The sequence below is a fragment of the Brassica rapa genome, chromosome A03 (assembly GCF_000309985.2).
Source record: "Brassica rapa cultivar Chiifu-401-42 chromosome A03, CAAS_Brap_v3.01, whole genome shotgun sequence".
NCBI lineage: Eukaryota > Viridiplantae > Streptophyta > Magnoliopsida > Brassicales > Brassicaceae > Brassica > Brassica rapa.
In genome coordinates, this window is record NC_024797.2 from 12462174 (window position 1) to 12517767 (window position 55594).

The 55594-nt window shown below is 34.0% G+C and overlaps 10 protein-coding genes and 1 long non-coding RNA gene across 23 annotated transcripts; 8 read left to right on the forward strand and 3 right to left on the reverse strand.

The window, feature by feature from the left end:
* Nucleotides 1–2028: 2028 nt before the first annotated feature.
* Nucleotides 2029–3536, forward strand: LOC103858336 (lamin-like protein). The gene is made up of 2 exons (XM_009135665.3): nucleotides 2029–2438; nucleotides 3037–3536. The coding sequence occupies exons 1-2, from the start codon at nucleotides 2279–2281 to the stop codon at nucleotides 3378–3380; spliced, it is 504 nt and encodes a 167-aa protein (XP_009133913.1). The 5' UTR covers nucleotides 2029–2278; the 3' UTR covers nucleotides 3381–3536.
* Nucleotides 3537–6206: 2670 nt separating this feature from the next.
* On the forward strand, nucleotides 6207–8851 carry LOC103858337 (ETHYLENE INSENSITIVE 3-like 1 protein). 4 transcript variants are annotated; one of them, XM_009135668.3, is made up of 2 exons: nucleotides 6207–6502; nucleotides 6834–8851. In XM_009135668.3, exon 2 carries the CDS (start codon nucleotides 6872–6874, stop codon nucleotides 8585–8587), a length of 1716 nt encoding a protein of 571 aa, XP_009133916.1. In that variant the 5' UTR covers nucleotides 6207–6502; nucleotides 6834–6871; the 3' UTR covers nucleotides 8588–8851. The 4 variants fall into 4 exon arrangements, with proteins under 4 accessions (XP_009133916.1, XP_009133918.1, XP_009133915.1 ...); XM_009135670.3 differs by having other exon boundaries at nucleotides 6841–8851; XM_009135667.3 differs by having other exon boundaries at nucleotides 6208–6490; nucleotides 6841–8851.
* On the reverse strand, nucleotides 8613–10798 carry LOC117132426. The gene is made up of 2 exons (XR_004455992.1): nucleotides 10344–10798; nucleotides 8613–9593 (listed from the first exon to the last, which is right to left on the reverse strand). It is a non-coding gene; the product is annotated as an uncharacterized LOC117132426 (long non-coding RNA).
* A 4440-nt stretch (nucleotides 10799–15238) lies between these two features.
* LOC103858338 (COP9 signalosome complex subunit 2) lies at nucleotides 15239–17477 on the forward strand. Its single transcript, XM_009135671.3, has 9 exons — nucleotides 15239–15283; nucleotides 15416–15587; nucleotides 15656–15896; nucleotides 15964–16038; nucleotides 16114–16248; nucleotides 16327–16514; nucleotides 16653–16721; nucleotides 16782–16872; nucleotides 16949–17477. Exons 1-9 carry the CDS (start codon nucleotides 15274–15276, stop codon nucleotides 17285–17287), a joined length of 1320 nt encoding a protein of 439 aa, XP_009133919.1. The 5' UTR covers nucleotides 15239–15273; the 3' UTR covers nucleotides 17288–17477.
* Nucleotides 17478–18879: 1402 nt separating this feature from the next.
* Nucleotides 18880–23072, forward strand: LOC103858339 (transcription factor MYB104). 3 transcript variants are annotated; one of them, XM_033288998.1, is made up of 4 exons: nucleotides 18880–20805; nucleotides 21287–21633; nucleotides 21728–22595; nucleotides 22682–23072. In XM_033288998.1, the coding sequence occupies exons 2-4, from the start codon at nucleotides 21325–21327 to the stop codon at nucleotides 22810–22812; spliced, it is 1308 nt and encodes a 435-aa protein (XP_033144889.1). In that variant the 5' UTR covers nucleotides 18880–20805; nucleotides 21287–21324; the 3' UTR covers nucleotides 22813–23072. The 3 variants fall into 3 exon arrangements, with proteins under 3 accessions (XP_033144889.1, XP_018512711.1, XP_009133920.1); XM_009135672.3 differs by having other exon boundaries at nucleotides 18882–21052; XM_018657195.2 differs by having other exon boundaries at nucleotides 18881–21633.
* A 353-nt stretch (nucleotides 23073–23425) lies between these two features.
* On the forward strand, nucleotides 23426–24856 carry LOC103858340 (Holliday junction resolvase MOC1, chloroplastic). The gene is made up of 5 exons (XM_009135673.3): nucleotides 23426–23925; nucleotides 24004–24109; nucleotides 24200–24252; nucleotides 24333–24464; nucleotides 24545–24856. Exons 1-5 carry the CDS (start codon nucleotides 23596–23598, stop codon nucleotides 24716–24718), a joined length of 795 nt encoding a protein of 264 aa, XP_009133921.1. The 5' UTR covers nucleotides 23426–23595; the 3' UTR covers nucleotides 24719–24856.
* Nucleotides 24857–25634: 778 nt separating this feature from the next.
* On the forward strand, nucleotides 25635–28437 carry LOC103858341 (protein N-lysine methyltransferase METTL21A). 4 transcript variants are annotated; one of them, XM_009135676.3, is made up of 9 exons: nucleotides 25635–26639; nucleotides 26725–26853; nucleotides 26938–27005; nucleotides 27079–27198; nucleotides 27453–27526; nucleotides 27609–27657; nucleotides 27731–27832; nucleotides 27923–28034; nucleotides 28109–28437. In XM_009135676.3, exons 2-9 carry the CDS (start codon nucleotides 26771–26773, stop codon nucleotides 28227–28229), a joined length of 729 nt encoding a protein of 242 aa, XP_009133924.1. In that variant the 5' UTR covers nucleotides 25635–26639; nucleotides 26725–26770; the 3' UTR covers nucleotides 28230–28437. The 4 variants fall into 4 exon arrangements, with proteins under 4 accessions (XP_009133924.1, XP_033144891.1, XP_009133923.1 ...); XM_033289000.1 differs by having other exon boundaries at nucleotides 25636–26654; nucleotides 26765–26853; XM_009135675.3 differs by having other exon boundaries at nucleotides 25636–26639; nucleotides 26736–26853.
* A 1685-nt stretch (nucleotides 28438–30122) lies between these two features.
* LOC103858342 (hydroxymethylglutaryl-CoA lyase, mitochondrial) lies at nucleotides 30123–32811 on the forward strand. Of its 3 annotated transcripts, none has more exons than XM_009135679.3 (8): nucleotides 30123–30378; nucleotides 30705–31096; nucleotides 31190–31369; nucleotides 31545–31625; nucleotides 31719–31882; nucleotides 31988–32124; nucleotides 32207–32322; nucleotides 32413–32811. In XM_009135679.3, the coding sequence occupies exons 2-8, from the start codon at nucleotides 30713–30715 to the stop codon at nucleotides 32662–32664; spliced, it is 1314 nt and encodes a 437-aa protein (XP_009133927.1). In that variant the 5' UTR covers nucleotides 30123–30378; nucleotides 30705–30712; the 3' UTR covers nucleotides 32665–32811. The 3 variants fall into 3 exon arrangements, with proteins under 3 accessions (XP_009133927.1, XP_009133926.1, XP_009133925.1); XM_009135678.3 differs by having other exon boundaries at nucleotides 30127–30378; nucleotides 30575–31096; XM_009135677.3 differs by having other exon boundaries at nucleotides 30132–30378; nucleotides 30456–31096.
* A 193-nt stretch (nucleotides 32812–33004) lies between these two features.
* LOC103858344 (WD repeat-containing protein 11) lies at nucleotides 33005–38548 on the reverse strand. Of its 2 annotated transcripts, XM_009135681.3 has the most exons (20): nucleotides 37586–38548; nucleotides 37156–37507; nucleotides 36994–37081; nucleotides 36709–36890; nucleotides 36485–36621; nucleotides 36343–36409; nucleotides 36117–36258; nucleotides 35919–36036; nucleotides 35766–35841; nucleotides 35513–35695; nucleotides 35230–35390; nucleotides 35027–35132; nucleotides 34752–34956; nucleotides 34382–34644; nucleotides 34193–34314; nucleotides 33962–34106; nucleotides 33795–33887; nucleotides 33653–33726; nucleotides 33419–33472; nucleotides 33005–33333 (listed from the first exon to the last, which is right to left on the reverse strand). In XM_009135681.3, the coding sequence occupies exons 1-20, from the start codon at nucleotides 38509–38511 to the stop codon at nucleotides 33099–33101; spliced, it is 3729 nt and encodes a 1242-aa protein (XP_009133929.1). In that variant the 5' UTR covers nucleotides 38512–38548; the 3' UTR covers nucleotides 33005–33098. The 2 variants fall into 2 exon arrangements, with proteins under 2 accessions (XP_009133929.1, XP_018512947.1); XM_018657431.2 differs by having other exon boundaries at nucleotides 36343–36621.
* A 224-nt stretch (nucleotides 38549–38772) lies between these two features.
* Nucleotides 38773–40567, reverse strand: LOC103858345 (glucan endo-1,3-beta-glucosidase 11). Its single transcript, XM_009135684.3, has 3 exons — nucleotides 40235–40567; nucleotides 39145–40157; nucleotides 38773–39059 (listed from the first exon to the last, which is right to left on the reverse strand). The coding sequence occupies exons 1-3, from the start codon at nucleotides 40296–40298 to the stop codon at nucleotides 39000–39002; spliced, it is 1137 nt and encodes a 378-aa protein (XP_009133932.1). The 5' UTR covers nucleotides 40299–40567; the 3' UTR covers nucleotides 38773–38999.
* Nucleotides 40568–42581: 2014 nt separating this feature from the next.
* Nucleotides 42582–45998, forward strand: LOC103858347 (26S proteasome regulatory subunit RPN13). Of its 2 annotated transcripts, none has more exons than XM_009135685.2 (14): nucleotides 42582–42826; nucleotides 43046–43105; nucleotides 43174–43266; nucleotides 43351–43410; nucleotides 43613–43651; nucleotides 43727–43801; nucleotides 43910–43976; nucleotides 44162–44234; nucleotides 44580–44701; nucleotides 44792–44815; nucleotides 44890–44984; nucleotides 45416–45493; nucleotides 45566–45620; nucleotides 45700–45998. In XM_009135685.2, the coding sequence occupies exons 2-14, from the start codon at nucleotides 43073–43075 to the stop codon at nucleotides 45780–45782; spliced, it is 897 nt and encodes a 298-aa protein (XP_009133933.1). In that variant the 5' UTR covers nucleotides 42582–42826; nucleotides 43046–43072; the 3' UTR covers nucleotides 45783–45998. The 2 variants fall into 2 exon arrangements, with proteins under 2 accessions (XP_009133933.1, XP_009133934.1); XM_009135686.2 differs by having other exon boundaries at nucleotides 42695–42826; nucleotides 43049–43105.
* Nucleotides 45999–55594: the final 9596 nt, after the last annotated feature.

Below are 55594 nucleotides of genomic sequence, written 5' to 3' on the forward strand. Positions count from 1 at the left end.
ATATAACTTTTATGACACTTCTTTTAAACAAAATACTAAGACATGTATCGTAGGAGTATTCAATCCGGTAAACTCAAACCAATTAAAAATAAACAGAATCGAAATAAAAAAATGGTTTAGATTTGATAATACATAATAAACAAAATGGATATCATTTTTAAGAAACCGCGGTATATGAATATGGTTTACTATACAAACCAATCAAACTGAATAAACCGAATAAACCGTTCAATAAAAATATAGTAGTATAGTTATATGTCAATTATATAATATAATTAACAATGTCTACCTAATTTATTTTTATTGATATGATCTTCATACTTAAAATGTCAATTTTAATAATTTAATATTTTATTGTAAGGTATAAAGTTATTTTTTCATTTTTGTCAAATTAAAAAAAACATAAATTTTACTTTTTTGTTGACAAATATATATGCTACTATTTAGTTATATAATAATATTATTACTAATTTTCTAATTTTTACTTTATAAGATTATTATTATTAACTTATTAGGTTTATTAATTATTTTAAATAGTAAATAAAAAATAAAAATTGTCTATTTAAAAACCAAAATATTTTCATGTTATACTAAAGCCGATATTTATTCATATAAAGTAAAATTTAAAAAATATTATAAAAGATAAATACATTTATAGATTTTTTGTATAAAACCTAATAAGCCGAAAACCAACGGTATATAAACCGAACCAAATCAAAGTAGATATGGTTTTAACATGGTAGCTATTTTTTGTAAACTAAAATACCAAAAAACTGAAAAAAATCAAACCAACAATGAACCGATATCCGTATTGGACACCCATATATGCCCCTAGGTATATTCGGATTTGTAATGAATGTATTACCTATTACAGTAAAGTTATGTATGTACTCGCAGGACAGATATGCCACCCGGATAAACATTATTTTTAGAAACGTCATGATGTCTAATAATTAATTTTATGTGGAGATCACATTGTCATTGTGGACTTCACGTTAGGCTTGTTGTTTCTATGGAATTTCATTATTTTTAGGCTTCGAATAAACAAAACTAGTTATATCTTTGTAATAGTCATCGATTTACTTACAACTACTCCACATTTGTCTTAAGAACATAATGTGAAATAAGTAACTTTATGAAGAGTTTTTATTCTTTTCAATTTAGTTCATGGTTTAAATATTAAGTCGTAAAAGTATTTTTTTTTTTTTTTAAAAAGAGATCTACTACCCTTCCTTCCTGTTAGGTAATCTCGCGGACAAGCAAGTTATTACGAGCGGAGTCTTTGTGATCACTCTTTTGGGAAACATGAGCAACGGAATATTTGATGTGTTCTCCACACTTATGTGAACATGAAAGTATCACATATAGTATAAACAAAAAATAAATGAGCCAATAACTTTTTATGTGGAAAACTCCTTGATTTAAAAAAGAAAAATTATAGGAGGGTAGTCTACTCAACAATACACTGTATCTCAAAATCTATTTTACATCATTCCAGTGTAATCTTTCCCGATTGGAGAGAAACCTGTTGACAGCTCCAACGACGTAGGTTAAATCCGGTCTTTTGCAGAACATAAAATACATCAAACTACCAACTGTAAAAGCATATGGAATTCTCGCCATATCTTCCTTCTATGCGTATGTCTTCGGACTCGTTGACTCAATATTAAGTGTGCAGCAAGAGGAGTGATCAACACTTTAGATTGTTCATGTGAAACCATTTATATACAAAGTCATATTACATGAGAGTTAGTAAATTTTATATTGAAAATCAAAAACAACATGTAATTTGAAACAAAAATATTTTACTAAAATGTGAATCTATTAAGAAATGGAGGGAGTATATGAAAATCTAAGATTAGAAATGAATGTCGTGTAAGAAATGGATTCTTTTCTTGATAACTTTCTTCTGATGCAAGTAATTCTTTCCTTTCTCTATAATTTTTTTATTCCATAATTTAAAATAGAAAAAGCTAAAATATAGGGCCGAATTAGAATCCTTGTCGACCAAAAAGAAGGAAAAATTCTTCGAAGGGGACCAGATCTTCCATCAGACTGGCGAAAAGGATGAATAAAAAAAATTATGAGTTAGAGAAAAAAAAAACAAAGAAGAGGTGTGTGAAAAAAGCTCATGCGTATACAATGAAGTTAACTGAATTTTTGTGGGTCATGCAAATATGTAACTCACGCTAATGTTCATGCTCCTTGCAATATATATACATAAAGCAAACAAACCCATTCAAGCACAAACCAAGTTGACCACAAAAGTAAAAGAAAAATGGGGATAAGAACTATTGGGGCATTATTAATGATGATGATGATAATTGAAGTAGAGTCGAGTCTTCACAGAGTAGGCGGTGGAAAATACAATTGGAAACCCGATGTTAACTTCTCCGATTGGGCCAACCACCAACGCTTCTACTCCGGCGACTGGCTCTGTTAGTATATATAACATTATTTCATTCTTTTTTTCAATTTCCTAAATTATTTTCTTTGAACAAAAAAAAACTGCAAAACCAAATTAATTAGTAGGTCAAAATATTTTAAACTTAAGAAATATATACACCATTTCATATTATTTAAGTTTTTAGGGGTCATTTTTTTATTTTTTTATAGTGTTCAAGATTTAAATCCATTTTAGAGTAATGTTTTTGTATTTGAGGGTTGAGTTTTAGATAATTTATTAAATTATTTCTTTTAAAATATGATTTATTTTGCTGATTTAGGTGAGAAATATTTCCTCATTGTTTTTGCAACTTACTATTTTTATGATAAAAAAATCAAAGTAGTGACTTACTATTTTTAAGTTTAAGTTTTTAAATAAGCCTTGTAAAAAAAAGTTAAACTTATAAAAGTAGACCAATTATTTGAAAAACTATTATAATACAGCAATTTCAGGTTAATTTTAAAATTTAGGATTTAGAATTGAGCCTTTTTTAGTTTGGATGATATCGATTAGAGTTTGGTTGGTCCACTTTTTTATTTGTACATGAATTATGGTAAATTTTAATCTAATTTCTCATCTAAAATTGGTAGATTTTGGGTTCGATCGGACCCGTCACAACATCCTCCAAGTAAACAAGAGTAGCTACGAGCAGTGCATCGATAATGATTTTATATTCAATGTGACAAGAGGAGGACGAGATGTGTTCCAACTTCTTCAACCAAAGCCTTATTACTTTATTTGCGGTAGAGGTTATTGCCTCAAAGGAATGAAGCTCTCCGTTAACGTCCTTCCTCAGCCGCCGCCTTCAACTTCGACTGTTCCCATCATTCCCGCCTCAACCGCCAACACTCTCATAATAGACTCAGACGCTTTCACCGCTATTGCTACCACCATTCTTACGGTCTTCATTTTTAAAGCTTTATACTTCGACTAGGCTATGTGACTATTTCGTTTCTTTGTTGAAATGGATTTTGTTGCTTTAAATTGAAACTAAAGGTCAATTTCTGACATGTTCATTACATTATCTCTTTATTTTGTTCTTATGTTCTAGTTGATTAAATCTAGTGAATCATTTTCGATAGTTATTATATAGAGAAGAGCTGCCACTTGTCATTTCTCCTCTAAACTTTGCCTTTCATTAAAGCAAATTTTGTTTCAATCCTTTGAGCCAGACCACGATTAACCCTTACGTCTTCTTCATCTGCACACCGAAATTTAAGGGTTTACCAGTCTCTTCAATCTCCGACATTGGTGTCGTTCACATACACACTCAGACAACAACAGTGGAGTTTGGAGTGCCTGGGTTGCTAAAATGGACGTGTATGATCTCTCTGGTCTTCAATGGTGTCTTTTTGTCTTCGGTCGTAATCAAGCGTAATGTTCATAGTTACAGATTCATCTCCTTTATTGCCTTATTAAGGTCATCGACCCACAGCAACACGATCTGCCATTCAGTGCAACTCTGTCTTCTCCAAGGTGTTAGCCTTCTTCACTTGATAATCATTCTCTCAATCTGTAAAACAACAAAGCAAACTTATTTCCTTCAAAGGCTAACTCCTCTGATCGATCTGAAGTCAGGTCGCTGTTCTTCCACCGTTGAGATTAAGTTGCTCAGATTCTGGGAAGAAGTCAAGCGTGGTGGCGAACTAATCCCCATCCAACAAGTTTAGTAGAAACAATAGCATGTTCGTGGAAAGAACATAAAGCATTCCTGATAGCTTCAGGTCTTCTGTTAAGGCCAAGTACGCCAAGTGGAGACCAATCTTGAAGCTCAAGACCGGTGGACGCTGTGTGGATCAAAACAAGTAGCAATCAGTGAAGATCACAATAAATCGATGAATCAAGAATCATAGAGACACAATCCTGAATGACTGGGACTCTAACACCCATCGCTCATTGATGATTCTGGTTCCGTATTATATATTTCTGGATTCTGCTGGTTAATAATTAAGTTATGATCTCTGTAGTATGGTCGATGTAAATACAAGGTCGGCTCTCTCTCAACGATACCTCAGGCACTCATTTCTATTTTGACAATGAGTGGCGCAAGCAGTGCTTAGCTTACCTGCAGATGTAAGCACTCTGGTTTTTCATTAAGAAAAAAAAACAACATGCTGCTCTAAACTGTCACCTCTTCCTACTGCTAATATTTTGAAAGGTTAGGTTTGTGAGAGTAATGAAGGACCATAAGAGGTTGGGCTGCTGCTGCCATGTCTAATGGAGAAAGAGCTACTGTTTATGATTCAGTTGAGGCCCATGTTGATGCCAGTAACACTGGAGAGGAAGAATAGATAAAGAGGAGTGGAGGGAGTTCTACAAAGAAGATACGCAAATACTACACAGTCTAAATCAGGAGGGGTTGCATCGCTGGGCACTCTCACTGTTATGTTGCATTGCAGGCTTTTTCAATTTTCACATTTACCGTTTTTATCACTTAGCCCTAATTTTGTCATATATTTATTACTCTCATTATGTGCTGAACTCCATTAAGTCAAATACTCCATAAATAATCTTTATATCTAACAATACATCAAATTGTTATGGTTTTGTGTTATTTTGGAGATTTTTTTTTGGATTTAGCCTAAATTTTGGTGGTCAAAAAGGAAAACAATTGCTGAATTCACTATTTTCACATTTTTGTTGATGCGAGTTTGAAGAAACATATAAAAAACAAAAATATATTTTTTCTCAAATATACATAAATATTTTTATGCTGCTTGCTTATTTTTAAAAAAATAATAATTTGGCTTTCTTTCGAATTTTTAAATAAAACTTAAGAAGAAATGTATTAAAATCTATTAAATTTTAGAAAAGAATTGTGAACAAAATAAAATAGTTATATTTTATGAATTGCTTTAATTTAGTAAAATATATATATATATATATTTTTTAATAGTAAATTATTAGTAAAAATAGTGAAAATTATAACTAAAAAAAACTAATTTTTCATTTAAAATATATTAATAAATCAATAAAAAATTCATTAAAAATTAAAATATATTTGTTACTTTTCACCGAGTTACTGTTCACGAAGTTAATATATTTTGAATCTCATTTTAAAGTTTTTATTTATTTATTTTGTAAAACTTGAATTTATGAAAAAAAATTTGGAATATTTATGAAATATTTTTTTTAAAGATAAAAACAGTAAATGAAAAATATTTAAGAATCATAATATTAGTCTTTATTTAAATTACAATGATCAATAATGAATAATTAATAGTACTAAAGTTATTATAAACTTAGTCATAAAGATTTAATAATACAATCGTAAAATTTAATGTAATACTATTAATTTTACCAGCCATTAAAACTTTTTATTTTTTATTTTAATAATAAATTTTAATTTTTTATTATAAGTAAATACAAGATTTTAAAAAAAATAGATATATCATTTTACCATACATTTTTATTTTTAATAGTATGAAATGTTAATCGTAACTGGCCTAAAATATATACCTAAATATATAGTAATGTAAATAAATATTATAAACTAAAACTACAAAACTTTAATAAATATAAAATTTAAAGTGATAAAATAATTATTTACAAATTATCAATAGTCTAAATTTTGAATTATTAAAATTAAAAATTTAAAAATACTAATATTATTTTATTGTAAAGTTTAGCATTAGGATTGATGACGGAAAATAAAATATAACACCATAAATATTAAATTTGGTTTTATTCCAACTTCACATTTTAGTGGTTGACTGTCAATCAATGTTTGTTTTATTTTAATTGTTATAGAAGAAAAGGAGAAAAAGAGAAGATGAAACGGTGAAACTTTTATCTTTAAATCCCCACCAGCATAGCATCTTCCTTCCTCTCTCTCTCTCTCACCTACGGACTCCAGTGATCAATATCTCTTTCGCTACATTTGATCTTCATTTGACTTTTCTCCTTTCCTTGTTCATCTTTCAAAACCGAGGCTTCGACAAAAACAATCAACACTTCCTCATCTTCTTTCTTTAAAACCCTCTGCAAACAAAAGCTATAGAGAGAGAGACCACTTTTGGTGCTCTCTATTTGCAACTCTTTCAGGCAACACTCTTGGTCTTTTGCTGCTCTTATTGTTTCTGTTTATGTTGATGCTTTTTTAATGTTATCCAGATTTTTGGGCTGAATTGTTATCTAAGTGTAGATGAGATAATTACTTTCTAGACTCTTTTAGTTTAGTTTGATGTCTTCTTGTCAAATCAACTAAAAAGTTCTTTTTGTTGTTGATATTTTAGTTTTTTTTTTCTACGTCAATGATCTGATTAATTAGTTTTGAATTTAGTCTGCAATTAATTAAGGCTTCTCTTCTTCTGTTTACTTTATAAATCTGATTGTATACTTAATTGACTATATGAAGATAAAACAAATACTAATAATTCTTTTTCAGGTAACAGAAGTGGATTGGATCTGGTGTGATAGAGAGAGATGATGATGTTTAACGAGATGGGCATGTATGGAAACATGGATTTGTTCTCTTCGACATCTCTTGGAGAAACGGATGTGTGTCCATTTCCAAAAGATCATCCAGTGGTTGAAGATGATTACACAGACGATGAGGTGGATGTTGATGAGCTGGAGAGAAGGATGTGGAGAGACAAAATGCGTCTAAAACGCCTCAAGGAGCAGCAGAGCAAGTGTAAAGAAGGAGTGGACGCTTCGAAGCAGCAGAGACAGTCACAAGAGCAAGCTAGGAGGAAGAAAATGTCGAGAGCACAAGATGGGATCTTGAAATACATGTTGAAGATGATGGAAGTTTGTAAAGCTCAAGGCTTTGTTTACGGTATCATCCCTGAGAAAGGCAAACCAGTGACCGGTGCTTCTGACAATCTGAGGGAGTGGTGGAAAGATAAAGTCAGGTTTGACCGTAATGGTCCAGCCGCCATTGCCAAGTACCAAGCGGAGAACAATATCGCTGGAGGGAGTAATGATTGTAATAGTTTGGTTGGACCAACACCTCACACACTTCAGGAGCTTCAAGACACAACTCTTGGATCGCTTTTGTCGGCGTTGATGCAACACTGTGATCCTCCCCAGAGACGGTTTCCTTTGGAGAAAGGTGTTCCACCGCCGTGGTGGCCTAATGGGAGAGAAGAGTGGTGGCCTCAGCTTGGTTTACCTAGTGATCAAGCTTCTCCTCCTTATAAAAAGCCTCATGATTTGAAGAAAGCTTGGAAAGTAGGTGTTTTGACTGCTGTTATCAAGCATATGTCGCCTGATATTGCGAAAATCCGTAAGCTTGTGAGGCAATCGAAATGCTTGCAGGATAAGATGACGGCGAAAGAGAGTGCCACTTGGCTTGCCATTATCAACCAAGAAGAGGTTGTGGCTCGGGAGCTTTATCCCGAGTCATGTCTTCCTCTTTCTTCTTCATCTGTGGGAAGTGGATCTCTTCTCATCAATGATTGTAGTGAGTATGATGTTGAATGTTTTGACAAGGAACAGCAACAGAGTTTTGACGTGGAAGAGCTAAAACCTGAGATAGTGGTGAGTATGAATCATCCAACAAGCTTTGGGATTTGTAGAATGCAGCAGTTTCCTGTGAAGGAAGAAGTCGTGGCCACCGTGGGAAACTTGAAGAGGAAGCAGAACAATGATCTGAATGTTATGATGATGGAGAGACCAGGTTTCACTTGTGAGAATGGTCAGTGTCCTCACAGCAAGATCAATCTTGGTTTCCAGGACAGGAGCTCAAGGGACAATCACCAAATGGTTTGTCCATATAGAGATAATCGTTTAGCGTATGGAGTGAAGCCAGTAGTTGTATCACAACAGTCACAACCCTTTCCTCAGCCAGTCCAACCGGTCGACCTATCAGGCTATGGAGTTCCCAAAAATGGGCAAAAGATGATCACTGAGCTAATGGCTATGTATGACAGAAATGTCCAGAGCAGCCAAGCTTCAAATCAAAGCATGATCAGTGATTCAACAGCAGCTCAGAATTATCAAGAACAACAGCTTTGTTTCAACCGCAATCAGATGTTCATGCAACAAGGGAACAGTGAGATTAACAATCAGTCTCAGATGGTGTTTGATTCGACCTCGTTTGATATTGCATCATTCGACTACAAAAATGACTGGCAAGCTGGAGTTATGGAAGGAATGGGGAAGCAGCAGCAGCAAGATGTATCAATATGGTTCTGAGTGTAATCTCTTCTCTGCAACATTCTTTCTTATTAACTGTGTAATTAAACTCCATGTTTCTTAACTTCTTGGAGTTTATATCTATTGGCACCAACGCTCATCTGTATTGTTGATGATGATGAAGCCATCTTCTTTCTTTTTTTTGTATGTGTTGTGTGTGTGTGTGTGAAGTCATTGAGTCAGCTTATGTTTAATAAACTCATTATCATTTTGGTCATCTTTGTCAATGCTATTTGAAAACAATGATAATAATTGTTTGAGCTGTAAGCTGTTTGAATCTTGGTTTTAAGTCCCATGAAAACTAGTATAATAAACATGAAAACAAGATAAAACTATTTTTAACTTTTTGAAAGAAATAATAACTTTGTTGTATTAACCTTACAAATAATTTAAAAATAGGCAGATACATATATTTATGCATGAGTAACCAAAATGAACAGAAAATTCTGTCATTTCTGTTGGTTGGTGCTAGTAAAGTCAATTCACAATCAATATTTTAAGAAAAGAACACATGGGTCAGCTATATTGTTAGGGTTATAAAAAGCATATTTTATAATATAAGTTATCTTTTTCATTGCTGTAGAAAGTGTATATTCTCTTATAATTTTTTTTAAGTCAAAACATCCATTACATAATATTTTTTTAATAAATAAATAAATCAACAGGTAGTGTAAGGTTTAGCTAAGAATTGTCGGCTGCTTCTTCTCCACAGGCAAATTGTAGTATAGTTTTATCCACATTGTAAAACCCCAAAATGGATATTTATAAAATAAGGGTGCGAAAAAGCAAAATGGTGAGACTGGTTTTGGAGGAAGAGAAGACAAACGTGGTTGTCTCCTTTGGTTGTGGACAGCCCATGTGATGTGCTTAGTGAAACCCCACCACTCTTTCAGACTTTTCATCGCCGAATCTGACTACATTCATCCACCCGTTTTGTTTGTTTATTTCTTTTTATTATGCCTTTCATGTGATAGCTAGATGATGCAGAAATAAAGAATCTAATAACCTTTTTTTTTTGTCACGAATAAACTTCATTAAAACTAAAAGGAGGGAATGAGCCCCGATAAGCCCAGGCCCAATAAGTTTGTTACAACGAAAGGGAAGCTCGAAGAGTCTCTTTTGCTAAGGCATCAGCCTCAGCGTTCAGAGATCGAGAGAAATGCGAAAACGAAAATGATGCAAGCTCAGTAGATATCGACCGGATGTCTTTCACAATTCCGATGATTTCCTTAACCTGAGTGATGCCGGAGATTGCTCGAACGAGCGTTAGATTGTCGGAGAACACATCGAGAGCGGTGATCTCAAGAGTGATCGCCATGCAGAGGGCTGATCTCATTGCGGAGGCTTCTGCGATTAGGGGTGATCCGATCGAGTGTTCAATCACTGATCCTTTGATTGGGACCTCGAGCTTTTGGCCTGAGAAAATCCAAGCCAAACCCGCCATCAGATTGTCCTTGTTCCAAGCCGCATCCGTCTTGCAGATAACTCGATTTAAATCTGTAGCTCCTCGATGCGAAGCTCGCGTTTGACCACGGTTAGTCTGAGATAAATTGATTCCTTTTTCACCTTGTGCTTGCGACGTTGACCATTCTCTTGCTAACTTGATACCCCTCAATGCTGTTTCCTCCGGTGTTTAGCATCGACCATCAAAGATCAAAGTGTTCCTAGACTTCCAGATAGACCACACTATCCAAGGGAGGATGTTTTGAGTAATACCTGAGGGCGGGAGGCAAAGGGCTTTCCTGAATCTAATAACCAACTTTTAAAACTTAATTGATTCAATAAACATGGAAAAACAGCAAAATTGCCACACACCAGAAAAATGTCAATGCAAAATACATTTCTAAAACATGATAGTCGTGTCTTGACTAAACTTTCAAGAGTAAAAAAGTAGAAATGTGAATCAATCTATTTTACTAAAATAGAAATCACAACTTCTTTTTTTTTTAGTCAAAAATCACAACTTCTTTCATTTGTGATTTTTAAGTTGGATCACCCTTAAAGTTTTTCTTAAATGTATTTTAATAAGACTAATAATATATATAATCTTTAAACTACTTTAATCATAATATTTTTAATATCTTGTTATTTAAAATATAAATATATATATTAAAATTTTCAAAAAATTTGTATGTAGTTACACTAATTTTGTAATTAGTATTAAAATATTATTATACATTAATATATTCAGTTATCATTTATAAAATGAAAAAATATATTCTATTTTATTTTTATCTATTATATAATCAGAATCAATCATATTAAAAGAAAATTATTATGTTGATCTAAATATTTTAAAAATATCTTAATTAATTTTCAAAAAGTTTATGTAAATATTCTCACTAATTTCGTAATTAACAATGAATAATTATTATACATTAATATATATTCAGTTATTGTTTATAAATTAAAAATAAAAATTATCTTACTTTTATCTATTTTATAATCAAAATAAATCATGTTAAAATTATTATATTGAACTAAATATGATAAAATTATATTAAAATGATCGATTTATAAATTTTATTTACGTAAATATAAAATATTTATTTTAAAAGTGTAATATGATGACAGAACGGCTTAACATTAGTAGAATATATAATACATGTATAGAAACTACCATATCTTAGATTTTGTACATACAATAATATATTATTTAAAATGAATAGACGTAAAAATATTGCTAAAATTGAATACAAAATAATTTTTAAATATATTCTTGTCATGCACATATTTTTTTTAATAACTAAATGCAAATACAATAAAATAAATATATAATAAAAAACAACAAATGCATGTGACAGCTTTAAACAATTAGTTATTTACAACATGTAAACTATAAATTATTGTATTTGAAATAGCTAATATTATATTTTTTTAAAGACTACCGACACTTTAATTACTTTTATTCCTAACAAATAAAAGAAAATTTGGATTCAAAGATTTGTTTTTGAATTTTAGAGATTTTAAATTTTTTGTTTGAAACTTACTATTTTTGATTAAAAATCATAGTTTGATTATTAAAATAAGCATATTAAATAAGTGTATTAAATGAGCAAAATAATTAGTTTGGATATTAAATCAGGTAGGAAAATTTGAGTACTAAAAGCTTAATGGAATTTAGTTGGAGTATTTTTATGAATTTTATTCAAATTTTATTACGGTTAATCATTCGTTGTACCTAAAGAGAAAACATGGAATATTTATAGATAGGATGGTTGGTGCATGGTATGTAGTCTAGCTATAACTTAGTGATGTAAATGCAAGAATTAACTACAACACAAAATATACAATCATCTCTACAGAGATATAAGTATTTAATAGGATTTCTAAAAGTGAATTTAGAAGTATTTTTTAAACAAAACATTCAACCAGATCAAGAGACCCTTGAGTTATTGTACTAGTCTCACACATCATAAAATTGAATACAAAACCTTAGAACCTCTAATTTAACTTTTTGTGTGTTTCACTTATTTTAGAAAGTTATGAAACCACATTTATGCTTAGAATACAACTCTGAGTGATAACCCTAATACATAGGTTGTTCAATCATCATAGATCACAAACTGTTAAGTCAAGGAATTTTTTGATCTGGTTCAGAGTGATTGATTGTTCATATTCCATCACGAGTTGTTAGGGTTGTTTGAATCCTCTGACAATTCTGTTTCTGATCATCTCACTTGAATCAATTCAAACCTGCAATGAAACTGATTTATTTTAAACACTGAGTGTTTGTTTATGCAGAACTAGTTACTGTCTTTTTTTTTCCGTGTGTCTCAGGTAACCATGGCAGGTGAACATGAAGAAAGAATCATCACTGCTAATAAACTGTTGCTTGAAACAATGACTGTCAGAATGAAAAAATGATGGATTCCATATTTTATTCCTTTCGCCAAGAGATATATTAATCCATGAATCAAAGGCAGAGGAAATCGAGATAAGAAGACCCTTGTTTGAGACAGAGCAGTTCTGTTATTAGCAATGAAACTCCTCAACAAAGAAGGTGAAGGTTTGAACGAGACAAGTGGAGCACTGAACGTGACAAGTGGAATACTGAACGAAACAAACAATTTGAGAAAAAAACAATATCATTCACCCTCGGTTCATAAACAATTTGACAGTAGGAGATCATGTCCGACCAGTGAATTTGGTTCATCTAGCAAGACACCAACTGTTTCAGAAAGGAGAAGACAATCTCTAAACCGACTATGGATGTTGAACAATTTTGTGATAAAATAAAGAAATAGTTTTCACAAGTGTTTAAGGATTGGGAGGAACAAATCAGAAATACCAGAGCAACACGTCCATCCTTATGAGTATCAAACCAAGAGCCACTCACTGCCATCTAAGAATTCAAAATCGCAGAACCGGAATCAGCACGCCTATCCAAGTGGATCAAACCGAAGTACCAATCACCATCATTCAGAAAGAAAAGCAACACTTTATAGACGTGCTTATTCCTTTAAAACAAGACATGGTATAGGACGAGACACCCAAGGAACTACAACAATTTGTGGAGTGAAGCATCTAACTGTCTTTGTTCCATGTGATTTCCAAAAGACATTCTCGGGTACTTTTCTGATCGATCCTTTTGTTTGGAAAAAAAGTACAGTGCAGTGGAGCTGTTGAGGCATGAAAAAGGTGTGAAACATGTGATAAGGTCTTGCACATCTCATCTCAGCAAGAGTTTCTTTATGAAACCAATTGTAGAATGTTACTGAGTACGTCCTGAGAAATGTTGCCAATTTTCCAAAACATATCAATTTTGGTCGATCCCGAGAAATGTTTATATCTGAGTTGGTTGAAAGGTTGCATACTTATTTGAGGAAACATGTAGAATATATCAAGTCTACTACTCACCCATGGTGAACACTTTGTTCAAGCCAAGGTCAGTTGGGGTCGTATATATTTGGAAGGTGGTCGAAACACTTACATTATCAACCATATCGAGCTATGGAAACCACCAGATATGCATCAGTTCATGCGCAGAGATCATAAAACCATGAGTGTAATTTAAAAATTCACCAGAGGAAATTTAGTATTGATTAAAGGAACATGATACGAACTCATGCTTATCTGTTTCCTAGCTGTTCCACTCTGACATTTTCCATCTCCGTGGTGAAAATTTCTCACTGCGATGTCAGTTTAACAAATTGTCAAATTTTGATTGGAGCATTGCTTGTTTATCGCTGTAAATGGTGTTTGGGTAGAAATATTGGGATCCAGGCAAACTATCAGAATTGTTAAAGACAACACATGTTGAGATCATGAGTAGAAGATCCAGCTCATAAACAAATGAAGCTTTTAAATTATATATTTCGACACAATATATTCGATATCAATGTATAGATATATATGGACTATCGTTGAAACCATAGAAACCACCATGAAAAAGACGTCATTATGGAATGTAAGATGTGTTCTCTTTGTTGTAAGGTGATATTTTCTTTTGATTTGGCCATCCGAGTTTTTCATTTTCACTGCTAGAGAATATATATACAACCTCTATAAATTAATAATTTCTATTAATTAATAAATTTCACTGATTCCAACCCGATTTAAAATTTGGCACAAATCAATAAAATAATAAGATAATTATTTTTTGAAAATTTTATGTAAATATATGATCCTATTAAAATTTTAAATTGATAATTTATATGTATACATATTTTAAATAAGTAAGACCTACTGTTATATTTTTTGTTCTATATTCACAAATAAACTGTCTTTATATTTTCAACATTTAATATATTTTTGATGAGATTTAGTAATGTTATATCTAAAACCACAGTTAAGTTTTATGCAATATATATTATATATATCAAATAATATAATAAAATTAATATAAATGTTAAATTTTAAAAAAATAACAATTAATATTTATGCACTAAAATCAAATATTTTTTTTATCTTAAAAAAAAAAAAAAATCTAAATAAATTTTTTTTTGTAATATTCATTAGAGAAAAAGACTAGAATAGCACTAAACCAAGTTTTTGTTCCCAAAGTAGCACTCAAGGCTCAAAGTCACAAAAATAGGTTTCATTAAAGAGGTAAATATACACTTATACCCCTTGGGTTAATTAATCCAAACCTTAGGGTTTAGAGTTAAGGAGTGGGGTTTTGGAATTAGGGTTTAAAATTTTATAAAAAATAAATACTAAAATAAAAAATAAAAATTTTAAAAACAGTTTCAAAAAGTATTTTTAAATTATAAAAAGAAAATTTGAAAAAAAAAATAAAAAAAATTTCGAAAAAAAAATTTCAAAAAAAAATTTATAAAAATTTCGAATCTGAAAACATGTAATGTGAAACTATAAAAATTTTTTTTTTTTTTTTAATTTTTATTTTATTTATTTTTATTTGTTTATTTAATTTTAAACCAAGGATATTATGAATATTTTACCCTTTAATGAATATCATTTTTGTGACTTTCTCCTTTTAATGCTATTTTTGAGACATAAACTTAAAAATGTGCTGTTATTGACAATTGCCCTATTCATTATTGTCATAAAAAATCTCGAAAGAGGTATAATAGGAGAAGTCGGGCCCAATACCAAAAATGCTAAACCACACCGTCTTGTTCCAGAAAAACCCTTCTTCAACCTTTTCCCCTACTTCTCCGATCGAATTCTACTCTGCTTAGCCTTCGAATCGGTGTTGGTTTCTTCTTCATCTGGTCGTCGTCATGGCTTCAGGTCTTGTTTTTGTTTACTTTTTTCTTTTTTTCTTTCAATCTTCGACTGTGAACGTTTAGGATTCGGAGTTCCCAAAAATAAGAGTTAAGGTTTTAAAATTGATTTAGTCTTTTTTTTTGTAAAAATTGGTAGATGCTGATATGGAGGACTATGGGTTCGAGTATTCGGACGACGAACCGGAGGAACAAGACGTTGACATTGAGAACCAGTATTACAGCGCCAAAGGTAGGGTTGAGGCTGAGCCCGAAGATGCACTTTCTGAGTTCGCTATGGTTGTTAAGATGGAACCAGACAAGGCCGAGTGGTAAGAAAGATACTCATTGTGTGTTTTTCTTTCTAAAGAGTTTAAATTGGGTCTATTTATTTTGTCAGGGGTTTCAAAGCGCTGAAGCAGACCGTGAAGATTTACTATCGACTTGGTAAGTACAAAGAGATGATGGATGCGTACAGAGAGATGCTTACCTATATCAAGTCAGCAGTGACCAGGAACTACAGCGAGAAATGTATAAACAATATCATGGATTTCGTCTCTGGATCTGCTAGCCAGAACACTGGCCTGCTTCAAGAGTTTTACCAGACCACCTTGAAAGCCCTTGAAGAGGCCAAGAACGAGGTGTGCTTTCCTTTTTGCTACTACCGTTAATTGTTTGGAGATGTGACGTTTTTGGTTTCTTTCGCAGAGACTCTGGTTCAAGACGAATCTAAAGCTCTGCAATATCTGGTTTGACATTGGTGAATACAGACGGATGACTAAGGTATAAGCTTGGTTTAGTTAACTCGTTTCATTATGTACAATAATAATATCTATTTTAATTTCTTCTGTCTGCCAGATCCTCAAGGAGCTACATAAATCTTGTCAAAAGGAAGATGGAACTGATGATCAGAAGAAAGGAAGTCAGCTGCTTGAGGTCTATGCCATTGAAATTCAGATCTACACTGAAACAAAGGACAACAAAAAGCTCAAGGTTTCGACTCCTTGCCTTTTATTGTTGCATATACTCTTCTTGTCTTTTGTGACCAAGACGCATTTTGAATGAATGCAGCAACTATACCAGAAAGCACTTGCTATCAAATCTGCTATACCTCATCCTAGGATCATGGGCATAATCCGCGAGTGTGGTGGCAAAATGCACATGACAGAACGTCAGTGGGCAGAAGCGGCCACAGACTTCTTTGAGGCTTTCAAAAACTATGATGAAGCTGGCAACCAAAGGCGCATTCAGTGCTTAAAGTATGCCTCCTTGTTGCCTTCTCATCTCTTTTGTCTTTTCCTATCTGATATCCTGATTGTTACTATATATATATTATGTGATGAACAAAGCAAAACAGTATTGCTTAGAGTTATTGAATTTTTTTTGGCTTTGCAAAGGTATCTTGTTCTTGCAAATATGCTGATGGAATCAGAAGTGAATCCATTTGACGGTCAAGAGGCGAAGCCGTAAGTCCATTCCCCTAAAGTTATAATTTGTTTCATATATAATTTGGCTATATTCTACAGGTACAAAAACGACCCTGAGATCTTGGCAATGACGAATCTGATAGCAGCATATCAACGAAACGAAATTATAGAGTTCGAGAAAATACTAAAGGTAAGAACACTATCATTCTTTGATTTATACACCTAGAAGCGATGGTTACTCATGGAATGGTTTTGGAATGATGCAGAATAACCGGAGGACGATAATGGATGATCCATTCATCAGAAACTACATGGAAGATCTGCTGAAGAAGGTGAGAACACAGGTGTTGCTGAAGCTGATAAAGCCCTACACGAAGATCAAGATTCCGTTTATATCAAAGGAGCTGAACGTGCCGGAGAATGATGTGACGGAGTTGCTGGTGTCGCTGATACTGGACAGCCGAATCGATGGTCACATTGATGAAATCAACCGTTACTTGCTGAGAGGGGACAGTGCTAATGGAAGGAAGCTTCACAAGGCGGTTGATAAATGGAACACACAACTCAAGTCTCTTTCTATGAGTATCACCAACCGAGTTTGTTAAATTTCCCTCCACCTCTCTTTTGGATGGTCGTCGCGGTTTAACCTTTTCTGGTTTGATGGATTATTTTGTACTTAGCTGGATTTGACTGATGAGTTACTATGTTATTCTTAAAATTCAGTTTTCCTAAATCTTACTCTTGTTAGAAACTTATAACCCTCTAGTGGCTGCTATAAAACAGCGGGATTCTCTATCTGAATATTAAAGATCAGTCCGCTCATACTTTGTCATTGGTTGGAAAGAAGTTGTGGACTAAACTCTAGACAATAAAATAATCAACGAAATAATTACTGTCACGTCAGACTATTTGATTCATGAGTGGATTGCCACGTCAGACTGTTTGACTATGTTTATCATAATGGGTTACTTCATGTATGAATTGAATTATAATATATTTTTTGGTGTATTAATTTGAGAATTCATGTGTATAGGACTGTTGGGTTGTGTTCAGACTACTTGTGTTGATGTATGATTTATGAATCAACTTTTTTCCCAATATTGTAGTGTGTGGATCAAGGTTTGGTTTCTCTTGAGACAAGGTTTGATCAACTTCGAGGTTATGAGAACGCTTTTAGATTCTAATTCGACTTCAAAAAATTAAAACTAGCGAAAGATGATAAGTTGATGGTTTCTTGTGCTAATTTTGAAGTTTTCTGAAACATGGTAACTATTCTGATTTTGATAGTAATGATTTATTTTTTTTGGAACTAAAGCTTTTGAAAGGGAGTTTACTTGAAGGTATTAAGAAGACTGATAACATATTGGATTTTTTTAAAAAGAAAGAAAGTTGTTAGCCAAACGTATGGTTAACATATTGTATAATGATGACAATTCTTTTTTTCATTGCTGCAGCAGAAAGAAGTTTTTCAGAGGTTAAACTTTATATTTTCTCAAAAAAAAAAAACTCATAAACTTTATTGTAAACTGAAAATACATTTATTGAAACTTAGAAGAATTGGTTTATATATTTTGATTGATTTAGAAATCCATATAGTATTTAGAAATCCATATAGTATTTATAAATCCAAGTAAAATATGCTGATTTTTAAAATAAATTGGATTATTATTTACAAATCCGGAGGTTTTTCCAGTCTTTGTATTTTTAACCAAAAAATCGAAAAAATCTATTATAAAATCAAATTTATTAGTAAATCCGTATGATTGAATAACACTTGATTTGATATAGAATTTATGAATCATTAAACCAATAAAACATGATTTTAATACAGATTTGAAAATCATAGAACCAATAACACTAGAATTAGTTCGGATTTTCAAATCCATTAAAATGCAACTCCCCATTTAGAAGAATTTAAGGGCCGGCTCTGCAATTACTTTTAAATTTTATAGGTGAAGAAGAGCTAGTAAAAAGATTAGTAATCTCTCTGAATTAATTGATAAGTAGATGATTGAAATTGTGAGTTTCTCACGGAGAACTCGTCTAGTAAAAAGCGTAGACAAAAAAGTCCACAGGAACTACTACTTAGCACAAAAATACAGCGAGGACCAATCAATCAAATTTTCTTTTCTCGGCAATCAAATGAGCAACTCTCTCGGTTGTGTACTCTGTTTTTCTTTTTAGATGTAAAATTTAATTAAACATGACAATTTATGGGGGTTTTTTCTTTGAACAAACATTACAATTTATGTGTATATATATAGTTATATAAATTAAACTAATGTAGTTTGTGCCCTGTAACTTAGTGGTTTTTGTTAGTCCTTCCTCTCAATGAATGCAAACCAGCATAATACATAACAACATAAATTAATGCATTTCCTACCGCAGTTTACACGATTTTATTCATACCATAACATTTAATCATTCCAGTTATTAAATGATAGTGCTATTAGAAAAAGAAAAACTAATAAGTAATAACTTAAAGTAGCATTGAGTAACTGAACCATTTATTTGCAAAACATGAAAAGTCAAAGTTCAGACTCTTCGACCAAATCGCCTCTGCCTCTGCTGATACCAAGTCAAGGCCTTGAGATACTCAGCCTCGCCAAAGTCAGGCCATAGAACATTAGGAAAGTAGAGCTCAGTATAAGCTGATTGCCATAAGAAGAAGTTACTGATCCTTTGCTCTCCGCTGGTTCTGATCAATAGATCAGGGTTTGGATACTCACTACAGCTTGTCATTAACTCTTTGTCAATCATCCTTTCGTCGATATCCTCGACTTGGATGAGCCCATTTTTAGTCTTTTCAGCAAGACATTTGCACGCCGAAGAGAATATTTCATAAGCTTCAATTTACGGTGGAAAAGAACAAAACATAACACGACGAATATAGCGGTTCCTAAAAATTGTATGATTCAGCAACTACCTTAGAGAAATCAGGCTGGTCCTCTAGAAAATTGAAAAATTGAAAGGATTTTTCTTTCCCAAGATTGACACCTCCAAAAATACATTACAACATGCATGGTCAGCCTATGAACTGTCTCACAGCATAAACTTACCAATAAGAGATTTGAATCAAAAATAACTTCCCCTAGAAGAGCAACAAATACCAAGCCCTCATGTATTTCAAAAACTACAAAATGAATAAATGATTTGCCTTGAACAAAGTCAAATGTGGAAGAAAAAAGCTTTCACAAAAAAATCAAGTATTTAAATAGATTAATTTTTTTTTTGAGAGTGAGGAGCCATAACGCTGTTATATAACAGAAAAAAAATTCGAAAGTTCTCATTTTTTTCATTTATCACTAAACAACCAATCTAATTTTAATTTTCTAAATTTAAAATATTCATTTTATAAGTTCAAAATATTTAATATCAATTTGACATTTGCTAGTATATATCATATTATTTAACTGTATCTATAAATTTTAGTTACTAATTAAGATAATGAAAATCTTTAAATTTTAGATATTCATTTAATTAATATTACCCAATCAATTTATAACTATTAGTTCATAACCTTTTATTTAAAATAATATAATCAGCAAATAACATGTTTGGTGAATTCTAATTTTATAATAAAATTTAAAATTAATAAAATATATATATTTTTTTCAGGAAATTGTAGGAATTGGCATTTTGTAACTAGTGACAATCTGATAGATATTTGTTTTTCCATTATTTATAATTTTCTTATAAGATAATAATATTTCTCGTGAGTTTTTTTTTTGGTATGAAAAAAAAAGAAATAGTTAATTGAGTTAGTTTTGTGTTAAACTTGGAAATGACGGTCATTTAAAAAAAAAAAAATACTCCAAAAAAATTGTGATTTTCTTGGAGAAATTGATTTGGTCTTATCGTTAGTAATTTTTAACACGTTTACCTTTTGATTAAATGAAATATGTTAACACAATCAGAACGTATAAATAGTGAAAGCGAATTAATATTACTCCCTTCGTTTGGATTCTCAGGTGCCGGAAAGTGACTAAAACGCAAAAAAAAAAAAGCACACTTTTCTCAGAGAGAGAGAGAGAGGGAGAAAAAAAAGGGGAAGAAATTCGAAAGAGGAGTTAAAATCTCCACGCTTATCTCATCGCCGTTTTTACCAGTCTCTCTAATTCCGGTTTTTGCAGATCTTCTCCTCGAATATCTGATTTTTTTTATTTTATTATTTAAACAGTTCGTTCCTATTTTCTTGTTCGTTCCTCTCTCTCTCTCCAAATGAATTTCCTAGCTTGTTTCTTTCTTTAACTCATTTCAGGTCTTTTTTTAGGTTTTCGATTTATTAGGCATTAGGGTTTTTGTTTTGGGTGGGATTTTATTTTGACACAATAAGAGCTTTGCTGTTTGGTTGTTCGAGATTCAGCCAGGTACCCCAGTTCCGCGTTCGCTTTAATTTAAACTTATTAATCTCATGTTTCGAAAATAGACTGTGATGAGTATTTAAGAGTCGTGTCGCATCGATGAAAATGATTGTAGATCACACTGTTCTTGAATCCTCTGTTTCTACTTATTATGTGTTATTGCTGGATTATTTTAAATATATAAAATATTCTGATTAGTACATTTGTTTTAAATGGAGATTCTGTTTTGTTTGTTTTCAGAGAGGCAGTGTTAGAATGATAGATGAAAGTCAGGCAAGATGGGTAAAGTTCGCCATGATTCGGGATCAGGCGATGAATTTGCAATAGACAAAACATTTCACAAAGGCCCTTGGACATCAGCTGAAGACCAGCTTCTGATAGCTTATGTTGACAAACATGGTGATGGTAACTGGAACGCTGTTCAAAAACACTCTGGCCTTTCTCGCTGTGGCAAAAGCTGCCGCCTTCGCTGGGTGAATCACCTCAGGCCTGATTTAAAGAAAGGCTCTTTTACCGACAAGGAAGAGCAGCGTGTCATCGAGCTTCATGCTTCCATGGGTAACAAATGGGCACGAATGGCTACTGAAGTATGTAACATAAAACTACTGTCTCCCCCCTTTCTCTACTCTATATCTTGTTTTTTTTTGCTCTAAATCTTGTGTGTTTTCCTTTTCTTTTCAGCTACCGGGTCGCACGGATAACGAGATCAAGAATTTCTGGAACACGAGAGTTAAGAGACTGCAGCGACTTGGCTTACCAATTTACCCTGACGAAGTTCGTGAGCAAGCCATGAACGCCGCAGCTCAAAATGGTCACAACGCAGACTCGTTTGACGGTCATCATAGTCAAGAGTCTCTGGAGCTGGACTGTCTCGAGATCCCTGATTTTAATTTCAAGCACTTACAACTCAATGGTGGCTCCTCCTTCTTACAGACGTTGCTTAGCAGTATTCCCACGGGTAACCAGATGAGACAGAATCCGAGCTTGTTTCAGCCTAATATCTACAACGTGATTGCATCTCCTTACCAACAACCGCCTAACCGCAAACGCTTCAGGGAACCAGAAACCGCGTTTCCTTACACGGGTGGTTATGCTACAGACGAACAAAGTGCTCAGCTCTGGAACTCTCCTTTCGTCGAAAGCACTCCAGGACAGTTCAACGTTGCACCAGATAGCCATTTTCTTGGCAATGCTACTGCATACTCTTCTCCTTCTGAGCCTCTCATTCTCGGGGCTGAGAAGTTGGAGCTCCCTTCATTCCAATGTTTTGACACTCAAGAAGACCCTGGCGATTGGGAAACACCACAACACTCTAATAACCCAATGCAGGCTATTGAGTCAGACAATACTTTAGTCCTGTCGTCCCCTCTGACAGACCAGACACCATCCGAGTGTCCATCTGCATTCTGTGATGGATTGTTGGAATCAGTTGTCTATGGATCATCAGGGGAAAAACAGACTACTACTACGGATCCAGATTCCCCGCTGCTCCATCAGTCCTCTCTACTTGACCATATCGAGATTGCGCCAGCCACTGCAAACACAGCAGGTGATCATTTTTAACCTCTTTAGGCGTCATTGTTTTGCGTATTTAATTCTCTCCGAACAAAGCTCCATATTCTTCTTCATCTGCAGGACACAACTCCAGTGCTGAAACCGATTTGGTTCATTTTGGTCCAACTTCCTCAAATGAGAGACGCACATCCTTTGAGAGCGGTGATTGGATAAGACAACTTCTTGGTGAGGATAGGGACTACACCAAGTAGAAGAGGAGGATTCTCTCGATGGCAGGACACGCAGAAAGAGCTCGATCTCTGAGTAGATTAGTCTGTCTGTCTTTACATATAATCAATCAGTACTGTGGCTTACAAAAATAAACGACCTATTAGTTTTAAGTCGGTTTTATAAGCAAGCATTATTGCTGCACGAGATTATGATATGTAAGGTTTCTAAAGATTTTTGATCAAACGGCTTGTTGATCATGCCAAGCTATTTTTGGATCTCCAAATAGATTTTCATAGCTGTATACTTTGCTTGCCGGTTGTGTAACTCCCTCAAGCTTAACCAATGGATGCCAGTGGACAAGATGGATTGATAGACACCACAAAGCTCTGGTGAAAATAGTTTTTGATAAGAGAACCGAATTGAGCTTGTAAAGGCTCAACCTTAGGACTTTCTAACAGTCTAAAATAAATTAAAGAAACAAATAAAATCGAAATAAAAGTCTTGGAAACAAAGGTTTCTGGTTAGATAGTCCGGTTGATAAATTTGTAATTATTTGTTTTACCCTGGTTTTGTGGGTTTTTACTCTATTTTCGAATTTAAATAAATATTAATTAAAATAGAAAAAATACTGAATTAGACAAATCCATTTCATAGCAAGATAGGCAAACAAGAAAACAGTTCTTTTGGGCCTTTAGAAACGATATACAGAGCAAATAGTGAGATCACATAAGGTATAGATCAGTCTCTAATCACTTCTATATAAACAAGAACGGACGCAAAAAGGGCTCATCTAATTTAATTTGGGGGGACACTCTTCTCTTTTAATGCCAACGGCGTACGGTCAAGCGTCACATCCTCCGATGTGCAGTCTCCTCTCTAAGCTCCGACCTCTCCTCTCTCACTCGCCGCCGTTTTCCTCTCCTCCGTTCCGGCGGCGGCGGAGTCTCGCGTTCAGCGCACTTCCTACAAAGACGAAAGCCGTCGACGCAGCGTTGATGAAAGAGAAATGGTTGGAGTCTCTCACTCTTCCCTCACCAGAAGAAGAACACGTGGTGACTCCGGAGTCGAGTTATGTCGTTGGGGTAGACCCAGACTTGTCCGGTGCTTTGGCTCTCTTGAAAATCAACCACGTCTTGGGTTCTTCCGAAGCTCAGGTCAGTCTCCCTGCGAGGATTTGGTTCTCTCTGATTAAATAATTCATCATTACAAGGTTGATTGTGTTTGGATTTTAGGTCTTTGATACTCCGCACCTGCCGGTTTTAGTTGGGAAAAGAGTGCGGAAACGTTTGGATGCAAAGTCAATAGTTGAGTTGATTCGAAGTTTAGATATACCCTCTGGTAAGAAGATGATGATGTTACACAATGTTGTTCTGTTTTTTTTTTTTTTTTTTTTTTGGCTTAGAAGCAATTTTGTGTTCCACAATGCAGGAAGTACGGCGTATATAGAGCAATCAATTCCCTTTCCTAAAGATGGGAAACAGGTCAATAACACTGTTTTTTTTTTTATTATGATATTTATTTCTCAAACATGATGCATGACTGTGTGATTTATATGTCTTAGGGTTGGTATAGCGGAGGTTTTGGATTTGGATTTTGGATAGGAACACTTGTTACGTCAGGCTTTTCGGTTGTTCCCGTTCCTTCAACCGTGTGGAAGAGGCATTTTCAACTTGCTGGTGGAAACTGCACAAAGGTGATTTTTAAAAAAAATTGTGGAAATTTTTATGATTTAAAATCAATCTAATTTGAAAACCAAGTATTTTGTTGTTACAGGATGATAGTAGACGAGTTGCATCGGAGTTGTTTCCTCTGCTTAGTTCGCAACTCCAGAGGAAAAAGGACCATGGTCGAGCTGAAGCACTGCTCATTGCAGCATATGGGGAAACTCTTAAACACGCGAAATTGTTGTACACGCCTCAAGAGTTTGTCTCCTCTGAGGTTTTGTAGAAAGCTAGTCATTTTAATGTTTGTCACTCTCCTCCTCAACTCATTAGTTTCTTATCAAACAATTCTGATTTGTAGTCGATTCTTACCATTGCTAACTGACTTTTAAATAACATTTCGAGATCAATTATTGTGCTTTTGGTAAAAAGCTGCGTCTGATGTTTGCTTCATTTTTTATGATCAAGAAATGGTGATGGAGTATATAATAGGGATGGAGATGTTGAATGATGGCGTAGGATTCTTAGTTTTTGCGGGTGACTGCTTGAAAGATTTTGTTTCGTTCGACTTGAGGCTGAAAGAGCTAATTTGGATTGTTCAGAACTAAAGTTTATTTTTAGACTTTTTCTTAGATTCACCCCAGATTAACCAACCAATAATAGTTTGAAAAAAAAAAGAACAAATAATAAGAATTTACCAAATTATATTATACTTTCAAAGTAAAAAGTAAAATAAATAAAAAATAGTATTACCTGCCACAAACAGCGAAATGATGTCAAAGTTGCAGAAATTTGTTTGAAATTTTAAAATATTTGATTATTGTAAACAGTTTGTATATTTTCAAATTAAATTTTTATCATGGATTATTTTAAATGTAACTCAATTTTATGCCAATTTTATTTCCTGTTTTATTTTGGTTTGTTTTGGATGTTTGTTACCTTTAAGGTTTTCCAAAATCTGATGAACAAAATTTAGATATAAAAAATTGAAAAGCTAAAAGATAATAATAGTTCATGATAAGAATCCGGCAGTGCTCATCTAGGGTTGAGTCTCTTATGGTTTAAATCAAAATTGGTGGTTTGGCTCCACAACCGGTTTATATAAAAAAATAATGGAACAAAAATGAAACAACCCCCAAAACGATGAGCATGCTTTTTACATTTTTGGCAGCCAATAAACGTTGATCCTTGAAGAAGTGACCAGAGAGAGTTCTAGAGAGAGAAACTAGATCTTGTTTTTGGGTCCGGCGTATGGCCGGCGCGTGAGCGTTCGTGCCATCGCCGGAACCTTTTGTTCTTCCGAGAGAGATAACCATCCTGCTTCTCCTTCGATTCCTCTTCACGACCGCCTTGTCGGAGCTCTGGTCCAGTCCCATCCATCGGTGACAACTCGGGGAGTTAACCGTCATCTTTGGTGGTGTTACGGTTGGAGTAACGACGCGATTGTGGGGAGTTTTTGGCGTAGTGAAGTCGGTTTTTTAGTTTAGGTTCCGTTTCCGGGAGGTGGAGGCTTATACAGCTCCATCGCCGCCGGTCTTGTTTCCGGGAGGCGGAGGCTTCTTAAGCTCTGTTATCGCCAGCTCTAGTCTCCGGGGGTGAAGGCGTTCTGGGCCTTGCGTCGCCGGCTCTGGTTCCCCTAGTACTGTTTTAGGGTTTCGTTTGTTTTTTAGGTTTGTCTTGGTTTATTTGGGTTTGGGTGGAGTTGATGGATGGAGGAGCTCTCGTCTGAGGACGATTGAAGCTCTCCGGTGATAAAGGATGATGTCGCGGCGAAGCTTTCTTCCCAGTTTTAGTGATGCATGGAGACGGATGAGATCTCGGTTCACCGATCGATTCTCTCCGAAATAGAACATTCTTGGGTGGAAAGAGCTTGCGATGAGGAGTTTGTGAAGCTAGTGAGTGCTTCTGTGTCCCGGTGTATCGTCTCACTGGCGGTGTCTTGAAGCGGAGGTGCGGCCGCGGAGCGAAGCGGTTGAGCCGCATCGAGTAAAGGATCTAGGGTTGTATGGATGTGGGCCTAAAGTGTATGATTTGGGTTTTGTAATATTCTGGGCTTGGCCCCTTAATCAATAAAATTTTAGATGGGAAAAAAAAAAAAAAAACGATGAGCATGCTCTCTAATTAAATCACACTTTTCTCTGTTCCCACCGCCGCAAGCTGTAGCCCATCGACGCCACTGTTGCCGCGCCTTCCGCTTCTTCTCTCATGTAATACTCTTTTATGTACCTTTCTTGCCCATTTCCTTAGTTCGAAACTATGAACTCGAGTTATTTATTTGGGATTCAATCTAAGAAACTGAACAGTTTACTGGGGGCATCGTTACATTCTGCAGCCAAAGATGGGCAGCGAAATTGAGAAAGGGAGAGAAGAAGAAGAGGAAGATATAGTTTGCTTAGATGAGTCCTTCTTCGTCAACGATGAGTAATTTAACTGTTTGGCTTTTGATTAACTCAAGTGTTTGGTTTTCCCTAGTAAGTAAGTAAGCACATTTTGTTTTGAATGCAGTTATCAGTTGACGACCTTTACGTTTGGGTCCAACGTTCTTGAGCTCTACTGTCTCCAATCAGCTTCAAGTGGGTTTTCATTTTCTTTTATCGACCGACGTACTTTTGTAATTAGTTATCTAACGTAAGTTATCTTGGGCAGCTGATTTTGATTTAACAGGGCAACTGGTTTGGCCTGGTGCTATGCTTATGAACGGTTATCTCTCAGATAATGCTGACATTCTCCAAGGGTGTTCCGTTTTGGAGTTTGGATCTGGCGTTGGTAAGTCCTGTCTTTTTTTTTTTAATCCTAGTAGTTTCTTTGCAAATCACCTCTCGTGCTATGTGTCTTCAAGTTTTAGTTAGGAATGTTCGATCAACAACAATCCGTAAAAGAAATGTTTTTTGTTATTTCCTTGGAACATTTGGTCTTTGATGACATATTTAATTTGTAATTTCCAAAGCGTAGAGGCTCTTTGTTTTTCTCGTTTGAATTCATTTGTAGTCGTTGATCTTTGATCTTGTTATATAACCCAGGTATAACAGGAGTCCTCTGTAGCAAATTTTGCCGTAAAGTTGTTTTTACTGACCACAACGATGAAGTGCTCAAGGTAACGTCGCTTTTGCTAAAGATTTTCTCAGAGAAATAAGTAATTCACCATTGGTTGAAAAGTAATCAGGTCTTGTTTTCAGATACTGAAGAAAAACATCGAGCTTCATGAACATTCAAGCCCCTCCGCTGGTGAGAAAGAAATCAACTTTGATCTTTTACATGCTATTGATGTGTCTCTTCTGTTTGGCGTTTGTATCTACAGAATTAGAGGCTGCAAAGCTAGAATGGGGAAACACTGATCATCTTGGTGAAATTTTACAGAAACACAGTGATGGCTTTGATCTTATTCTTGGAGCTGATATCTATATCCTTTTATGTTCGGTTTGGTTTTGGTTCAATTTCGGAACTCCTCTGATTTTTGTATTTTAAAAAAGATAGCCTTGACAGTACGTACGCTTTCAGCAATCTAGCGTGCCGTTGCTATTTGACAGTGTAGAACAGCTTCTTCGGATCAGAGGACATGGAAACTGCAAGTTCATACTAGCATACGTATCACGGGCTAGACAGTAAGCTTGTCAGCCACAACGTTTTCGATTTTCATTTGTGCCACAAAATAAAACTAAATTAAATATTGTTTCAGGATGGACTCTGCGATCTTGAAGGAAGGCTCTCAGCACGGGATGCTGATGAATGAAGTTCCTGGGACTAGGTGTACCGTGGGGAACTTGGAAGGTGTTATATTTGAGATCACTCTTATATAAAATAAGGAAACGCATAATATTTGGAGTAGTAGTTTCCTCCTTTTATGTTTTTATAGCTGCATACATTTGGTGAAAGTATGCATAGACATTATGGATGCTTTGAAGATAATCCACACCGGTTGGTGAAGAACTGTTGCAACTACATTATCTTCTTTTTGATAGTTGATATATGATATATCCGATTCGTGATTATGATTTTTGGTTTTTTTTTTCTTTTTACTGGAGCTAACTTGCGTGACCTTCAAAAGTAATTTTTGAACAGATCCTAGTAGTCACACTAAAGAGATTTGTAAATTGTTATAGCATTAAATTTAAAGAAGACAAAATGAAGCATTACATAGGAACTCGATTGGCTATATATACTACAATTCAGGTCACAAGTGTTCTTTGTCGACCGTCCAATTGGCTAATGTTACATAGGAATCCGATTGGCTATATACTATAATTGGGGTCACAAGAGGGAGTATATAATTAAGTAATCACAATAATTAGAAGTTCAGTCAAGGTTAGGTAGAATATACACATATGGTTGCATATTTGGCTAATTGACCAACTAATAAAGTCATTTGGCCAATATATTTTCGTTGGGGATAATCACCTATAACACATAGTCAGAGTTTTTATTTAACAAGTCACCATAATTATAAATTCTGAAAAGTTTAGTTGCTTTTATTACTAATTCAGAAAGGCTTAAATCATCTAATTTAATTTGTCGAAACTTATTCTATAAATTTTGATATCTTAAACTTAGTATTTAATAAGATCTTGATATATATGAATTAGTTTATCAAAATTTTGATGCAAGAAATAATTATATAAAAATAAATATGAAAAATAGTTTGTTTTTTTTATAAATAAAATAAATTAAAATAGTGAAACAATACAAATATAAAATAAATTTTCTAAAGTCAAAATGTAGATAACAGAGAACAAAACTTTTAAATGTAACATACAAAAGTAAATTCATATTTATTAGTGAATATTTTAAAATTTGAAAATTTGCCAAAAAAATTTTGAAATACAATCTAGCAAATTATAGTTGGTATTAATATTAATATACTCTAGTAAATTATACATTCCACTGATGATAAATGATTTTTAGTTATTATACTAAATTTTTTATTTTAATACTAAGTTATTTTATTACTATTATAAACTATAAGAATTGTTATGCCAAACAATACTACACCATTTTATATACTTTTTGCGAAACATAATTTTGCTACACAAATAATTTTATACAAGTTAACTTTTCATATTTTATATTAAATCACATTTTTAGAATCTAAATTCTAATTATTATAAATTATCAAACTCTTCATTAATCCCCCCCCCCCCCCCCCCCCCCCCCATACACAAAATATTGATGTTTAACTTTTGTTTTTGTATTTGAAAGATTGATATTTTAAACTTTAATTTATTTCGTTTTAAAATTAAAAAAAAAATTAAATCCAAAAATATGAGTGATATAATTATACCAGGAAGAAAAAATTTAAAAACAAAACAAAAATAAATAAATAAAAATGTGAATTTAATTTTTATTAATATGTAAGCAAATTCTAAAACACCAGTATTTCAAATACAGAGGGAGTAGATCCAAAGGGATTTCCACATTGAAAAATTCATTTAGGTAAATATGAAACTATTATGGAAATTTATTTACAATATATTGACGATATCATAAAATAATTAGAGTTAGTGATTATATCATAAGTAAAACAATATATTCATTGACTGAGATAAAATAACATATTATTAAGTCCAAAACATGCACAAAATTCATTCTAATTATTTAAAACAATCACGATATCACACACTCCACTCATTTAGAGTTTTGTTCCAATGTCAATTTTCAAACAAGCCTCCACCATATATATCATTATAAAAACGAGGAATTAGACAAACTCTATTTAAAATTTATAGTCCAATCAGTGAAGAAGAGTGGGAAAGAAAGAAAAAAAAGAAGAAGATTATTAATTGAGGTGTAAAATTAATGTTTAGGTAGAGGGAGCTTCCCAACCAGAATTAGAGGAGATAAAGTTGCCGCGTCCTTCTCCCAAAATCGAACGCTCTTTCTTTATTTCATATATTCATCTTCTTCTCCTCGTCAATCGAATCCTTTGGGAGGAATCAATCACTCTTTTCTCCGGTAAAATCTCTGCCTCTCTCCCCTTTTTGTTTTTTCTTTTTCTTTCCTGATTATATTGAATCACTAATGATTGTTAGGTTGTTACGATTGTCTTGTATGGATTCCCTTTTGAGTTTCTGATCGATCACCAATGGAAAGTTTGTTGTCATTTTGTTGAAACATATTTTGAGCAATGGATCTGACCATTTTTCTCCAGAAAAAAAAACAACCACCCCCAAAAAACTATTGCTGAAAAATGCAGTGGAATGGGGTGAGGAGAGCCCATTCTTTATGGTGCTGCAAGACACTAACAAACAACACTCATTTGCATCATGCTTATGTTCCAGTCACCACCATGTCGAGTTTGGAGGAGCCACTTGCTTTTGACAAGCTGCCAAGTATGAACACCATCGACAGGATCCAGAGGTTTTCATCCGGTGGTGCCTGTCGCCCCAGGGATGATGATGTCGGCATGGGTCACCGTTGGATCCAGGGAAGAGATTGCACCACCTCTAACTGTTGCAATGATGATGATGATAAGAGCTTTGGTAAAGAGTCATTCCCGTGGAAAAGGCATACTCGGAAAGTATCTGAAGGAGAGATTCTGCTTCGGAGTATTTCTTTCTCAGGAAGAAACTCCTCCTCCTCCACAGTTTCTGGGACTGTTTCCAAAAGTTTTCAGGAGCATAAGTTTCACACCTTTAGCAATGACAATGGCATCTCACATTCAAGTAACAAAGTAATTTTCTTTATGCTGGAAAATTGTTTTTTTTTTTTTATTAAACGTGCCTCCAAAATGATTCATATTCTAATATTTATGTATGGCACTCAGCTGGTTAGAGGGGTACCGAAGTTTGTGAAGGTTGTTGAAGTTGGTCCAAGGGATGGTCTGCAGAACGAGAAAATTATAGTACCCACGTCTGTAAAGGTGGAACTTATTCAGAGATTAGTTTCTGCTGGATTGCCCGTTGTCGAGGCTACAAGCTTTGTATCACCTAAATGGGTTCCCCAGGTAAAATGCTGTTTATATATATATTGTAATATTTGTTTGCTGTAGACAGACTGACTTTTATAAAATGGAAGTTAGTTACCAGTTAGATGTTAGAAACAGTTTTATTTCTGCGACAGACAGATGAAACTAGTTTCTTTGACTGAAAACATAAATTTGTTACTGTTACTACTTGTAGCTTGCAGATGCAAAGGATGTAATGGATGGAGTAAATGCTCTAGATGGGGCTCGATTGCCGGTTCTGACTCCGAATCTAAAAGTGTGCTACATTTTCTCTCTCTCTCTCCAATAAGATTTCTTGTTTCTTAATTTTCGAACACCTGACATAGAATATGCTTTTGCTTCTTGTTAGGGCTTTGAAGCGGCTGTATCTGCAGGTGCCAAGGAAGTTGCAATCTTTGCATCGGCTTCTGAGTCATTCTCCTTGTCAAATATCAACTGTACCATTGAAGAGAGTCTCTTGAGATATCGTGCTGTTGTCACCGCTGCAAAGGAGCATTCCATTCCTGTCCGTGGGTACGTTTCTTCTGCTTCATTACTTGATTCTGGTTTCTCGCCTTTCAAACGCTTTATGGTTTTCACCTCTCTTTTAAATGCGACATTAACCAAAATGTGTTATAGGTATGTATCTTGCGTTGTCGGGTGTCCAGTAGAGGGGGCGGTTCCACCCTCAAAAGTGGCGCATGTTGTAAAAGAGCTCTATGACATGGGTTGCTTTGAGATTTCTCTTGGTGATACAATAGGAATCGGCACTCCCGGTAATTTCTATTTCCCTTAATTAATCAATTTTTCTCTGTTTTGTCTTACAGCTTCTTCTGTTGTCATATATGAATGAATCAGGTACTGTGGTTCCGATGCTTGAAGCTGTGATGGCCGTTGTGCCAGCAGAAAAGCTGGCTGTTCATTTCCACGATACCTACGGGCAAGCTCTTGCAAACATTTTGGTGTCTCTCCAAGTAAGCCAAGCAAATTGAAGAAGATTTCATTTTATAGTGTGGGCTTGAGACTGACATGTGTTATTGATATATCGAAAAAAAAAAAAACAGATGGGAATAAACATAGTAGACTCATCAGTCGCTGGATTAGGCGGATGCCCATATGCAAAAGGAGCTTCAGGAAACGTAGCTTCAGAAGATGTGGTTTACATGTTGAACGGTTTAGGCGTTCAAACCAATGTTGATTTGGGAAAGCTTATAGCTGCTGGAGATTTCATCAGCAAGCATCTTGGCCGTCCAAACGGTTCCAAGGCTGCCGTTGCCCTCAACCGTCGGGTCACAGCTGATGCCTCCAAGATTTGAGTGTTTATAAAAGAGGCTGTTCACATATGTAAACTTCATATGAATAAAAGACTTTAAAGGAGAAAGCAAATACAACTTCTATATATTCAAGATGATATATTAATGGCTCGTTGGTATAAATGATGCAGTGGAATTTATTTAAGCAAACCATGTCGTATATTATTATATAAGTATGAATCTCACTGAACATCATAACGAGCTTCTGTGCCAATTAAAGAAACGTAACAATTCTAAATCGGTAGTCACTGATCAGAAAGAAAAAAATAAACCAGTGGTGAGTAGATTCATTTAAGACATCCGATACTTTGTTAAAACACTATTTGAGTATGAATTATACGAATGACTTGAAAGTATAAACTGATTTATCACTTATAACAATAGTAGGATGATAGAGTTGGAGGTTCTGATTCTTACATAACAGTGTACATACAACCTTAGTGAAGAAAAGGTGGTGAATCCATGCATATATGCACCAGCTTCTCCTGATACAACTCATAGCATTTAGTAATTGCTATCACGTCTTCATTGTCATCATCAATGCTCCAACTGTTTGCTAGAGTTTCCTGGCAAGCTAAAATGAAAATAGCTGCTGTCTCGGGCTGCTCAGCTTTGCGAAATGCTGCTAGAGCTTGCTCAAATGCTCCTATCGCTATATATAGCATCACACCTCTACACTTTCGAAATCCAGATTAAGTTTACCTTAAACCTATTTCATAGGGTGTGCGTTTTCTCAAAATGAGTTAGCATTACATACCTCCAAATGTCATGTTCAGTTTGCATGACGTGTGTTGCCCACCTCTGCAACACTCTAAGTAAAATAAGTAAAAACATCAATTAAATTTATTTCCTAAGTACATTATGTATGTATATATAGGTCGAGGGGCATCCAGATAGTTCTCTTTGGGAATTTTATTCTTCTTTCATTTTGATAAAGAAAGTTCTGATTCTTAAATTTAATCGATAAAGTAAAAAAAAAATTAGGGGACACCTTGCATAGTCAGATCCATCTAAATGCGTAGCTGCCAATGTAGCAGAATCCGTCCAACAACCAGCATCTTGTAACTGCATTGAGGAAAACATATAGCCAAACTTGGGATGTAAAACCTGTTAACATTGAAACAAAACCTAACCTGGGAGCATGCTTCTTGGTATCTTCCAACTGAGCAGAGAAGATGAGTTCCAGAAAGTGATCTGTCTGGTCTTACCATATTGGCTGCAACTACCTTTATTCGGAAACCATGTCAAGAAAGAAATAATTCATGTTATATGATTCACAAAAAAAAAACAGTGTTAATACCTTCACCGCTAGCTCAACGAGGGATTTGGACACGCTAGTAGATAAAGCAACAGCACGCAGTGCATTGGGGTAGAAATAAGAGCTATCTGGAGAAGTGGAGAGTAACAAACTGACTGCACCTTCCAAGTTCCCAACTGATACAAGTCTAATCATCAAAGAAAAAGTATGTTAGGCTCAAATCTTTTAAATAATTTTTTAGTTCTGAAAGGAATATGGTTGAAGATAACTAACTCGTGTACTCGGTTCTGAATGGCCTCTTCCCCTCCTAGATTCTCGTGCCACGGGATTCGTTCACTAGCGTATAACCATAATTCATTTTGTTCAAAAGCCATTAATTTTAGCTGACCTTCACCCTGTTCACCAACCCCAAAATATTAGCGCACTCTATTTATTTATAGTTTATGCCACTAGATGACTAACCAGAGAACCAATTTTCTCAAATCCTGAAACTGAGGGTCCCTTTGGTGTAATTTTATTTAGCATAGTTGCCTCTTCAAAATGCTTCGTGGAAATCTTGCTTTTAATTTTGTTGGCTTCATAGTTCATAGCACAAGGTAGTTTTAACCAAAAAAATGCCTCGGAAGTTTCTCCAAAAATGGCAGCCGTGAATGCAAATCTTGCAGCATAACCTTTATTTACTAGTCTGGAGTACAGTTTTGCTTTCTCATCATCTAGTAGGCAGCCTGTAGCCATAAGAATTTTAAATATTTTCTTACAGAAATAAAATGTAAAATCATCATATAAAAAATCACACAAGATATGATGGAAAAAGAAATAAGATGAATTTAACCTTCTAAACGATATGGTTCTAGTACTTTAAGCAATATTTCTATCACGGCAGGGTCACCGATTGGTGGGAAATCAATCATGGAACTCCTAAGGTCTTTAGAAGATGAAGTTCTTTCCGGAATAGAATGTGATCGTTTTCCAATACATTGACTAGATGTGTTGAACCAAGATGGATTTACACCCAGTTGCAAGATCATCCGAAATGCCTACACATATATATACTATAAGATAAGGTATTTATGATCCACTTGAAATCAAAATATTAATATACCTTACCAAGGCATGCGATACAGGCAATAGCATAGGAGTGCATAAAGGTACTGGACGATATTTTTCCTTGGGAGGTTTTGTGTGGGATTTTTGGGTTATCATTTTTTCATTTCTACAGGAACAGGAGTTAAATTAGGAACATCAATGACTATGCATAGGATTTGCCTACTCTCAAATATCATTTGTATGATGTTACATGAATCACTTACACATGGACCTCGACCAGGCGGAAGCTACCATCAGTTCCAACAACACACAGTACAAGGGAGTCAAATCGGCTAGTTCCCAGGGCCAACCAATCAAGTTCAAGTATAAGGGAGCCAGGTATTTGAGGCCTTATAAGGGAAATGGCTAATGGATCCGGCGAATCCTACAATAAAATATAAGAGCATCACTGTCTACAGAGGAATTGTAAGGTTGTTTATGCACATTACAGGTAGAGTTATCAGGAAAAAAAAATCTTATTATAACAATGTCAAAAAACTTTCTTACAATATCGTAGAAGGAGAAGGTGTTGTCAAAAAATAGCACAAAGATCCGTCCTCTGCTAATACTGTCATGATAGATGGGTGAAAATTTGATCTTCTTTATTCCTTCTTTGCATGTGTTAAACGACGAAGAGTTACCGGATGTTACATCCCACCACCGTATGTTTCCTAACTTGTCACCTGTGACCTGTTAAATGATTGTCTAAGATGTTTCTTAAAGTTCATTAGAGATAACATGAAGAGGAAAGAATACATACAACATGAGGCACGCGATATGCCATAGCAGTAATTAACCCATCAAAAGTATTGAAAGAAGCTTCCGGCCATTTCGGTCTAAAAGAAAAAAAGATGAATATACAATGTCATAGCACGATGAAGAAAAAACTCTGAGAATGTTTTCCAAAAGCAACCTGAAATCTCGAATCCTTCGTCCATAAACTTCAAAAACGCCAAGTGCACCATTTACTAGTGCAAATGCAAAACTTTCAGAAGTATCATCTTGGAGTTGTCCATCAGCAGTGCCAACTTCTGTTGGAAAGACATTCTTTTTATAATAAGGTTCAATGTAAATATGAAAAGAATTATTATAAAAACTAGCTCACTAAAACCTGATGCTTTTGGAGTTCCAGAGACAATTGTTTCTTGGTTAGAAGAGATAGAAGGCTGTTTTGAGAGGCTCTTTTCAGCTGAATTTGGAATAGTTGGGAGCGTCCATTCCAAAACCGTAAATGGAAGAGTTAGTGATCTAATCTACATCAAGGTACAAGTCATAGTGTAATTACAATTCTATTTCATCATAAATATTTTTTTTTAACACGTAAGAAACTAACTTACCATCACTGGACTTTTAGTCATTGCCCACACTTCTACAGGATCACCACGGAATAAAATAAGAAGATACCTAGTAAAACCAAGGGTGGTTTGTTTTATTCGGCGAGCTCTATTTCGTTTCCTTAGGGAAAAAAAAGAGACCAACCTCCCAGAAGATGAAACCTTTAGAGCTCTTATGGGAGCTCGCTCTGGTTTTTGCAAAACTCGAAAGCCTTTACTAACGCCACTCCTAAGACATGTGATGGCGAGCCTATTAATAAATCCACCTGTTCGTGTACTCACCTGGCACCACAAAAGCAAACATTATCGTTGTTCAAAAAATCAAACAAAAAACATAGTGTGACCCTATGAATAAATATTTTATTTTACCCGACTACAAGAGAATGAAACGAGTCTCGAATTTCCTAGCCAATTTAAACCCCTGATACGGCTGGTGTGTGCAGAGAAACTTGCTGCTACTGCGTTTGCAGACACATCAACAACATCAATTGTGCCAGCTTCAGTTCCCAAAGCTACGAGAGGTACTACTACAGCAGGAGAGTTCCCTCCACCTTCATAACCATTAGTTACATTACAATACATCAACTTTTTTGATGATTTTCATTTTTTATCTAAGCATATTCAAAAATTCACAGAGTTGTTGATGCAACTAACGAGCCAATGTTGCTGTCATTGAAGGGGTTGGTACCGCAAGAATAGTCACTGTTGACGAGAGAAGCTGCAGTTGTCCAACTAAAGAGATCTGCACCAAAGAGATTTTCTGTAAATAGAAACAATCTATAAAAGGTAGAGATGTTTTCTGATTTGGCCATATACCTCAAAAGATGTATCAGTTGAGCTCTTTAGTCCCTTGTCATTACTCTGAAGATTAGAAGAATCATTATCTCTTTTGACGCTCAAAATCCAACTCCATATTTTACCATCATCAGATATAGATATAAAATGTGTCTTGAACCCAAGAAAAGCATCATCATCTCCACTGAAATAAAAAGAATCATCGACGACCTTTGAACCATCCAGAACAGGATCTGAATGGATCTTCCTAATGTTTTGGAGGGTTGAGTCCAACTGGGAGATGAGAAGAGACAGAAGAGAGGGTAACGGTGGAGAAATACCAATTGCTGGTATCAACTCTTCGATTCCACACAAGACATGGACTTGTTCCCCTCTGCAAAAAAAAAAAAAAGACTACAATGAGAAAAAAGACCAAACAAAGAGAGAAACAAAGATGAGAGTGGCTCCTCACTCTTGTCGTCGCCAAATGCTGAGCCTGCAATCAAAGTGAAGGCAGTACAAAAACTCTTGGTTTGGGTCAGGCAAAACATCAACAAACTTGGCGTACTCACGAGGTAAAGCAACCACGTAGAGGGTTGCGTCGTATTGTAAATCAAACACGACAAGCTCTCTAGGAAAGGTGACGAAGATGATGTGTTTCCAGTGTGGTGAGAAAGAGAATTTCGCAGAATAAAAAGGGAAAACGGCTGTTGAAGAGTGACTGCTGCTGCTGCTACTAACAAGGGCCTCACGTTCTAGCTTCTGCAGATCGGTGCTATCCGTTTGGATGTGAAACTCCTTGGACGTAACATCGTTCTCAGTGATCCCAACCAGTTTAACGGAAAGAAGAAACCCTTTGAGTCCGAGAAGGCAGAAATGGCTGGAGTCGAAGGGATCGCAACGGATGCAAGATATGAACTCAGGAGATGAGTCATGTTTCCAGAACACGTGTCCTGAATCCGTGTAGAGCGTGAGAGAAGATGAACCGGAGATGGCAGCAATGATGTAAGATTCGGGTAGAGCCAATACCCAACAGAGATCCTGCACGCCTCCGTCAGAGTCTTGTTCAAGCCATAGGCGGACAGAAGGGACGCGAAAGTCAACAAGAGCGATGCGGCCGAGGTTATCACCCACAGCGATGAGGAGATGAGAGGAGAAGGGATCACGCTGACGACTGAGTGGGAGAGGAGCCCACCGAAGAGAGGTGACTGTAGGACTTGCAGATGAGAGAGGGGAAGGGAGGGAGACGGTGGAAATGAGCTGCAGAGACTGTGAGTCGACGAGAGAGACACAAGGACCAGAAGCAAACGCGAGCAGGCCGGAGGTGCTGAGGTCGGCAGCTGATAAGTTGCTTCGGCTAGGTGGTCCAGGTAGAATAGAATTAGAGGACGAACTCATTTTTTTTTCTTATTAGCTTTCTTTGAGAATTGTAGGATGATTTGTATGTTTTTTTAGAGTTTTGGAGGGAGAAACTAAATGATGTTGCGCATCTGTTTAGGCTGAAGACTCTATCTCATGTTTCTAATAACAGAATCCCCCAAACCGTTAGGATCTCTGCTTTACTTTCAACTTACTAAATTTCTACCTATTTTTATCTTTCCGCACTATTATAAAAGATGAATATGATTATTATGTATTGTTTGTAGCATTTGGGCTGCATAGCATAAAATCAGAGTTTATTAATTCTAGATCGTACGAAACAAAAATATTCATAATCCTTTTAATCTAATAAGCAGAGAGCCAAATTTATGTATACATAAGATTTGATATAATAATATTATATATGAGAGCTTCTGTGCTCCTAGCATTTCGTTAGCCTCTCACTTCTAGTAGTAATGTAATGATAAAAAACCCGAGGATCCAATCGTCAAATCTCATACACCATTTCATATCATCACGAGGAGAACCGAGATAGAGATGACTAATGCCACATAGCAAGAAGCTACCTGCAACAAAACACAGAAGATAATAGTCTCAATACAAGACTCAAAGATCATACATACATAATCAGAGTATTATTCATCATCATACCTTTGACGATGAAAAGGACTTTAGGCTGTTGAATCCGATATCATAAGATATGGTTCCATCAGGCTTATAAAGTCCAAAGTGGGTCTCAGAACTTTTCCCCGGTTTGGAATTTTCATTGAACAACGCAAAGATGTACGCCTTGAGCACCTTTTTGGGCCTAAGAGGCGTCCCTTTCTTCTTTGCAAGCCTCTTCCTGAGGTTATAGTTATAAGTCCTGGCGTTCTCAGGAGTCGCAGCTGGTTCATCCGAATCACCTTTAGAAGCCCACCCCGTTTCAGTAATCATGACCTCCATCTCCTTGAACCCAGCATCTTCCAGGGCCATGTAAGCCGCGTCAATCTGCGCGTCAAGCATGTTATCATACCGCAGATTGGTTTTCGGGTCGTAGATCCCTTCAGTCGGCTTGAAAAGCGCGTAGTTGATATCGATCTGAGTCGGGTTATAAGTGTATGCCAAAAACGGGTAAGCGTTCAGACAAAAAGGAGAGCCAATCTGATCAAAGAACTCCAGTAACGGCTTCATGAACTGAACAACATTGTCCTTGAAAACACAAGAAGACGGCGGGTACGAGTCAGCAAACACAGCCTGCGAATGAGCCGTGGTGATCTGTACCGTTTCCTCAAGATTCATCTTCTTCAAGGCGTTGTAGACGTTCTTCGCAGCGCCTAGTAAGGCTCCGGAGAGCTCGGAGTCGCCGCCTCCTAAAACTTCGTTGCCTATGGCGATACCACGGATCCGGGTGGTTGGTAAGAAAGAATGAACATTGTCTTTGACCCAAGTGAGGGCGTGGTCAGCGTTAGAGCTCATCTCTTTCAAGAAGCCGTTAGGGAGACCAACGACAAGGTCTAAACCAGTGCCGCTGAAGGCTTGGAGGACAGTGTGGTCGGCGTCGTAGATACGGACGTTACGGATTTTAGCTTGCTTAAGAAGTAAGACTACTTTATCAGGCGAGGGGATGTTATCAGCGATCCTTCCATAGTTTATCCCGTAAGTTCCAACGAATGCTCCTTTTGCTGGAGACAATCAACAACACTATTAGACTCAACCCATAAACTGTATTAAATAATCTTTTATTGAAATCGGATTGAACCTGTTAAAATCGGACTGAAGAAGAAGAAGAGGAAGTTGAGAAGAAGCAACCGAGAACTTCTCATCTGATATTTTTTGGGAAAAAGAGATAGACGATTCAGGTCACAGAGAGCTAACCGAGAATCTGGTTCCACAGCAACATTAGATTCTTCGGATCAACCAAAACCCTTAAAAGTCTGGAAGAGAAACCCAAAGTGATTTTTTTTTTCTGCTTGACTTGAATGAATGATTGATTGCAAAAGAGAGAGAGAGATATTTTTGGGGGGGGGGGATTCGTCTTCGTCGCTGTCGAGAGTATATGAAATAAGTTGCAATGTGAAACAAAAAAAAAGGAGAGAGAATAAGTTGGCAATTTCACTTTTTTTTTAATCTTTTAAATAAAGTGTTTAAGTGAATATAATTAATAATATGAAAAGGGAAAATAAGATTGGAAATTTCGTAGTTGTTAAGTAGTGATGTGGTTGGACGGTGTGTTTCTTTGGACGTACCAGCATTACAGCTAAATCAGACGTGTATGGACCTCATTGCATCACTTTTCCTCAAGTGCTTTTGTTTTCTTATTAGTATAACAAAACATCTAATTTTCTCTCTCCTTTCTCTCTAACTTTCCCAGAGCTTAAATTTACCGGTTCTCGGCTCTGGTGATTTTGTTTCGTTCTACAGTAAGTTTTTTTTATTATCTAATAACATTGAAACTATGATATTTTTACTAACCAAGGGTGTAACCCCACGAAAGCGAGGAGTCGGGTATGTAGTTGTTTCTCTATATTACTTTGTTGAAATGCCAAGATTTGTGTTTTCACCATTTGAGATTGCCTCTAAGTTTGTTATAATCACGCTATGCAATATGCTTCTAAGTTTTCACCATTTGATTCCAATTCCATCTCACCTTTGAATCTAATGCCTTTATCTTTGAGTGAAAGAATTAATGTTGATGGTAAAAAAAAAAGGCATAAATGGTGAAACAGTTTCATACTGAAGCTAGAAGGAACTTGGAGGAGAAAACCAAGCAGTATGTTAGACAAGTTAACAAGGACAGCGTGAGATGATCTTTGATGTGGGTGATCAAGTTTGGGTCCATTTGAGAAATGAGAGGTTTCCAAATGAAAGGAAATCAAAGCTAATGTCAAGGATTAATGGTCTTTTGACAGTCACACACATAATCAACAACAATGCCTATAAACTCGATATGTAAGGTAAGAATGATGTTTGTGATAATTTTAATGTTTCTAACTTGGCTTTTTTTTGTTGCAGATAATCTAGATTTGAGGACAAATCTTTTTCAAGAGAGAGGGGATGATGTGATCATGCGAATGCAACATGAAACAGTTAAAGAAGAGATCAACAATGAGGATGTCTTAGCTATTCCATAAGATCCAATAACTCGTGCTAGACCAAAGAAGCTGACACTGGAATGCTTAAGTCTATTTATGAAAAATGTCGGCCGAATTTCCAATCACGAAGCCTTCCTCTTTGTAGAGTTTTATCCAACTAACTGATAAACACTTGGCAAATCCTGTTGTGTGTGCTCTTTTTCTCTAACTTGGTTTTGTCTCACTAGATTTTTCAAGTTAGGTTTTTAATGAGGTCACAACTGTCCTAGTTAATTTGCTGATATATCACGTGTGAGTGAATGAACACTTGTTATCAAGCCTTATGTATAACTAGTTGCAGATTGATATTAGAAGAAATAAGCTAGAACGAGGAAATGAATACAACAAGTCAAACAACACATAGATGACTATGAAAAAGTACATTTTTTATATGTAGGAGACAAAAAGAAACAAAATAGCATTCTTGAGTTTTTGATGTTTATGTTGCTATGTGACATCGGGATTCAAAATTTCTTACCAACAATCAAAGCCACGAGACTTGTAGATGCTTTTTGAATCATTGACAACCTCCGATATTTTTAGATGCTTCAAAATTGCTATCCAAAAAAATAAGGTCACGAGAAATTGTAGAAGAACAACTAGTGAACTTTTTTCACGACTTAAATAAGATAACTTTTTTTATAGCTCAGTTTCTTCATGATTTGATATCGAGAGAAAGAGAACCTCGACGAGTCTTTTTTTAAAAAAAATCGTTTGTTTTTAGCTATATTAATGGTTAACGGTATTATTGTCTTTTGATCTATTAGTGAAAATTATATTTCTGATTTTTTACTTGGAGAGACTAGTTTAGGATAAAAACTTAATAAGGCTATTGAGGAGAATTTTCCGAAATATAATTATCAAAGATTATATAACATCAATTTTCCTTTTCTAAAATGTAAATAAGAAACCATTAAAGAATTTTTTTGTAATAATAATTATCTTTTTTTAAATCTGTTTTGAAACTTAAACAAAAGATATTTGAATAATATATTTTAACACATCAAACTTTTAATTAATTAATACATGTCCAAGTTAATTAGGAATTAAAAAAACAGAGCTTTATATAATAAGAAGATAAAAGCGCAAACAAACAGGAAGGAAGGAATCGGAGGAAACATAAAATAAAAAAAAAGGTTAAAAGGAAGAGAAGAAAGAAAAGCCGAGAAAGAGATTGATTATCAGCTAAATCCATTCGTAGCGGACTTTCTTGTGAGAAGGTATTAATCTAATCTGCTTAAGATTTGTGCCTAGGGTTTTTGTTCTTCCATCAGTATCTAAGGATTCGCTTTCAGATCTGCTTTCTATATATTAAATTTGTATTCTCTCCTACAAAGTGCGTCGTTTATCGTTACGAAGCTGCAAGTAGTAGAACCTCCTGCTCTAGCGTTTAGTTTTATCGAAGAGCAGGATTGTGATTTCTTCGTGTACTCTTGCAGTAGAAAGAAAGAGAGAGAGTCGGTGATATGAGTTCAAGTGAAGCTTTTCCCGTGATGCAGGTACAAATTTACTCAGATTGTTGAATATAAAGTTGCAACTGCTAAATAACTTTTGATTTATTTGGCAGGAAATCATGCTTGAGTTTCGTGCTGGTAAGATGTCTTTGCAGGGAACAAGGGTTGTCCCTGATGCACGAAAAGGACTTGTCCGCATTGCTAGAGTAATCTCCCCCCCACACTTGTTACCAGTGGCACGTTACTGGTTGGTTCTCTGCACAATTAATCTTATCTCTTCTCTCTTTCAGGGCGAGGAGGGACTGGTTCATTTCCAGTGGCTTGATCGAACCCTGAATGCGGTTGAAGATGTATCCTTTGCACTTTTAAAATAATTATTATTAGATATAGATTCAAAGGTTATTCAAATTTCAAGTCTTTGCTAGCCCAGTGGATTTGTGACCTGAGCCTAACAACTTGTTCCATTGAAATAAAACAAATTCAGAGACTTATTAATTGTTGCTGGTAGTTGTTCCAGTTACAGTGTTTTCTCCTTGACGATACCATTTGTAGGATCAAATTGTTTTCCCTGATGAAGCGATATTTGAAAAGGTATGCCCGTTCCGTTCTATTTAAGTTGCTAGCATTTTTGATGTTCTAATTTCCCACAACTTGCTTCCTGTTTAGGTTAATCAATCATCAGACAGGGTGTACATTCTGAAGTTCAACAGTGATGACCGCAAGTTATTCTTATGGTTACAGGTGCTTTTATACATGATATGTTTGTGACCTAATCAATTTCATCTTGATGCCTTGCTGATCTTTGATCTTATTTGTTTCTGCGAACTCTTTTTGTAACTAATTTTGCAGGAGCCAAGAGCTGAGGGTGATGCAGACATATGCTCTGCGGTCAATCAGTACCTTAATCAACCACTAGGCACGTAACATTCTTATCTTGTTTCAAACAGTCTAGGACTCTGCGTTAATTCGCATATGAGCCTGAAAATGTTTTTCCCATCTCTCTGGGTGTAACATATGCCCCTGATAATGCAAGCACTCAATGTTTAGTCGCTATATAGCAGGACAGTATTGAATAATTCTAATAAAGTTTCTGTTCACCAGAGTTTGGTGAAGGAGATGCCGTTGCTATCCCGGAGGAAGTGGAAGAGATGGCAGAAGACGATGTTTCATCCAGGTACTGATTTTGTCAAACTCTTAGTCTTGCATAGCCATTTTATCTTCGTGAAACAGATATTATCCTACTGTTTTCCTTATGTTGCATTTTACTTGTGACTACACTTTGCGAATTATAGTTTCTCTTGACAAGGGGTCGACAAATTTTGCTATCAAAAGCTATCTCCTTCTCTTATGGCAAAAAAAAAAAAAAAAAAAAAAAAATATCTCCTATCTCCATGATTATGATATAAAGAATGGCTTAACAGTTAATTTTATTATGTTATCAAGGAATATGCTATATTTTGGTGTTGTAAGAACGCTATTACTTTGCTACAAATGGTATTAACTTATTTATCCTTCATAGAGCTGGAAACTTGGTTGTACCAAATGTGTCTACAGAGGTGAGTGATGTGTCATCTTCGTCTGGACCAGTCAAGCTGGCAGACCTCCAAAGAATTCTGAACAACCTCTCTTCTGGTCCTGCAGGTAAAATTATCAACCGCTTGGTACTCCCTTCAATAAGCTTTTCTGGTTTCCCTCTTATATACTCATTCCGGTACGTTGATATTATTTTAGGTATCACTGGAGATGAAGACGAAGGTGAATATTTTCAATTTTAGGTATTCTGTTTATTCATTATTTACCACATCGTCCTCATGTTTCATCTTCCCAAGGCCTAGCATTAGGGGATATCCTGAAGCCGGAGTTGATTATGCCATTGCTTGAGATGTTACCGGTACAAGAACGATTGTCTTCGCATTTACCCGAGGTATGTGCTGGGCGTCAGTGTTTTATATATCTAATGAAGATGATTATTTACATGGACTTGTAAGTTCTTTCTTTCTTTTAAATGTGTGATAGAAGCAACCGAGTCTTGTTGTAAATTTAGGGGACTTAAGAGGCACAGAGGGTCTCTAGATTATTAAATGATTTAGGGGTGGGATTAAAAAGTTGTATGTGGTGAAAGGAGAGCGTTTTATCTGTTGGTGTTGTTGTTTGAGAGTGGAATAGCTTTGATTGGGTAGACAGAACAATAGAATTGACACCAAGAAATTTCTTTTATATTAATACCATAGACAAATTCGGATTGGCCCTAACTTCCATTTTAATCTGTTAGCTCACTGACGTCAACTATTGTTGCCGAGTCCACTAGGCTAATAACAATGTTCATGCACTGGACTAATCCAAGGATTTTGACAGGGTCACTGTAGGGCAGAAGATATACTGGAGTTGTTACAGAGCCCTCCTTTTCGTCAACAAGTAGATGCATTTACCTATGTAAGCCTCTCTGTGACAATGTTGTTTGCGTTCTTGGCTTGATAATCTGACTCCACTTTACTCTCGCTCTAGGTACTTCGCACAGGACAGATAGATTTGACTCAGTTCGGTATCGACCCAAGTAAATGTGAGTCCGGCTCTTGCAATAAAATTTCCAAAGGCTTCTTGTTTCATTTTTATAAATACAGTTTTCACTCTTATTGTAGATAAGTTCACAGTTGTCTCATTCCTAGAGGCACTCGAGGACTCGGTTTCATCGCAATCAAACGACGCAATGGATGAAAGTTGATCTTTTCATATTCTCATGATGTTGTTCCAAGTTCGACCTTTCAACTAAGATACTTATTTTCGTTGTTCGATGAATTTGGATTTATGAAGTTTTGCTGAAGTTTATGTGTTAGGATTTTTATTTTGTCAAACACAGGTTTTCAAGCATTGTTATCAGTTTGAGTTTTATTATTCGATATAACAAAAAAATATATATAAAGCCAGGTCGGTTTTACCAGTTAGACCTTCTATATATTGATGATCTGATGAATCATCATTGAAAAACTTTGAAGGAAAGAAAAGTTTCTTTGTCAATTAGGCACTTGAGGCCATCTGTGTCCTTAAGGCAGTTCATCAACTGTTTATTACATTTTTTTTATTTTACTACCGGTACTTTTTTTTTCTTTTGGAACACCTTTCTACTGTTACTTAAATTTGACTTAAACCGAAATATAATAATTAATAAAAAATTTTTTTGTATAGATCTATCTAGACATCATACTACTAACTGATAATTGAGAACACGGTTCAGTGAAAATGTTATAATTAGATTAGTTCACCATTTCATAATGATGATTCAACTATTTCACAATAGTGACATGTGACTATTTTACAATGGTAACATGACATTAATCATTAAATTTTTCTTAAGTTTTTTTTAATTACCCGGGATTACTTTTCTTAAACCGTTTTTATTACACTAAAATATAAACAAACATAAAACTTGTATAAAACAGTTCTTTGTTTTATTATGTTTAGAAATTATCTCAAAACTAAACAACAAGCTTGTAATCTTCTTTTGTAGTTCATCAGAAACGATGACTACTTATATAGGTAATAGAAGTCCTTTTCTATCCTATTTATATATAGCATTATTTTCTTTTTCTAATACACATATCTTTAGTTATCCTAGATTCATTAAGGATAACTTCTATTACAAGTAATGTTGAAGCTTATCCAACATTCACTCCTTTAAGCTTCAAGTCTTTCTTAGCTAGATCTTGTACACGAATTTGATCCCTCATTTCCTTGACTTTGTATCATTGCCAAAGCTTTAGTCAAAACATCTGCGAGTTGTTCTTTTCCAAGAATGTGTTCCACATCGATTTGATATCTTTCAACACATTCACGTATGAAGCAATATCTCTTATGAATGTGTTTGCTTTGACGATAAAACACTTGGTTCTTCGTTAGTGCAATGGCTGATTTATTGTTGACTTATTTCAATGCCGAGATAATAAGCCAATTCTGCGAGACCAGACATTTCAAATTTATATGACATTGATGCTTTGAACTCCATGATCGACTTGAGGGTGTTTCTAGTCAAAAACAGGTCGTCTAGGTATATGGCCACGATAAGTAGTGTCTCTCCTTCTTTCTGACCTTAGAGCACTTTTTTAAAAGTCAAACTCTTTAAAATCTGGTCAAGCTTTGTGTTCCAGGCTCTTGAAGCTTGTCGTAAACCATATAATGCCTTAGAAAGTTTGAAACTGTATGTTCTTCTCCCTTCTTTTTAAATTCTTCAGGCTGCAACACATACACGTCTTCGTTTAATTCTCCGTGTAGAAACGCTGTCTTGACGTTTAAGTGGTGGATCTCCCATCCACTCGCAACAGCTACTCCAATTAACAACCTTATTGTCTCTATTCAGGCTACTAGAGCGAACACTTCGTCAATGTCAATTCCAAGCTCTTGAACATATTGTTTTGCAACGAGCCTAGACTTGAATTTGTTGATCGTTTTGTCTGCGTTTCTCTTGATTTTGATCGTTTTACTCATGGTGGCTTCTCCACCAATATCCATGTTTCATTCTTTTTAATTGAATCGATCTCATCCGAGCATGCATCTCTCCATCGTGTTCTCATGCTGGCTTCTTTATTGTTAATTGGTTCGTCGTTAAGTATGAGAAGAAACATCTATCATTCTGTGTCAGCTACCAGAATAAGTGGGACGGCTTGCTTGACGTGTTGAACGTCTCAGTTCTTGTGTCATATCTTGTTATGTTACTCCTTCCGTATTAACTAGTTCGAGTGTTTGAGTTTCTTCTTCTGCAGCTGCACACTTTCTTGTTGATTTCCAATTACGAATGGACCATGACTGTCGTCCATTGTAACTCCCCAAGAAATACAAAACATTTTAGGTTCAATCTCCATCTCGTTGTTGGCTCCCTTCCAATTCGAACATGAGTTCTCGTTAAAGATCACGTCTCTGCTCACCACTATTCTTCTCGTGCTTGGATTATAAAGCCTAGACGTTTAAGATGAAATCAAATGAGAGGGAGAGTTTGAGGTGGGGAAGGAAACACGATAGTTTATTTTTAGGTGGATCGGATTTTAGAGTTGAGTTTAAACGGGTTGGATCTCTTGGTTGGCCTTTGTAAATAATCTATTCTTTTAAGAAGCAAACTAGATTCTGACCCGCCCTTTGAAAGGGCGGGTATATTTTTGTTTTAATTTTGAGAATTTTAGTTTTTATATTTGTGTTTAATATTAATATTAATTTAATATAATTTTTGGTAATTATATTAAATATGTCAATGGTTGCATAACTGTACACTTGTGTCATATGCATTTGAGAAATTATTTTTAAACTTTATTCCTAAAATTTGCAACATATTATATTTTTTTAATAGTTACCTAACATAATTCGTCAAAAATATCCGTACCCAAAAAATCCGACTCGGAATCAACCCAAAAATCAAAGTATCATATGAGTAGATTGGACCCATATACTCAAGTGGTTCTTAAAGTGTTATATCAGAAAACAAATATAAAACCCAATCCGCACTGAAAACCGAACAAATGTTTTTGATTTTTTTAATAAATTCTATTAAATATATATATATATATATGTGGGTTAATATGGTCTTCGGTAAATAAAATAAAATTGAATAATTTTGTGATTCTTTTGATTTTGATGAAATTGTTAAGATGTCATTCAAAAAAAGAGTAAATGGTAATATATAAAAATAAAATTAGTTGATATGAAATATTAATAACCTATTATAAGATTATGTTATTTATTTTAGATTTAAAATTTATTTTTATGATAATTTTAAGATATTATTGAACACTTGAAATAGTAATATATAGAGAAATTTATCAAGTAAAAAATAGTATACTTCAGCAATAAACATTTTTTTATGTAGAAGTATTTCATTTAAAAATTATCGTATTTTTCAAAAGTGTGATAAAGATTACAATTATGGTTTTCTTGTCCAGTTTTTCACTCCTCAACATTACACCAAATCGAGTGAGCATCTGAACACACAAATATACATATAGTGAAACCTCTATAAATTAATAATGTTGGGATTACACCAAAACTATAATTTTTATTAATTTATAGAGATATTAATTTATTGATATACTAATTAAATAAAAAAACTCAATTTGAGACTATAAAATTATATTATTTTATAGAAATTTTTAGTGTATATTGATTTAAAGAGTATTAATTTAAAAAGGTTATATTATATATATATATATATATATATTTCAATCTTATGGTTTCTATTCTTCCACCCGCTCAGATATATTACGTAACCGTAAATTCTAAATCTTGTTTTAGAATACGGTAGACGTACCTTTTAAAATTTTGGATATTTTATATAGGTTAATTGGAGAGTGATTTTGAGACAATTTATGATATATAAATCTTGATAAATCTTAACAACATGTTGTATTTTGATAATTTCAGTTATTTTTAAATAAGTTAAGTAACTTAGAAATAAAATACCTGAATCAAAATAGATAGTTTAGTTATCTAATTTATTTTTTAATATTTTTGTGTGTGCTTTAATATAGTTTGGTTAAAAGGTAATAGACAGATTTTATGATTGTGTCATTATGAACATGTCTAGTACACGACTGTTATTCCATGTAACCGTGGATTTTAATTAGTTAGTATTGTCTGTTATGCGCATTATGAGTTTGTGATATAGTTTTATACGCATGCGCATATGTATAAAACATACGTAACCGTGGATTTTAATCAGTTAGTATTGATAAGAGAGATGGTCCCGAAAATATAGGAATTAAAGGGGAATTAGTTTGATAACCATTTTCGTAATAGATAGATTATAGTAGTTTTAATATTTAAACATGTAATATTGATTTTAATTGCAGTTATATTTTAAGTTGGATTTAACTATTATCAATAGGACATGTTCCTAATTTAATAGTATTGATTATCTTTAGCCACATTATTCATTTAAAAGAAAAAAATAATATATATTTTATTATAGGGGGAAATAATAGTTTTTGAAGAGGAGTTGGGGCAAAACATATTCAAGTCCTTAATTAGTAGTTATCGATTATTGACACTGAAGTATTTCAGTCTGTAACTCGAATAACCCAAATCTATTTAGTCCATAATTTCATATTATATGACATTTATATTTTTAGTAGGCGAGTAGTCTCTCATCATCCGATGTCTACCAGCTATTTCCGAACAAAGGGAAGTTCATTGTGGGAATAAAGTAATTAATTTTGTTATCTTGATTTCCCCGTATTCTATCACTATCCAAACACTTGTGAGCCAAGAACGAGCGACGCTAGACCTGAAGAAAAATGCTTGTAGGACGAGACGAGAAAGGCTAAGGATGGGTTCGGCAAACTTAAGGGAATCATCTTTCTTTACTACTCAAGTTTACGTCATTTTTTTATTTCCTCAAAAGTATTTTAGGCCAAGAGTTTCATTATATGTATACATTTATATAAAGAAATCGCCCCCCAAGTGCGGTGGTGACTGGAGGAAGAGGGTGTGGGGTTGCAAGAAGTCATAAATGTGATGATACATCGATTTCATGATAACTCCTTGTAACACATCACATGAGCTACTCAACTCCGCATGACTCCAAAACAAATATTCACTCGTTCAATTTTGCATAATAGTTAGTTTTAAAATACTCCAATCATTCCTTGTTAATAGAGGGACCAGCTAGCGTCAGAAAATAGATACAACTAATTAGTACACCTGATTAAGTCGGGATATATATGTAGATGTCTATATATTAGGGAAATTGATAAATTGGGTAAATATCTCTTGTATATTAATTGAAAAACATTACAACATTATTTTATAGCTACGTGTCACCATGATAATAAAATTCAAAATTCTTAGAGAAATAGGTTAGGTACATCTTAACTTATATTATACTTTTTATTAAACTAACTAGTAAATTGATAAGTACTGTACAAAAGAATATTTTCGCACTTTTTCTTAAATAAAAGTTACGAAATTGCTTAATATGGTTAACGTATATATGATAATTAATGATTATGAATCATAAATATTTGATAATAATTTTTGTATCTTAGCTCTTTTTATTTAATTTTATATTATTAAAAGATATTAAACAACCACATTAATCATATAATAAACAAAATTAATTTTTTTCTTATATGTTATATTTTGAATTTTTAAAACGACTATAAATTGCTAAAAATGTTAAATGTCTCACACTAAAATTTTCAATTGTTTAAGTTTTTTCTTGTAACAACAAGATACAAATGATCATAAATTGTATGAATATGAAGTCTCATTTACTAGATATTTATATTATATATTAATATAGTTTAAAATTAAACTATAAGCATAATAAAATACTTAAATATGATAATTTCAAAGTTTGTATTGGAAAAGTATTGGAACCTTAATATTTTAATTTTGAAATTTGTATTTAAAAATCGCATATTAGAAATTTTGTGTTTATCACATGAGTTTGATTTTTCAATAATAAATATTTATACTAAAATATACTACATACCTATGTTCATGTCATTGAAATTTAGTTATATACCATATAAAATAAATAACATGATTGTTTTGATTTATTTACTAAAAATGTATCCTAAATAAACAAGATGTATTATTTTAATTTATGTGTTTACTCTAATTTAGTTATATACATAATATGTAAATAAATACAAATAAATAATAGTAGATAAAAAATATTTTTATATATAACATTCACTTCGTGCAGTTACGCTAGTATTTGATTAATACGGTTGTTAAATATTGAATCTTATTTCAGTTCTGAAGTTATTTTTAGGTTATCCACCGTTTTTCACCAGTCTCTATGTTCTAGATTTTATTTTCATAGTGGATCTGTTCTAACTTCTCTTTAGTATTAAAGATAAATAATTCACAATAGATCACAGTATACCTCAAATTTGTAATCGACAACAATATCAATGAGCAGCTGTCAATAGGTAAGATTAAAATCTTTCAGTCAAACTTATACACCATTTTAATGATTTCTAAGAGCATGTTTAATGGATGATTTTTAACGGGGTTTTTAACGGAATATAAAAATCCTCCATTAAACATGCTCTAATGAAGAAATAGATTAAAAAATGAGTATATATGGATTGGGTTACTCGTATAAAGGTCTCCCACTTTTGATATGTTTGGCACTCTCTCTCTCTCTAACAAACACGAATGTCCAATCAGCTGTCCAAACTAAAATAGGTGAGCTCTAACAAACCCTAATGTCCAATCAGCTGTCCAAACTAAAAAATGAACCATTTGGCTCATCCCTAACTAAACCTGAAACATATCAGAAAAGTTTAGTTTCCAATGAAAGCGAATAAAAAACAATGGCCAATTTGCTTTTCATGCTGGTCCCAGCTTTTGCACCCTTCTGTTTCCACACTAGTCTTGACCTTTTCTTTTCTTTTTCCCCATTTCTATGAAACACATATTGATTATTATCATCATGTCTTCAAACTCTCGCTTTTTCTTAGAGCTGGTCATCAATTTTTCCAGCATAATTATTTTTGTAACTTGATTGGATGAAGAAACTCTATAAATTAATAATCTAGAAATTTTATTAGTTTCTGATCTACAAAATAATAAAGTAATAGTTTAATGAAAAATCTTATGTCATTGTATGGTTCCAATGAAAGTACTATAATTAATGTATATACAATTTATATAAATAAAAAATTGTATTGTATTGTTTTTATTCATAGTGAAAACTATATTTAATTTTCTTAGTATTTCTAAATAAATTGATGTTATTTTGTCATTTCATATTTAAAATACATTTAAATACACCAAATAAGTGAAGAAGAACAACAGAAAATTGTATTTATAAAATTTAATCAATACATATACCGTAAAACCAAATATTATTCTTATTTTTACATTTACACATATTTTAAATAAATAAATCTAAAAATAAAATTTCTATAATTAATAACAATATAAATTAATAAAATATCAAAATTCCAATATTATTAATTTATAAGGTTTTTACTGTATATGTTTCTTGTGCAGTGACTTTTATCAGTGAACATAAATGTAATTGTAAAACAAGTAAACATTTTGTTTTGAACATGAAAACAAACAAACATCTTATAATTTAACTACATCTAAATTACTAATTATCCCTACATACGACACAAAGAAAAAAGGGAATCGATCCCAGTGTTGATTGAAGTATTCCACGAATAAAGTAGATATGGGAACGTTCTCCTATACCATATCTTTTTATGTCATTGATAATATACAATTATATAGTTTTCTTGGAAGGAAGGCCGACATACAATATATTCTCACGAATACAAATATTCTTTGACCACTACAACATCTTGCCTATAGCCGACCGTACCTTGGTTGTATAAGTTTGTAACATTACCTGATTCAAAATTATTGTTTTGTTGCAATCATTTTTGAGGAATATTATACAATATATATATAATATTCCCTTTATGCATGACTTTTATTATCATTTTAAAATGTTCAAATACATACTTTTTGTATTTTCACTGAACACATAACAAGTGAACAATGTCATAATTAAATTACCAACAGAAAAATCTCACCGAGTATATTAACATACATTTTGTGCTAAGCATATTAAAAATACATTTTATTGTTAAAAACAGTTTATTGTTATAGATTTAAATATCATGAACAAAACACAATTATCGTGTTTTTTCTGTAAAAAGTATTTTCCATATGATAAATAATTTATCAAATCTACGAAGAAGTAAATAAACAAACAAAGCAGGCTATATAACTTGGTTTTATTAAGATAGCTGCTATTTTTTCTTAAAAACAATTTTTGCCTTTCTTTTTTCTAGGCAACCTCTGGTGAATTGAACCCCCTTTAGGTTTATCATCATATTGAACTTTTTTTTCAACTTAGATATGATTTTATCTTATCTAGAGGTGGTGATGTTCTTTATCGTTGGTTGTCTTCTCTCCTTCAAAAAATAACCCATAGTCTCTCGATCATCAACCAAAATGGAGTAAAAAGCTCTTGCTTCTACCGCCTCTGAATTAATTTGGGATATGAATGGTGACCGGGGAACGACGATGAATAATGCATTCCCTAACGTTCTTGAAAAAAATCACAATTCACAAGAAATAATAATTCCTTCTCATTCCGTTTCATTCTTTTTTTTTGTAGAGAATTAAAGAACAAAATTATTCCTTATTAAATTTGATAAGGAATAATCATTCTTTTTCATTCCTGCTATTTTATTCTCGTACGTTCCTTTTTTATTCGTTCATCTTGTTTTCCGAATGGTCACCAGTTAGACCCTTGGATGTCTTCTCTCCTTCAAAACTTAGGGATATCTCAAACAAAGCCTGCTATTCTTTACTGTGACAACTTCTCAGTCGTTCATTTGTCTGTCAATCATGTGTTTAATAATCGCTCCAAACATTTTGAAGTTGATTGTCATTATATTTGAAATTCAACATTTTTTAGTACTTCTCAGCTCGCCAACATCTTCACTAAGTCTCTTCTACGACCCTCTTTCCGACACTGGCACAACAAACTGAATGTTGTTATTTTTCCAACATCAGTTTGCGGCAAAGGGGGAAAGGCTGGAAATATCTGATAATATCGACAATATCAGATAATATGCAGAATATCCAACTTCTATTTGCTTCTATCATAAGAAGATTTTTGCTTCTATCATAAGAAGATCTTTTTTGATATTTACACGAGGTTCTTTGTTATTCACGCGTGTAAATGATCCAGAAAATATATTATTTTTCTATCTAATTAGAATTTAGTATTTATTTCTTCTACAATTAAGAATTTCTTCTAAACTATTTTTTTTTCTTTTTATTATGAATTTTCTTTCACATCTTTGTTTGATCTCTATAGATATGTGTAAATAATTTAATAATAATGTTTAAAGATTTCAAAGGAATTGATGAATCTATGAATCATATTGTTTATAATAGAAATATGTCTTCTATATCTTCATCTATTGTTGTTCTTCATGCTAAAACATCTTTAGCTATCTAGTTTTAAATTCAATCTTTATGCAGATTTAACTTCCTGGTTTCAAAGAAAATTTTAGTATCTTATGTTGTTAGACATATTAATTGATACTACGATTGTATCGACTGATTATAATTTGTGTTTGGCTTCTGAATTGTTCTTAATGATGTCCTTGTTTGCTTCTCTGATTAGAGTTATCGTAAAGCCTAATGTTTCCCTTTCGATCTTTACATCATTTTAATTGTACGTATTCCTAGTTATTGTTTCATAATAACAATAAGAACCATTTTTTTTGTCTTATCTCTTTTTCGATATGAAAATAAATATTGATTCAACTTTTATATACTACAATTTGTTGTTGTACACTTGTAGTAGATTTTACAGGGTTTAAAATTCGAAATATCAATTTTGTATTACTACCGGGAACCAATTGTGTTATCTTTGTTTCAGAATCTGAAATTGAGTTTAAGAGTTATTGATAAGTTTTGCTTTTCTCTTATGTGCTTGGAGTGTTTACGATAAACTAGCAAAGCTAAGAAGGACTAACAAAAAAAAACATTTTTTGTATTTATACTAAAGTTACT

Bases quoted from the DNA above. Each gene is read 5' to 3' on its own strand.
- LOC103858345 (XM_009135684.3), bottom strand. From the start codon at position 40,298: ATGAGAAGTTCTCGGTTGCTTCTTCTCAACTTCCTCTTCTTCTTCTTC. The intron at 40,158-40,234 runs GTTCAATCCGAT...GATTGTCTCCAG, and splicing joins CTTCAGTCCGATTTTAACAG to CAAAAGGAGCATTCGTTGGA. The intron at 39,060-39,144 runs GTATGATGATGA...GTTTTGTTGCAG, and splicing joins AGTCCTTTTCATCGTCAAAG to GTAGCTTCTTGCTATGTGGC.
- LOC103858336 (XM_009135665.3), top strand. From the start codon at position 2,279: ATGGGGATAAGAACTATTGGGGCATTATTAATGATGATGATGATAATT. The intron at 2,439-3,036 runs GTTAGTATATAT...TAAAATTGGTAG, and splicing joins CTACTCCGGCGACTGGCTCT to ATTTTGGGTTCGATCGGACC.
- LOC103858339 (XM_033288998.1), top strand. From the start codon at position 21,325: ATGGGTAAAGTTCGCCATGATTCGGGATCAGGCGATGAATTTGCAATA. The intron at 21,634-21,727 runs GTATGTAACATA...TTTTCTTTTCAG, and splicing joins GGGCACGAATGGCTACTGAA to CTACCGGGTCGCACGGATAA. The intron at 22,596-22,681 runs GTGATCATTTTT...CTTCATCTGCAG, and splicing joins AGCCACTGCAAACACAGCAG to GACACAACTCCAGTGCTGAA.
- LOC103858344 (XM_018657431.2), bottom strand. From the start codon at position 38,511: ATGAGTTCGTCCTCTAATTCTATTCTACCTGGACCACCTAGCCGAAGC. The intron at 35,133-35,229 runs GTAAGTGATTCA...CTGTTCCTGTAG, and splicing joins CGCCTGGTCGAGGTCCATGT to AAATGAAAAAATGATAACCC. The intron at 34,957-35,026 runs GTAAGGTATATT...ATATATGTGTAG, and splicing joins TGCCTGTATCGCATGCCTTG to GCATTTCGGATGATCTTGCA.
- LOC103858340 (XM_009135673.3), top strand. From the start codon at position 23,596: ATGCCAACGGCGTACGGTCAAGCGTCACATCCTCCGATGTGCAGTCTC. The intron at 23,926-24,003 runs GTCAGTCTCCCT...TTTGGATTTTAG, and splicing joins TGGGTTCTTCCGAAGCTCAG to GTCTTTGATACTCCGCACCT. The intron at 24,110-24,199 runs GTAAGAAGATGA...TCCACAATGCAG, and splicing joins AAGTTTAGATATACCCTCTG to GAAGTACGGCGTATATAGAG.
- LOC103858338 (XM_009135671.3), top strand. The intron at 16,039-16,113 runs GTATAAGCTTGG...TCTGTCTGCCAG, and splicing joins AATACAGACGGATGACTAAG to ATCCTCAAGGAGCTACATAA. The intron at 16,515-16,652 runs GTATGCCTCCTT...GGCTTTGCAAAG, and splicing joins AGGCGCATTCAGTGCTTAAA to GTATCTTGTTCTTGCAAATA.
- LOC103858347 (XM_009135685.2), top strand. From the start codon at position 43,073: ATGAGTTCAAGTGAAGCTTTTCCCGTGATGCAG. The intron at 44,235-44,579 runs GTACTGATTTTG...TATCCTTCATAG, and splicing joins GAAGACGATGTTTCATCCAG to AGCTGGAAACTTGGTTGTAC. The intron at 45,494-45,565 runs GTAAGCCTCTCT...CTCTCGCTCTAG, and splicing joins AAGTAGATGCATTTACCTAT to GTACTTCGCACAGGACAGAT.
- LOC103858337 (XM_009135668.3), top strand. From the start codon at position 6,872: ATGATGATGTTTAACGAGATGGGCATGTATGGAAACATGGATTTGTTC.
- LOC103858341 (XM_009135676.3), top strand. From the start codon at position 26,771: ATGGGCAGCGAAATTGAGAAAGGGAGAGAAGAAGAAGAGGAAGATATA. The intron at 27,006-27,078 runs GTGGGTTTTCAT...TATCTTGGGCAG, and splicing joins CTGTCTCCAATCAGCTTCAA to CTGATTTTGATTTAACAGGG. The intron at 27,658-27,730 runs GTGAGAAAGAAA...TTGTATCTACAG, and splicing joins ACATTCAAGCCCCTCCGCTG to AATTAGAGGCTGCAAAGCTA.
- LOC103858342 (XM_009135678.3), top strand. From the start codon at position 30,614: ATGCAGTGGAATGGGGTGAGGAGAGCCCATTCTTTATGGTGCTGCAAG. The intron at 31,097-31,189 runs GTAATTTTCTTT...TATGGCACTCAG, and splicing joins TCTCACATTCAAGTAACAAA to CTGGTTAGAGGGGTACCGAA. The intron at 32,323-32,412 runs GTAAGCCAAGCA...AAAAAAAAACAG, and splicing joins ACATTTTGGTGTCTCTCCAA to ATGGGAATAAACATAGTAGA.